We start from the raw sequence: 58,634 nt of genomic DNA, 5'->3' as shown, positions 1-58,634 counted from the left end.
TTCATGAATAGTTATTAATGAAATATATGAATCTAACATAAAATATGTGTTCAATTTATTTATTAAGTAAATGAACCTAGAGTAACTGTTCATTGAACCTTGCTCTTGATTATGATGCCTCATCATACTCCCGTGCTTGAAGAAAACTCAACCCTGCGTTTAAATATAATATGTTCAACGAGTATAGCCGACCGGCTATACTTGGGTTTTATTTTTTATTTTTTAATAAATTGTATAGTTAAGCAAAAAAACTCAAAAATGGACAATAGAGACTCAGGTAATGGCCTACTAGTAATGGATAATGCTCTAAACTACTCTTACGGATGGACGAAAAAAATTATTGAAAATAAAAACAGTATTTAAAGAGTATAGCCCACGGATGTACTGTTTAAATATAATATATTCAAGGAGTATAGCCGCGCATCTATACTATTTGTTTATATTAAAAAGCTCGTATAGCGATTAGGTGCCACATGTCGAACGACTATACTATTTTAGAAAAAATCATATTATAGCCGAATGGCGATACTATTTAAATACATTATATTCAAACGGTACAGCCGCACAGCTATATTATGTAATTGAAAAAAATTAAGGAAAAAAACCCTCCTACTTGCATTTGTTTATACTTTATAGATATTAATTTACTAGTTTCAACATATCCAAAGCATATATTAATTGGCCACTATATACTATTTTAATATAAATTTTTAAATTTTTTTAATATGTATTATTTTTATTTAAGAATATGTGAGAATTATTTGTATAATATGTGAATTTTGTGTGACTTATTGAAAATTTTGTTAAAAATAAGTGTATTAAACATGAAAAATACATACGTACATGTAGAATACGAGTATAGTATGTTTGCTTTTTTCAAAACATAAATTTTACCGAGTCTTTAAGATGTGTACAAAACACGAATTTATTATTGAAAAATTGTACATACGTGTACAATAGAGTATTAAACGTGGAAATGCAAATTCTCTATATGGGTAAAAACTCTGGGAAAGTATAAAATTAAAAGGGGACAATAGACAGAGACTCGGGTAATAGCCTAATAGTAATGGATTCTAAACTATTCTTATTGATAAACAAAAATAGGGGATAAAATTTAAATGAAAAAAGATCCAAATATATCTAACGTGTATAGCCAATCGGCTATACTATTTATTTAAAAAAATTAATAATAAAAAAAAAAAAGTAAAGCTGGGTGCTATACTATTTTTTAAAAAAAATTGGAAAAAAATTCGAGTACAGCCGCCCCGCTATACTATTTATGGAAGAAGGAAAAATAGAGTTGCCGCTTAGCGCCTAGTTGCCAACGTGTGAAAAACGGTATACCGAGTATAGCCGCGCAGCTATAAAATTTTAAAAAAAATAAAAACCAAGTATGGCCGCTCGGCTATACAAATTTTTTGTTTGAAAAAGACGGCTCCATAGCGATTAGGTGCCACGTGTAAAAAAAAGTATTTAGGCTATACTAGTTTTTTAGAAAAAATCGTGGTATAGCCGCCCCACTAGACTATTTAAATACATTCTATTTAAAAGGTATAGCCACGCGGCTATACTATTTAATTAAAAAAGGAAGAAAAAATGGTGTTGCTGGTCCCCAAAGATCACTATGAACAACCTCAAATGGTGTTGCTGACTTTGAAGACACCAAAGAAAAAGGAAGCTTAGTAAATTTGCCTTTTAAACAGGACTGACAAAACAACAGAATCAGTTGAACTAGTTGAGGAGAAACCAGACTTCTCCAAGGCAAGTTGAACCATGGAATTGGTGGAGTGCCACAAAGTGGAAGTATTACTTTTTGTCCAAGAAATGCAGTTGCTGAAGAAGCAGAAGAAGATGAGGAAGGAGAAATGGATTATGGTAGTGGATACAAGCCATTATTGCTCAGGCCTCAGAAAAAAAACCCTCCCTGTGATTTTGTCATGTATGCATAAAGATAGCTCATCAAATATACATAAAGATATCAGAACTGGTATAAGGAGAAGCAACAGACAAATTATTCATATCAGCAGTCATGTGTGGTTTGTTGCACCATAATCAGCAATCCAAAAATCTTGAGGAGAATTAGCCTCAACAGTCATAGCACTCATGGGAGGAACATTTGAGGATGATGGATAACCACTATTTCTGTAAAAACAAGTGACAGCAGTATGATTTTTCTTCCAACAGATTTGACAGCGTGCAATCAGTCTGAGGAGAAGTGGAGCCCATATGCGTAGCAGCGATAGCAGAAATAAAAGTAATCTTACTACTACAAAAAAGCAAAAAGACGACGGTAAATCACCGTCGTGTATTCGGTTTTTCAATGGTCGTGGAATCCACCGTCATCTTTTCCCTCATAAACCACGACGCTAAATCACCGTCGTTGTTAAAATATACAACGTCATCAACAAATACAAAACGACATCTTTGTACTGCAAAAAGATCTAAAAAAGCAGTCGAGGATGAGAATAGACGACCAACTCTCTAAAAAAACCGTCGTTAAAAAGGAAAAATATGACACATATTAACAGAACAAGGCCGCAAGATAGACATACAACGACGAAAATTAAAATAAGACGCCGTTAAATATCATTTTCACGACAATAAAAAATATGACGTCTTTAAATACATTAGAAGACGACGTTATTGATTCCTACTACGTCGCCTATATAAAAACAGCCGTCGTAAAATAAATTTTCCACTTCGATTTTTCTATAAAAGATGACGTGGAAATAGTTGTCAGTGTCATTATTTACGACGTATGTATTTATAGAGTAGACGTTGAACAACGAAACAACGTCGGTTACAAATATATGAGAGTCGTATTACAAAATTTATACGTCCTATTTTCAGAAACAAACAACGACGATAAATATTAGACGTTGTTAAATAAAACAACGTCGAAAACAAATAAAAACAGACGTGTTTAGTCTGCTAAAGTTTTAAAAAATAGTCGAGGATGAGAATAGACGACCAACTCAAACAAATCACCGTCGTTAAAAAGGAAAAATATGACACATATTAAAAGAACAAGGAAGCAAGATAGACATACAACGACGACAACTAAAACACTACGCCGTTAAATATAATTTTCACGACAAGAAAAAATATGACGTCTTTAAATACATGAGAAGACGACGTTATTGAAATCTACTACGTCTCTTATTTACAAACAACCGTCGTGAAATAAATTTTCCACTTCGATTTTTCTAAAAAAGATGACGTGGAAATAGTTGTCAGTGTCATTATTTACGACGTATGTATTTATATAGTTGACGTTGAAATGCGAAACAACGTCGGTGGCATTTATATAGTCGACGTTGTATTTATATGTATTCATTACTCACGCCGCACTTATTAATGTAGACGACGTTGAACTTCTAAACAACGTCGGTTCCAAATAAATGAGAGCCGTATTACAGAACATATAGACGGCGTTGATTATGATGAGAGCCGTATTACAAATAACGTCGTTTAATTGATATTAGACGGCGGTTATAATGAATTACCGTCGGAATTCATTTCGTTCCTCTTCGTTTATAAAAGAACTTGCGACGTGGAAAATGTATGATGACGTCGTATTTTTTAACGTTCAGATTATTTATCTTGTTTTTTAGACGTCGGTATTATGGGATTGGAGTCGTGTTATTTAGAATTACATGGCGGTTCTTAATCCTTCCCCGACGTGATATCCTGAATAATTGCTTCACAATAGCGTCGTGGTTCTTCATTGTTACGTTGCTTTAAGACGTCGGTAAATATGCTGAATAACTGGTTCACCATAACGTCGTGTTTTATTTGAACAGACGTCATTTTTTATGCAGAATATAATGATGTAATCTGGAACAAGTATTTTTTGCACTGATTGTTTTATGGCCAAAACCTGCATAATGAAAGTGAAGAAATCACATTACAATATATTACAAAATTAATGTCATACACTGCCAATTACATAAGCATCATTCAATCCATATATCTTCACACCCACCTCGAATATTTTGACCACCTAACTCACCCACCAGTTCATCAAATGTGTCCACATTTGGCATCCCTCTAGTAAATGGCTCACACTCAATTATCACATCACCTAAGACTTCATCACCAATGACATCATTATATTCTCTATTAGACATTGATAACACTACCGACCAACCACGATGCATCGGGTCGTCAACAAAAAATATTTGTTTGACTTGAGAAGCCAAAACAAATTGGTCATTCCTATGTCCAATTTTACTCAAATCTACAAGGGTAAATCCAAGTTCGTCGACTACAAGACCAGAACTATCTATCCAATCACACCTAAAGACTGGGATTGTAAACTTTTGATAGTCAAGGTCCCAAATTTCTTGAATGACACCATAGAAACCCATATTTTCGACAGATCTGTCGAAAAGTCTCTTCAATTGTAGCCTCCTCAGCCTTGAGCTGGGACCGAAACTCCTTCAAAGAAATGACATTTTCACGGAGCAAGAATAACAACATCTTCATCAGAAATAAGAACACCAACTGCAGACAATTGATCCCTCGAATCCTTGATTTTCTGAAGATATTGATCAATAGACTCAAGACCCTTCTTCATATTCTGAAGATCAGTCTTCATCTGAAAAATACTGGTCCGAGTAACATTAGCAAACCGTTCCTTGAGATTCATCCACATGTCTTGAGATGTCTGACTACCAATGACACAAGAAATAGCAGAGGGAGAGAAAGTAACAGTGATTAAGGTCATCAAAGCAATTAAATATATTATATTTAAAGGGTATAGCCGCGCGGCTATACTATTTATTAGAAAACAATCAAATAAATAAAAAACTCATAATATATCACATTATTCCTAAGGTCCACTTCACTTTCATTCAAAACCCAGAACGGCTCCCTCATACTACTATACCCATAAATCTTTATTTGAATTGTTGTTCTTGTTTGCAAAGAGATTGCAAAATAACCATTTTTTATTTTTGTTCCAACAAATAAGAAATAATCTTAGAGTATTCTATTTGGCAAAATTTTGGCAAGAATTTGATAAGTTAGAACTGAAAAAGTTCGGTCACTATATAATATTTTTATTTAAAATTTTAAAATTTTAAAATATATTTTTTGTATTCAATAATATGTGAGAATAATGTGTATAATATGTGAATTTTGTGTGTATTATTAACAATTTTGTAAAAAAGATGTGTATTAGACATGAAAATATGTACGTAAATGTACAATATGTGTATTGTACATTTCCTTTTTTTTTTTAAACGTGTATTTTACCTAGTCTTTAATATATATGTACAAAAAATACAAAGTATTATTAAAAAATACATATGTACATGTATAATACGAGTATTAAACTGGAAAATGTTAAATTCTTTATAGGCGTAAAAACTCAAAAAGAGACAATAGAGACTCGGGTAATGGCCAAATAATGGAAAATTCTCCAAACTACTCTTATCGATAAACAGAAAAAAAATATATATAAAAAAAATAGGTATTTAAAGAGTGTAGCCGGGCGGCTATACATGGGTTTACTTTTATTATTTTTATAGTCGTATAGCCGTACGGCTATACTGTTAAAATATAATATTTTCAAAGAGTATAGCCGACCGGCTGTACTGTTTAAATATAATATGTCCCACGGCTATACTTGGGTTTTATTTTTATTTTTTAAATAAATAGTATAGCCGCACGGCCATACTAGAGTGACTGTTCATTAAATCTTGGCCTTGACTATGGTGCCTCATCAGAAAGGAGCAGTTCCTTTCAGTTTGCCCAAATCAGTTTCTTCACATTTCGTTTCTTCTTCCATTGCTATTATATTTAGAGAGAGAGAGAGAGAGAGAGAGAGAGATGGCGGGAGTGGGTGGTGCTGTAGGAGTACTGATATTGGACGAGTCTGTACTTTTGGTACGCCTAATTCTTCAACATTTCACATCACACTAATCACTCCAGACACCCTGAAAATTTTCAAGGATGACTCATTGCAAGAGCTTTAAGGATGTCTTTAAGAATCAGCCATGCAATTACCATTTCCATGTTTAGTGTATTGCGATTGTTCTGCTGTTGTTTCTTTTGAAATTATTTATGGCTGTTTGAATTGCACATTTTTACAAGTTTGGATTTTCTCTTCTCTCTTGTTTTCCACAATCTATTTTCTTCAATAAGTTCCCATTTTGGTGTAATACAATTGTTTTGATGTTAACAGCAATGTGAATTACATTTGACACTGGCAGGGGCTGATGAAGCAAAGCAAGACTTCCAAGAGACTGTATGAACTAGAATTTGGACTCCGTATGTATCGTACGGTCATTTAAATTGTTGACTAGGGTATGATAATCTTCAATTGTTGATTTGGTTATTAGGGTCTGATAATTTTCAATTTGGAGGGGAGGCTTTGATCCATTTTTCATTGCAGGTTTTTGTAGGGATATTTTCTTTTTTAGCAAACTGAAACAGATTAATAGAATTTGATTTTTATTCATGGTTTCTCTCCCAAAAATAACAAGTTTCCTTTTCTCTCCATCTCTGCTTTCGCTCACCTAATTTTCGTTTGTTTTTTGGCATCCGCAGATGGTTTTACTTTAGTTTCTAACTTTGCCAAAGCATGAACAAGACTTGCGAGACACCCTGCAATTCCTTTTCCTCTTAGGTAACGCTTTTCAGTTCTGGGTTTCTTGAATGTTTGATCATGTTTTCCTTTTTATCTATGCTAGTTGGAATCCAGAAATTGAATCATTTGCTTCAATTGGGTAATCCGTAATTGTCATCATAAAATTTGATTTGTTGTATGTTGAGGCTCTGTGATTATATGGGTGTTGTACTTCATTAAACTTACTGTCTATTTTTATTTTTGTTTTCATTATACTTCATGTGTTTGCCCCTTTTCTACAACTTGGCAGACGGATGGAGAGAGATTGGGATTTAAATTACTGATAAACGGGAAAAAGAAAAAAAGAAGGGTATTTAAAGAGTATAGCCGTGCGGCTATACTTGGGGTTTTTTTTTTAAATAAATACTATAGCCGGTCGGCTATACTAATACTTTCAAACCGTATAGCCGCACGGCTTTACTAGTATATAGCCGCGCGGCTGTACTTGGGTTTTATTTATTATTATTTTTAAGAAGAGTATAGCCGGGCGGTAATACTGTTTAAATATAAAAAATTGAAAGAGGATAGCCGCTCGGCTATACTATTTAAATATATTATTTTTAAATAATATAGCCATGCGGCTATACTATTTATTAAAAAATAAACAGAGGATAAAAACCGTCAGTCATTTTATAAGTTCACTCATACTATATAACACGTGAATCCATTTATTAATCTTGAGTAATGCTACACTTACCACATTTTTATCATACATTTCTATACCACATGATGTGACATGTTCATATTATATGCCACATCAATTTAATCAATAAAGTGTATTTTAATTAAGGCAATTAAAAAAACAAATACTGAAATAAATCATAAAATAAAAAAAAATATTAAATAATTTGAATTGATGTGGATGTCCATTTCAACTGCCACATAAGATGGCATAAGAATGTGGTATACAAATGTGGTAAGAGTCGCATTATTCATTAATAATATATGCTAGAAGTTTTTGCATTTATACAACCAGAAACCCCTAAAAAAAAGTATTTTCGAAAAAAGCCTCAAAGAAAATTCAGCAAAGATATGATCATCTTCCCCCATCTCTTTAATAAATCGGTAAATAGCTTCAACTTTCGGATTCTTATTTTTAGATCAAATATATGTGTGGAAGAATGCTGAAGAATCATTCCAAAAACCTGCTTGAGCATCTCCAGTGAAGGCCAACTTTATTCATAATAAAAAATTCAATGACTACTGCTTGTTGCGAGGGAAAAAAAATATGAAGTTTAGATCTTTCCCCTAAAGCTTGGATTTTGGACTTGGCGATTCCCTGGACCATTTTGGGGGGATGATTTTGTAATCCTGTGTCAGCTTTTCCTCTTTCTTGACTTCATCTTCTTTTAAAACGTCTTTCGAAAAGGCATGAGGATTAGCTTTAATACACTTCTGCAAAACTACAAACGGATGCACGCAATCTGATCCCTACAAAAAAAGAAAAAAGAAAAAAAAAAGGAAAATGAAAAATCATTCATGTTAATTACACTCGGGGAGAATTCAGAGATTCAATAGCAATAGTTATTAGAATTTATATATTTACTTCCACCTGAAACAGAACCATCTGATGATAGTAAACTTTATGGATTTCCAACTTATGACCATCAGAATGGTAATAACTAATGGAGAAAAAGACATCCACTTGATTACATTATCAGTAGGTAGAATATCAACATAGTAACTAACCAAGCAATAGAATCTATTTCACACCATAATCAGAATTGACAAAGATCAAATTTCAAGAATTTGTCATTTGGCAGAAGGGAAGAAAAGAGAGAGTGAAACATAAAAAATGTCTTCTCAAAATTTACTCCTGATCTCCAATCTCTTTGGTGGCTAGATGGACCGTTAAATCAAACCAAATGGATGTATTTTCCATTTTACGATTACTATAAGCTGAGAGTCTAGAAATTTAGGCCAAAAGCGATAGTTTTTAGAAGCATGTCCTAGTACCAACTCCAATTTTGAGGCAATTTGGTTCGGGCATTCTAATTTTACTTTCTTCTTTTCCTTTTCTTTCGTCATGATGATACCTTCTAGTTATGACATATTCTGTTACATGTTACTTGTTACACCACACTCAAGTAGGTAAATAAGAGTTGATAAATATGCGGAATAATATGCCAGAATGAGATACAAAAGAGTTGAACGTTGTGCTTGTGCCTGTTTGCACAACAAAGAGCCCAGAAATTTTATTCAGTAATAGTTGGACGTTACCTTTTCTTCCACCGTACTCTTAAGATAACAGACAAAAGCCTCTGCAAACTGATGCCCACAAGGGCCACTTCGTAAGTCAGCTATGCAAGGGCATTCCAGTGCCTTCTGAGCCTTGGCATCAAGAGACTGCAAAATGCATAGTTCGACTCCTTTAAGATAGCCAAACTTAATTAAAAAGGAAGTCGAAAACAAATGTCCACCCTAACTTTTATAAGTTAATAAACCTATGACCTACAAATACCCCACCCGCCCCTTAAGCAGAAACAAGTTTGTCTTTAAAATGGACCAACCTCATTCCCATCATTGCCATATGCTGCAGCTTCTGAAAATGCACAACATGGCAGGAATGTCAAGTATTAACTAGCAGATGGTGAAAGAAACAATGTTCCAAAAATTAAGGATTGATTCGAATACTATAATACGAGCTGAAAACACCCTAACCCTAACATAGTGGTCTCAGAGTAAAACATTATACAGGAGGGTGTAGGGGCAAAATTAAAGAAAACTGTCTCTATTTACTAGTGTGCGAAATCAGTTGCAAAACTTATGTTAAATGAAAGAAAGGATCCACCTTTTTTGTTCCACTAATCATGCAAAGGGTTGTAATAAGAGTTTCGTCTGTTGCAAGATTTTGGTCTATTAGGTGGCCTATGGTTGTCTTTCCTAGATGTTATGACAAAGTAAAAATTTTACATAAAGGACTTATTCCGCAAATATTCAGATTGCTATAATAAATCAATTCCTACAAATTCCGGATAAATGAGGATAGAAGAGCAATAGAAGTCACCCTTTATTATCAAAGCACAATCAGAAACCGAAAATTATTATCACATCATCAAACAGTTCAAAACTAGAGACGGTGACAAGAAACGCTGTATAACACACAAATTTACAGAGATCGGAACGAGAGAGAGAGGTACCTGCGATAAGAGAGTCCATGGAAGAAAAGGAGGGAGAAGCGGACGGTACAGCAGAGGAGCCCCAGTGGCCTTGTTGGTCCACTGTGGCTGCCTCGCTTTGAACTTGACCCATCTTCTCCGTCTCTGCTACTACAATCAGCAGCAATCTTCCAGTTAATAAAGTCATGGATCGAGTTGACCAAAAAACGTCATGGATCGAGACTCAACTAACCAAGAGATCGTATCCCGCTCAAATCCTACATGTTTTCTGATCCAGCTGATAGCCCATATACCAGGCTTTCTAGCCCACCCAGTATTATCATTTCTCTTGTTTCTTGTTTATAAGGAAAGGGTTGGGCCTGTCATCAGGTTTAGCCCCCAATCCATTTAAATAAAGGTTTAATTACTACAACGCCTCTGAAATATTGATTAAATCTTACATTGTTCCTGTGAAAGTTAAAGTAATCTACTTTGTCTCCTTACCAATATTTGGTGTGTCACTTTCCCCCTTGCCGTCAACTCTATACCAAAATTGATGATTTTAAGGGGGTATATTAATAATTTAGTCCTACAGATGAGTTGTAAAGCCCACATCTGAAATAAATGGATTGAAATTATCAATCTCAAAATAAAATAATAAATTTTTTAAAGCTAACCGTTTTGCTAGAAACACTTCCCTACATGGTTGTATTGCCCCTTCTTCCTATCTTTTTCATCATGTTATTTATCATAATAGGAGAGAAATAGTAAGGGACTTGTAAGTTGTAACTGAAATGATTAAGAGTTGTCATCGCTCAACCCGATGTATTAAAAGTTATCTTTTAGTTGTCAAACTCTCAAATCAATCAATATAATCTTTCATCTTTTGATTTACATATCAATTTAGTCCATGATGTCATATTTCGACAAAACTTTTGATAAATTTTGTCTCTTGTCATCGTTGGTCTATTTTCATCTAAATATAATTCATTTTAGTCCTAAAACTCAAGCTTTATTTTCTTAAATTGAGATTTCACATTAGGGTGCATTAAGGAGATCATCTATTATTTATTGAGCAAAATACGTGATATTTAGTGTTATAAGTAAATTTAACAAAGATTTTGACGAAACGTGTATAGATTCAAAAGGATCAAACTAATTCATAAACCAAAAAAATTGTAAGTTGAAAGACTCAAATGAAAATTTATGAAAAAATCAAGACCAATAGTGATAAATAATGTAGAATGCAACAGAGCGTTTTGCATACATTGTCAATTTATTTTTGGTTGAGAAATTTTGAAATTGCATTCATAATTTAGCCAAAAAAGACATTAGTCAAAAAAGGCCAAAACAAACTAGTCATAAAGTGCAATTACAATAACAGAGCAATCTAACATCAAAATTAAGACAATTTCGGGCTTCTCCACTAACGATTACACATGATCGAAGAAACTCTGGTATAAGCATCCCAACTAAGAGTGCAAACTCATAATAACCAAAAATAAATAAAGTTTATAAAAAATCAAGTCATAACAATACAAATAAAACTTTGAAAATAGATATACATTGTCAATTTTTAAAACATCTGAAATTTTTCTTTAATAGTGCAATCGATAGTCTGAATTATAAGACATGAATATTTCTCTTACACACACAACTATAATGTTGTAGAAATTCAAACCTGGGACATTCGTCCGCAAGTTAATATTCTTTTTCATTAGGTTATACCGTACGCTAGATTCTTAGACATAAGCAGTGTCCGAACCCGTCGCGTTTAGCGTTGAAGCCCCTCCGTGTAGGCTCCAAGCTAAACTTTGGTTACAATTTAAAATAAAATAAAAGACGTCGAGAAGGAAAAAGAAGGAAAGTGTGGGAAAGGGAAGAGGGACGGAGGAGGTATCTGCAAACGAATCAAGAAACGTCGGCATTGGCAAGGATGATATAATATGATGATATCATTTAGATTATTATATCGATGAGAAGAAGAAGAAGAAGAAGAAGATAAAATAAATAAAATCATGGAGAATGTGAAGTTGGGAATGTTGGACGGTTTCTTGACGACGACGAGAAGCCATCATAAGTCCCTGAAATCCCTTTTCAGCCGCAACAAGTCCAATGGAGATGACCAAGACTCCCCTTCCTCCGCTGTCAATTCTCCAAAACCCATTCCTCAGCTCTCTACTTTGGCCAATTCCGTCGTCTCCCGCTGTTCCAAGTCATTCTCTTTCTCCCCTCTTTTTGTTTTCTCATATCTGCATATGTATATACCGCCTTTATTTTTCTCATCTTCATTCATTTATATCTATTGGTTTGCGTATTTATTTTCGTTTACATTAGATCGAGAAACAAAGATTGCTTTCATTCCTGTTACATGCATGTCATATGGGTCGCAGTTGTTTTTCATTTTGTGCTACGTTCTGAGTCTAAGAACCAGCACCACATTTGGGCTTCGATTGTTTTGTCAATTGTATATAAACAAAATGCGGCTATGAATGTCTTAATAAATTTTCCTTGATTTTAAGAATGCTGGGTGTCTCATAACACATTACGTTGTCTGGATGTTACAAATTGTGTATCTGAATACCTCCTCCTTGATTTCGATTCGTTGTGTGCTGGATTACATGCAATCTTACATCAAACTCCCAGCCATCTAAATCTGTCTCTTATGCCTTTTAAAACATTGCACGTCCCCATAATTTCTTTCTCCTAATATTGGGTCGCTTTAGAACATCGAAACTACTTTTCCCTTTACTTTGTTATGCCTGGAGAGTGCCTTCACATGGTGAAGGAAAAGATGTTTCTGAAATGTTTTGCATCATAACCAAATGGATGCTTTGATGTTTTTATCTTTGATTGCTTAATGGTATTGCACTATGTCAACTACATCTTCAAATCCCAGTGCACAACAGAAGTTGGCTGAGTTAAAACCATTTTTTACAGACACTCCATAACTTGTACCTGCACTTTCGGCAGAGTAACTAACCATTTTTTCTTGTTATTTTTCCGTTTGCATTATAAAAAGAAAAAAAAGGTACAATAAATGTTCCCTTTTACTACTTCTGCCACTATTACTATTGTCATCATCATCTTCATCAAACGCTAAGCATTACATTAATGAAATCCATAGATTTCCTTAAGATAGTGAGCATGTACTGCTCTGTATTGCTTTATTGTCTAACCTTGATCTCCTGGTGACATCCGTATACATCTGCATTATGTCCCTTTGTATTATACTCTCCCCAACTGTTATAGCAATCTGTCTCCTAGTAATCTTGAAGCTCAATGCATTTCATGCTGCTGCAGGATTCTTCAAATTCCTACTGAAGAATTACAGCATCATTTTGACACACAGCTTCCTGAGAGTGTTAAGGAACTTTTGACTTATGCTAGGAATTTTTTGGAATTTTGCTCATACCAAGCACTCCATATAGTGAGTTGTCGCCCAGATTATTTGAGTGACAAGGAGTTCCGTTGTATGACATTTGATATGATGCTTGCATGGGAGTCGCCCAGTGTTGAGAGTAAACCACAAGACAAAGTGAGGCAGCCCCTCATTGTTATTTAAGATTTAAAAAAAATTTTGTTTCCCAATAATTGGTCAGAAACTCTAAAGTGTTGGTCCTAAGTTTTATCTTCTATTTTTGTGAACAATCTTCAACTGTAGGAAACTGCTTCTTGCAGTAACCAGGACTCAGAGGATGAAGATGGCTGGTCACTTTTTTATTCAAGTTCTACAAATATGGCTATGCAGGTACTTTTTTTTTAATCAGTTGCCTTGTTTCTTTTCTGCAAGTAACACATTGTACCCATTTATGGGCTCTTGTGCATAGAATGGGTTAATTTCAAATTATTTAGTCATTTTTAGTTGCTAATTTTAAGAACTATTTTTTTGTTTTGGGGGGCTTTCACCTTCAGGTTGATGACAAGAAAACTGTTGGGCTAGAGGCCTTTGCACGAATAGCTCCTGCTTGTGCCGCTGTTGCAGATATAATAACCGTCCACAATCTTTATGATGCACTCACAAGTTCTTCAGGCCATCGACTTCATTTCCTTGTATATGACAAATACATACGAAGCCTCGACAAGTATTATTTTGGTCCTCGATTGCTCTCATTTGTGTGACTTCTATTTCCTTTTTGTAGTAAAACTGTTACCCCAAATCACATGCAAGTTTAAATCCTAGAGGCATGTTCTATCATTGAATGCTAACTTAAATTTGGAGCATGCATAAACCATATGTATCCTGCCTTAGTTCCAAACATACTTTTTTTATATGCTATACATGCAAATCATTTATAAAATATGTTTGCTCAAAATGGTGCAACCATCTGGGTCGGGCCATGCATGCGCTACACCTCGTGATGATCTAAAATGGTGTATACTTTGCTAGTAAGAAATGAATTCTCTATTTCTCCTCAATGATAATTTTAGTTTATGGTTTGGTTGTAGACAATTCTCTCTCTGTCTGTCTCTCTCTCTTGCTCATGTGTGCACTGTACTCATATGTCCAGGTGGCATGTGGACTATATAGCTAAAAGTTTGTGTGTATGTGTGTGTTCTTTTGTGTTATTGCTTCTTGTCCTGTTGTTTTTTCTTTGTATCTCTAATGCTATAAACAGCTCTATCAATTTAAATATATATATTCATATGGCTCTTCTGCAGGGTTATAAAGGCTTCCAAAAATGCATTGACCTCTTCCATTGGAAACCTTCAGCTCACAGAGGGAGAAATGGTCCTTGATGTTGATGGTACAGTTCCCACTCAACCAGTGCTGCAACATATTGGTATATCTCTGTGGCCTGGTAAGTGATTGTACTCCTGAACGAACACATCAAGATATTATTGCATCAAGTAAATTCAGTTTTTAAAACCACAAATTGTAGAGATGATACAGTTGAGACATGACTAAACCTTGGAATTGGTCTACTGATTATATGATAAAACCCAAACCTTTTGGATTTCCTATACAGATTATTAATTTTGTTCTTTCGTGGGTGCCAATAAAATATATATGAAGATTACACCAGATGTGTTTTTCATGTAAAGATGGTGATTCAGTCACACCAAATACATGCCTACATGTGGCTCAGACATAGGTTAAGGTTTGGGGGTCAGCATAGGGGTTTCAATAAGTCCGCGTACTCACCTGTCCTTCTCCATAGTGGTACTGATTCTCTCAAGAGAGATCACACGAGGACATAGGGAAAGTTAGCCGAACATCAATGAAAAATTCTTTGTGCTTGTGTGTCATGACTCATGTTTACTTTCTCCTTCATTACTATTCTGCATATTTTAATATCATCACCCCAATTGTTTGCATAACATCGGAGTCCATCAAAAAACAAGATCAACTAGAGAATTAAAATTCAACACTTCGATCTTGACCTTCTCCGGCTTCCTATTGCTTGGTATGCCATCTACCTTTTCTCGGTTGGGTGTGGGTGTCACATGAGCGGTGATTGGGTACGGGTATGTTGGTGCACTTTGATACACCTCTCTCTCGTCTCTGTCTCCCTTTCTCAATTTGGTCAGAGAAAATGGAGCGCTGGATCCTCTCAAAGAGTTTTCCAAGGTAGCGTTCAATTCGTCAAGAGGCACCTGCCTGAGTCTTCTTCATCTTTAATGAGGAGTAGGAGTGAAATATGTTGTTTAAACTTTTCATGTCCATTCATTAAAGATGAAGAAGACTCAGGCAATGATAGTTTAATATCTTCACTCCCATTCGTCAAGAGGCGCTTCCCAGAAACTATCACTGCCCGAGTCTTCTTCATCTTTAATGAGGAATGGGAGTGATTTTTCTAGAACCCCTCAGGGCCAAGTGATAGTTTAATCTTTTTCATCTTCGTCTTTGTTGTGAGTGAATATTGGGATAACATATTCCTTACCCATTTTGTTGCTTTTGAGCATATATAACCATATCCATGTGGATTCCTTTCACTTTAATTTTTCATCAAAGTACTCCACAGCTCCAAGTTGCTTCAGAATCCATCAATTCCTATATATATATATATATATATATATATATATATATATATATTTTTTCAATATGAACAAAGATTGAACGGTTCTTCACATTTGAAGCATCATAAGTCTCAGATTTTAATTCATGAAAAGAAAATAAAGAAGAAGAGAAGGTAAGGGGTATAGCGGGTCAAAGTTCAGATGGTATGGTTAAGTTCACCCCCCTCCCTCCTCCCTCCCCCTCTTTTTTAATTCAGAAAGAACCAGTTTATTTGGTGATATTGTTTATCTTTATAACATGATTTCACCAGGTGGTCTTCAAAATATCTCTTGTACTGGGTTGGCTGGTTAAAACTTAAAACCAGATCTGCATCATATAGATTAGGATACCTTTCCCACTTTTAAATTTTTTAATATTTTTAACAGATTCTTTATGTTCTTTTTCCTGAAAACATTTCAAAGCAGGCCTGACTATTTCAGGTCATATTGTCAATTATAGCAGGCTCTAATAACTTCTTCTTTTTTTCGCATTATATAAACTTGGAATGTGTTATTCATCCGATCTCTTTTTATCTAGGGCGGTTGACACTGACCAATTCTGCACTGTACTTTGAATCATTGGGAGTTGGTTTGTATGAAAAAGCTGTTAGGTACGATCTGGCAACAGATATGAAGCAGGTCATAAAACCTGAATTGACTGGACCATTGGGTGCTCGTCTTTTCGACAAAGCCATTATGTACAAATCAACATCTATGTATGCTATATAACCCATGTAGCCTGTATGGAACTTATTTACTTAATATGATCATGAGCTCACCCATTTTTTGATTTAACTCTTTTATAATTTATTTACAGAGCAGAGCCAGTTTATTTGGAATTTCCTGAGTTCAAAGGCAATTCTCGCCGGGACTATTGGTTGGATATTTGTCTTGAGATCTTGCGTGCACACAGGTTTATTCGGAAAAACAATTTTAAAGAGACTAAGAAATCAGAAGTAATGGCAAGAGCTATTCTAGGCATTTGTCGATATCGTGCAGTTAGAGAAGCCTTCCACTTCTTTTCATCCCATTATAAAACCTTACTTGCTTTTAACCTTGCTGAAAGTCTTCCAGGGGGAGACTTGATTTTGAAAACTTTGTCAAGTCGGTTGGTTCTTTTGAATTCCAGTGCTGCCCAACATGATGTTTCTGGGAGTCCTTATGCAAAACGGCAGCCAAAACTTTCTCCAGTTTCACTTATAGCACTTACTCAACTTGGCTTTATATTAGAAAAAGAAGGAAACCTTGAGGGAGAAGCAATAATAGTAGGAGATGTTTGTGTTGGTGAGATTAATCCCTTGGAAATGGCAGTAAAACAGTCACTACTGGACACAGGGAGGGCTGAAGCTGCACAGGCAACTGTGGAACAGGTGAAGGTGGATGGAATTGATACAAATGTTGCTATAATGAAGGTGGGTTTTCAGTTTCACATGTTAAATTTGGTTTTCCAAGCCAATGTAACTCTTACCATTCTTTAAATTAGTAATAATAATATTAGGGAGAAACAAAAAGAGCATAGAAATCTATAAAAGTGCCTTTTAATGATGAATCTGTTTATATTGCTTCTAGTTTGTGAGACAGATTATATTTATTTTTCTCTTAATAGATAGGGAAGGATGAAGGGATTTTTCCTTCTTCAGGCTCGGAGCTGCTAAATCTGATCTTGAACAGGTGATAAGTGTATTGTGCTCAACCAAAGAATAGAAAAGTCCACTGAACCAGTGCAGTACTTCGAGCAAGCTGTATTGATGCGAAAACAGCTTCTTATGGCTAAATTCTCTGATATCTTTTCATTATACTTGTTTGTTTGTTTCTGCTTTAATAGAACCCCATATTATAATGTGGATAGAGATAAGATAGACTTAAACAGATTATGTGCAGTCACTAAGTTTTTGTTTCCCCCGGTAGTTTTTATTTCTTTAAAAGTGCATGGCTTCATGATTTTGTTATTTTTTGAAGATATAAGGTTTGTTACACGTTTAGTTCTCTATGTTTTTATGTATAAAAATTATTGGCTTTTACTTGTAGGAACTATTGTTTCCAGTTATTGAAGTAGCTACCCGTGTTCAACTTTTGGCATCATGGGAACACCCTTGTAAATCAACGGCATTTCTGATGTTGACATGCTACTCTATACTAAGGTAACTTGTTGAGTGGAGTTTTCCATGCCTGGCCCCGAAAGTATTAATAATTTTCCACTGTCCTTTACTGGGAAAATACTCCTCTCCATTTGCAACAGAGAGCTGGCTGTTAAACCTGGACTGCCAGAGCTTTGGTCCCCTTGTGGACTTTGCAGTCTGGGCTTAAGTTGCCCTCTCAGTTTAGTGCTGGAAATATAGAGGAGTTGGGTTCCCCTATTAATTGCTTGAGAACAATTCTACTTTATAACTGCATGGTCCTCTCAATTTGGTGCTGCAAATGGAGAGGAGCTGAGATTACCCTATTGATGGTGTTTGGTGTTAATCTGCTACTCTATGTTAAGGCAACTTAGTCTGTGACTGGAGTTTTCATGCCTGGTGCCAACAGTATTAGTAATTTCTTCACTTACCCTACTGGGCTGGCTGTCAATCTGGACTTGTAGAGCATGGGGCCCCTTATAGTTTATGCTCCATATGAACTTTATAGTTCACTGGCCCTGTCAATTTGGTGGTGCAAATTGAGAGCCTATTGAAGGCTTCTGATCAAATCTTTTTCTATTAATGCTATAATTTATGAGTAGAGTGTGCCTAATGCACCAATCTAATCAAGACAATTGTTAGGTCTGACTTACATATTCAGTTTGAAACTTTTTAGTTTTCTTTCAAATTTTATTATGATGTTCCAGTGCCAGGACCAGGAAAAATTTCTCACAGGTCTTTAGTCCTTTTTCTGAATGCTGTAATTAGCTGAGTAACAAAGAAGTTATCCTTGTAATTGGATTTACTGTAATTAGTTTGGAAGAGATTGAAGGTCTGCCTTTTCGTGTAAGTATGATTTCAACAAATCTTCCCTCATTTTAGCAGACTAATTTTAGATATTTCACCAGTGGATTATGATTATGGACCATCAGCTGAAAGAAGTCTCCCAGAGGGTTTAAATTGGAAACAGAAAATGCCCGGGCCATTTGAAATTATAAGAACATGTAACTCAATATGATATGTGCACTCTCTGGTATTAATTCCTGTTTTCTCTTAAACAAACTCTATTCCTCCGCCTGAGAATGAAGGTTTTGTCGCCAAAGTTTCTTTTTCATGCCACAAAAATAACATAATTGTGACATTTGGCATCACCAGTCACAATGTCAAAGACAGCTGGTTTTAGGGCATTATCGATAAGCAAGCTAAAGTGTCCATGGTAATCATGAATAGTGTGACTTAAGTGTCTGGTCACCTATGTTCAGGACTATGATATTCTTGCCTCCTTTGAAGGTCAGAGAAGCCCTACTGTTGGATAACTGGGTATGTAGATCACCATGGCATACCTATAACCCGGCCACTGGACCATGATCCTTGGTGCCATTCCAACAGTCAGCAATAACTTTTGCTGTCTTCCCTCATTGACGGGAAATATGCCTTAGAAAGGATCAAATGATCTTCTCTTTGGTGGAAACTTACTGAAACATTACTTGGGTCCGAAGTAGGGGACACACATCATATTAGGGTCAAGTGGGTGAGGCCCAAGCATTACACTTTCCCTTTGATTTTGACACTTGGGATGTCTCTTTTGAACTATCAAGTGATTTTTTTTTTTTTGCATTCTAGTTAAGATGGGTTTCTTTGTTTTTTCTTTCTGGTATATATCATCATCCCATCATGAGTTGACATGTCAACTTTGAGTACTTGTCTTGCTATGTCTTCCACATTTCTCAAGCCAAAATATTAGCATTGTTTCCCTTTTTTTTTTCTTTTTTAAATATTAGCTTTAGCTTGGATGGACAGAAGTAATTTTATGTTGATTTTGATGTACAGGGGTTGGATCAGATATATATTGCCATCAATTTTTGTATTCGTTGCAGTTCTTATGCTCTGGTGCAGGCATTTTAACAAAGGGAGACCATTACAACCATTCAAAATAACACCTCCCCATAACCGAAATGCAGTAGAGCAGCTGCTGACATTGCAAGAAGCCATCACTCAAGTTGAAGCATTACTTCGAGCTGGGAATATTGTTCTCCTGAAGCTAAGAGCTCTCCTGTTTGCGGTTCTTCCACAGGTATGTTTCAAAGCGATGCCAATTTGCCATTAGGCAAAACTTGTAACAATAGGATACAAATAATTCTAAGTGCATTTAGCGGGAGAATTTGGAGCCAGTTTAACTTTTTTCCCCTGGCCATAAGAAGCAATATCACAGGTATTGGGGGTGCGATAAGTTTATAATAGTTTTCTAGTTTCCTCATTACAAGTGTCTTTACTAGGTAGTTCTCTTGAAACTTCAGTTCTGGGAGGCCCTTGAAAGGCCTTTCCCTCTGCAGGCAAGTCGTGAGGTAAAAGACAACTTGTCCTTAGTTGGACGAACTGATAGTTGGATGTTTGTTTCGGACCTTAAAATAACTCCACATGGTTTTTGTAAAATCCATGAAAAAAGATATATTAAGAAAACTGCATCTTAAGTTCTCTGTGTTATTAAAATCTTGAAAATATCCAGTTAAACTTGTTGAAGTCCTGTATTCTTCTTTATTCTTCAGCTCTCATAATTTTGTAGTATAGATTGAATTGTCGGTATTTACAATAGGTTGCACCAACAGATTGAACTTGAAATAAGATCGGTCATTTGAATTTAAATTTCTATTAGGAGTTGCTTTCCGCTCTCCCACCAATGTGTTACATATTCAAAATTGATCTTTCTGCAGGCAACGGACAGAATTGTTTTACTGCTGGTTTTCATGGCAGCAGTGTTTGCATTTGTGCCTCTGAGATATATAATCCTGGTAGTATTTGTAGAGGCTTTTACAAGGGAAATGCCATATAGAAAAGAAAGCAGTGACAGGTGGGTGAGGCGAATTAGAGAATGGTGGGTCAGGATACCAGCAGCTCCCGTTCAACTCATTAAACCTGATGATAACAAGAAAAAGAAATCATAGACATTGTGTACCATGCTATCAAATTGTAAATGGCCAAGTGAATCTATTTCCATTCCAATTAAATTTGTGTTGGCTCCCTTTTGTATATATACGAGTTGTGGTTTTCCAGAACCTTTTTTTTTTGGGGAAAATATTTTCATATATCCAGCAGGGAGATAAATTTACTTGTTTTTAATTCCTTTTCATTAATTAATTTATTAATATAATAGAATTGATGCAAAGGTCAATTTATGATGTATATGATATCATATCATTGGAATTTCATTGCTTAAAAGCGATGTGTCCCCTATCTATCTTAAAGTATTTAACCAACTATCACAAAGAACTGTGCTGCTCGAAGTTCGATACTATTAAGAGAAAGGATAGAAAAAGAGTTGAGACATGAACTCCAGCTTAATCAACGTTTGCTTGCATGGAATTGGAATATATTTGATTGCTTTTATCAGCAATGGCTCAACCTTATGCTGTTGAATACAACTCTATGAACTCCGAAATAATCTTGGATTGGAACTATACTTCAGATTTTTAGGGTTAACACTCAAGAATCAAAAAGAAAAAGGTAAATCCCTGTACAAAACCTAAAATATGAAAAGCAGGGGGTGGGCAAAGACAGTGTGAATAGAAATTATGCCATTCCTACATCAAACGTTATCTGGCCAAAACTCCCTATGAAAGGCACGCTCAAATTCCCTCTCCTGCAATCTTTTCTCTAACTCCTGCTCTTTCTTCATCTTCTTTGAGAGTCCCTTGCCTTTTTTTGAATGCAGCTCCTAAAAACCAACAGCACGGTTATATATAACTGATATATGCAGGTTAGTCATATCATAGGTATCAACAGTTAATATTTATTAAAATATTGGTAGAAATGACAATATTGAGGACAATAATGGTAAAATTAAACAGCGGAAGTTAATATTAGAGCATAATTTCGTATGAAATTCGGCTACTTCTAAACCAATCAATAATGCATCAATTAAACATGTAAACTTCTTAAAGTAGTATATCCATGATAAGTATGATACGCAGGATCAAATCAAAATGGTGCAGGTCACTGCCAGCATCCAAAAACATCTTAGTACATTAAGCATGATCCCGTATAACTTTATAAGCAGTAAAATGGGTAAATTTATTTTCTCATACAACACAAACACATTATGAAAATTTATATTAACTTGTGTAAATGTTCATAGTTAGCCTTCTTACCACCAAATTCGTTAATTAGATTAAATTAACATGAACAATAACCACCACTCACACACACACACAAATCTAAACAGTTCACACTAGCACTAAAACCATCAACCTCTCGGTAATATATCGCCATGATGTAGGTGATATCGTTCCACGGCACATCAAAAATGGTACTTGATTTCCCTTTTTACCACAAAAAGAAAGAAAAAAAGGAACGAATCTAATTTATTTATTTTTTTGTATTTAGAAATAGCAAATAATTAGCAGTCCGATAGTGTAGCCAGTTAAAATGGTCAACTTAATTTCTCTCTTCCTTCTATGTATGTATTGTCTAAATCATTGATCCAACAACATGGCATAAGCGAAAAACCAAAGACCTCACTTTTCTCTTTCACTAATTCTAAAAAGAGCTCTTCTTATTGATCAAATTCCATTGCCTCAGACTTCTAATGCGCTCAGCAGAAGATGAGTTCATAAACAACATCCAACAATATTTATAGCCCCTTACATGGTCAAACATATATTTTCCAAAAGAAGCTCCATCATCTAAGTCCCATGCTCAGACTAATAACATGATTATCAATTTATTCATAGCTTCAATATTACTTCATATTTTTCTAATTATCTTCATTGATTGGAAAAGAGGAAAAACCAAACAAGAAAGAATTGGGTTTTTGAATTATTACTATACATGCAAATGAACTCACCTGGTCATTTTTTCCATTCAAGACAGTAGAATCAGGGGGATTTAGTGCCTTCTGTAATTTATCTGCTCCCAGGCCCCGTTTATTATTCTTCAAGTATGCTTGTACAGGCTCTATCCTTCCCTGTTACATAAACATCTCTCAACAGAATTGACATATTTAATTATTAACAAACAGTCATTTTCAGCCAACATGAGAAAGAAATCCACACAAATAAAGAGATTATGTGTCAATTTTATAACTGCTCAGAACACTCTACATTCATGGTCAGGAATCCAGGAAAAAGTGAGTCAACAGAAAACAAAGCTCACACAAACAAAATAAGATGAACTGATTCAAAGTTTATGATTATATTGTTTTTTGGTAAAGAAAAATAAGAGTGAGAAAGATAGTAATATAATAACCTGCTCAGAAATCCCAAGACCAGTTCCTTCTTTCCAACCATGTTTCTTCAAAAGCTGCATAAGACCAATCAAAGGACAATGAATACAGGACCAAAGCAAAAGGAAGAGATAACACCGAAAACATTTTTTTTTCAAATAAAAACAATGGGGGAATACCTGAAAGCCTATATTGGAGGGATTGATGGCTATTGATGAACCACTTGAAGTCACCATGCCTTTTCCCATACCTTCTTCCTCCTGAACCAAATGCACGAAGCTATTGTTCTGAAGATAAAAGAAAACAACAACAAAAATATTATAATACTCTGTCAGCTTTCCAAAGGGCTTTATATGAGTTATGTTCCCTTCTTACCCCTTTCCTTAAAATCCTTATTTTTTCTATTTCTTCTGCTTAGACATACAAACAACTTCTAACGATTAGAGGAATGAAATATTGTTACTGGGACTGGGTTATGTTCTCCTCTTTCCTTTTCCTCAAAATTCTCTTCCACTCAGATCTACAAAGAAAGTATCACTTAGATCATTGATGTACATTTCAATATAGAATACACTCTCGTTCAGTTTACTTTTCCTACAATGGATTCAAAGACCAGTCTTTTAAATTCCTTTAGCTCATGCCCTTGTTTAGGATTTTTCTTGTGCATAATTTATCAGCATAAAATCAGGCTCTCATTTGCTAAAAAGGAAAAAGGATTAAGTTTAGGAACAAACAAGCCAAGGCAATGTGGATAACCTTTTCATCGTTTCCACTAGAATCTGAATTTTCAGAAACCGGAAAGAATTTATTTCTTGATGTATCTGCTCCTAAGCCTCGTTTGTTGTCCTTCAAGTAAGCTTTAACAGGCTCTAGCCTACCCTGTTCACAAGAATGATGATAAACTTAAGCCATGCATTCCAAGCGGCTTGTGGAATCAAATCTGGTTAAAACACTCGGGCAGAGAAATCTGTAAACCGATCAATCAGTATTAATTGTTGATTGTTGAGAGGTGGTATTGGCAACAATAATACAGCAATATTTCCATATTCTACTTCCAAGAAACAATAATACAGCAAAGTAGCAAATACAGACGGTACCTGCTGGGAAGCACCAAGACCCGTTCCTTGTGTCCAGCCCTGCTTCTTCAAAAGCTGCATTCAAATTCTAACATATCACTTTCTTTATCAAATTAAACACAACAAAACAACTCGAATTCGAATTTCGCATAAACCCTACAGCTAGAAGCCCATAAGTGAGGACCTGAAACCCAATATTGGAGGAGTCTATGCCTGAAGAAGATGAGCCCACCGTCACCGGCTCGTCCTCTCCCATGATGGCTTTTCCCCAAATTTTTCTTTCTTTTTTGTTAGTGATACGAGTACGGGTTCAGAATTCATAAATTGTTATTTATCTTCTTTGATCATAAACTGAATCGATGCAAATAATAATAATCGAAAATTTGAAGAAAAAAATAAAAACAGAGAATAGTTTGCTTTTAAGGTGCTTTTGTTAACCCATTTTGATAATTTATAGGTTTCTTTCTAATTTTCTTTTAATGAAAAAAGAAAAAAAATAATAAATAAAGAATAGTTATTATTTTTCTAAACAATTTTGGAAGGCTTCTTTTTTCTTTTCTTTTCCCTCGTTTGCCAAATTTAAATCGCTATACATTTATCGCATATATTTACATAATAAGAGTGGAAAAATCAGGAATTGGGAAACTTAAGATTTTTTTTTTGGTCCCCAAAACACATGACCCGGCTCCCCCCTCTTCTCTCCCTGTCTCTATCTATCTCTTATGTGCATGTATAAATTTATTTATGGTGTTCATTGAGCATGTTTACAATTTTCAACAAGAAAAAAGAAGAATAAGGTGGACTCGGTTTGGGTGGGCTGAGAGAATTTGTGTGTAGGGGGTGTTCCATGGTGTAGAGAGAGAAAGAGGAAGGGGAAGAGAGAAGGGAGAATGGATTTCAAGGTAGCGGCGGGATTGGTTCGAGCCGTAGGTGTAAGAACCCAAACCAAAATAATAATAAAAATAAAAAATAAAAAAAATAAAAAATTAAGATTAAGATTTCTTTATTCAAGCCAAAAGATGATTTTGCCCTCGCATATTTTATTAGGGGAAAATTTGACTTTTTGATCGGGAATGAATTTGGGAATTTTGTTTCCGCCGTTGCGTAGAGCACGGCGAAACGAGTCCGTAGACGCGAAGTATACCCAAATCGGAGTTTTAACGAAGAAAATACGATCAAAACATCGCGAAGGGCAAAACTGTAATTTGGACAAAAGTCAGATTTTTATCCCTGTTTCTCTCTCTCCCCCGTCATTTCTCTCTCCTCTCTCCCGATTGCACAGCACCCGTGCGACCTCCTCCCCTTCCAGCCGTCCTAGCCGCCACCACACCGCGACCCGATCTCCGGCACCGGTCCCATCTGAACCGCAGCTCGCCCGCCGACATTTCCCGACCAACCCCAGCCCTGCGCACGCCGGATCCTGGCCGGAATCGGCCATTCTTGCCGTCGGTTGTGTTCGAACTTTCAGTTCGAATATCTCTCTCATTTCTTCACCAAATCTTTCGAGTGAGGTATGGATCTTCACCTATTTTTCATGCTCTAACTGATGGTAGGCTGGGTTTTGATCAATTTCATCTCTAGATCACTCGATTTGTAACTTGAAATTAGGCCGAACTTTGGCCGCCGTGATCGGCCATTTTCGGCCACTTTTTGGAGGTTGTCCCAGAACAAAAGTGACTCCAAATGGGGTGTTTTACCTAGTGTAGGAGTTTGGAGTCTCGGTTCCATGATTTTTTCGGCACACCCGAATCGCTTTGGACACCCGAACTGCCCGCGTGTGTGGCGGTGCGTGGGCCAGGGTAGTGGCATGGCTCTGGCCAGTTTTGAGGTCCTCGTGTCGTCATGAGTGCGTGGGATTTCGCGGATCTCGATTCGGAGTCCGTTTGAGCCCTGAACGGATTTTTCATGTCGCGCGATCCGTGGGTGCAGTGTCGTTTAATCGTCGGATCGGGCTGAATTTCGGATATGTCGGTCTACGTGATTTCAGGACCGCGTAGGATTCGACGGATCACGAATCGGAGTCCCGGATACTCCGGAATCGCGAACCCTGGGGCTAGGGTTTGAGTTTTAAGCGATAACGCGATTTTGGCCAATCCGACCGTCCGAATTGGACCAAATTCGCAGAACATGGTTCCTCCTTCATGAGAAACCTTCAGGGATGATCAGATTGGCCATCGGACACCGTGGACCCCACGGGTCCCGGGTCGGCCGATCTGGCAGTTTAACGCTTAGCCGAGTGTCGGACCTTCCAAAATTGGTCCGAGTGTCTGTAAGAGATTATGTGGGCATAGGAGTAACTCGGGATAAAATGCACGCAGTTCTAGGAGCCGGGGGCAGGGTGTTTAATTTAAATTTCTTTTTATCCAGCAGTTTATTAATTTATTATTCTTGGACAAGCAGGCACCAGGAGCCCAGCTAATCCACAGGAGGGACCTTCGAGAGGTCCAGCTAGCTCGGACCAGCAGTGAGTGGACTTTTCTTTCTTAAAAAGATTTTATAATTATATTTTATATTTGATCTTGAATAAGTGATTTAGCATGAATTTTATTATGCAAATACTTTTATTTTTATGAAAATTAGCTAAGCAACAGATTTGAGATTTTTGAGCCAAAACAGTAGCTTAGCTCAGAGTTAGCAGAATTCAGAGGATAGCAGATTTTATCAGAAACAGTGATTTTAAACCACCATGTACCCACCTTACAGTTGGTGATTACCCAGAGTTGGACCGATGTCGACGGACATCCGGGCCGATTTCAGTTAGTCAGTGCACTTGACTTGCCTCACGAGTTCCGGGGACGCTCGGACCGTGAGTGCCAGGATTTGCGGCTCGGCAGACTTGGTGTCCCGAGACCTGCCGGGATTGCGGCTCGGCTGACTCTGTGTCCCCGAGACCTGCCAGGATTGCGGATCAGGCTGACTACGGTCCCCTGTATCCTGCCTGAGCGACTCGAGTGACTTGGTGTCATCGAGGACCTGCCGGCGGATCAGGCTGATCATAGTCCCCTGATTTCGCCAGTTTGCAGCTCGGGTAGCCTGTGTGACGCCCGAGACCTGCCAGGGAATTGACGGTTATCAGGGGTACAATTAGGTGGCAGTTTTAAAGAATTTTAAAGCTTTTAATGCAGTTATTGTTTACTCATTTTAATTAGTAAATTCTTTTGAGTTATACTGATATATCTTTGTCTAGTATGTGATTATAATCATGTTATCTATATTTATTTGAATATCTCGAATTGATTATGCTCAGATTTTAGTTTTTTTATCCCTATTATTTTCAAACGGGGGTTATTATGTTCTAAATGGTTTTCTCGAACATTATTTTTGTCCACTCACACTTTTTAACTTGTTTTTCGCCCCCAGGCCGTAGAAGAACGAAGGAAACCACCCGGGCCATCATCCTAGCTCCCGACCCACCACCAAAGTGTAGGAGTTCGTTTGTAACTTTTCTTAATCCTGTAAATTTGTATGAACATGCTCTGATATCCTGTTGAACATAAGAAACTGAAGTTGTGATCTGTTTGTTGAATTAGTCTGGCTGTTGGTAGGAGTTTTGAGATTATTTGACAGGTGGAAGACTTTGGGTATAGTCAAAATACAGGGGAGACTCTGCCGAATTTTCGGCAGAAGTCGGGAGAAAATTTTAAGAAAAGTAATTAAGGAAAGGGCAAAAAGGTCATTTGTGCCCGACATCCGCCAGGTGTCGGACACATACAGGAGTCGGCTCGGTTTCCAAAGCGAAAATTGGGTCGGGTCCTGTCAGTAGGTGGCTAGGGATGGCAACGGGTCGGGTAGGGGCCGGGTATGACAATACCATCCCCATCCCCGCTCTTCATCCCCGCCCCCATCCCCGTTTATTAGGTTTCGGGGAATCCCCGTCCCCGTCCCCGTCGGGGGATTATCCCCCATACCCGCCCCGAATCCCCGAATTTTTTGCATAAAAAAATATTTATCATACATTTTAACATTAAGTTTCATATTAAATTATCATTCAACACATCCAAATTAATTATAAAGTTCAACTCAACTATTCAAAATCACATCAATATGAAATTCCATAGAAAATTATGAAAAATTAGGAGAGGGAAGTTAACTTAGGGTTAAACATAAATATTATAATAATATATTTATTTATTTAAATATAAACATATATATTTTCGGGACTGGTTCGGGGATGGGGACGTCGATACCATCCCCTCCCCATACCCGTCGGGGATTTTTCAAGTTCGGGGATCCCCGTACCCGATACCCATTTAGCCCCGAAATCTCCCACCGTTAGGGTCGGGGACCCGACGGGGACCCGCCCCTACGGGGATTTTTGCCATCCCTATAGGTGGCGCACAGGGATGAGGGAAGGTTTTTTTTTTTTTTCCCTTTCTATTTTTATTGTTTAAAAGATATACAATTTTTTATATAATGAATTTTCCATTTTAAAAATACATTTGAAAACGAAAAGACTAAAATACCCTTAAAGTGAGATGACAAATTATGGATTTTGAAAATTTTAAGTGACATTTCTCTTTTTTTTCAAAAATTTAAGATGACAAATGAAAACTGAAATATAAGTCCAAGTGACATTTCTACAAAAATCCTTGAGTAAACATTCATAATACATTCAAAATATATGGAACCTTGAAATTGAATCACGGCCCCATAACATTCTAGACCCTATATAATTCACCAAATGTTTATCTTAACTTCTAATATTCATCAATGAATCTTACAAAATCCTTGTAATATGCACTTTAATTTTATGACTTTAAATTTACAAATTGATATAAATAAATAATTCATTTATAAGTTTCTTCTAAGTAGGTGTTACATCAACATGTTATTTCTAAGTTTTATTATAACTGAGCTAAATAATTGTTATGAAATGACCACATCAACAGTCACAAAATGATCGTGGTCAAGAGCTCATTATTTACTATGAAATGACCAAATCAACAGTCATATAAAATGATCGCGGTCAATTTTATCGATCTAAATAACATTTCTGTTGTTTAAATAATTAATTAGTATTGATAATCGGGGCCGGTAGCCACACAAAAATAAAAATAAAAATTCCGGCTTATTGGCCTTTTGGCGAAGCCATTCGAAATAAATAAATAAATAAATAAGAGGGCAGATCCCATCCGTCTGTTTGGTAATTGCGTAATTGGCATCACACTCACACGCTGCTTCTGTAATTTCGTAATTGTCGTCTCTCGTTTGGGTTTGTTGCTGAAAACCCTAAACAGAGAGAAGGAAGAGAAGATATGGATTTGGACCAGTGGATCTCAAAGGTGAAGGAAGGACAGCATCTATTGGAGGACGAGCTTCAACTCCTATGCGAATACGTCCGTATCTTTATTTGTTTCTTTCCTTTATATCTAGCGTTTGTGTTAAATTCAAATTGGTTTTTATGATCTTTCTCCCCACTACTACTCGCCTTGTATGATAACTTTGGTTCCTCGAACAAATCGGAAATCCGATTTCCATATTGTTTTCTTAAAATTCTGCGCTATAAGATCAACAAATGAAACTTCCGAACTCAAATTTTGTCCACAAATGATTTTTGACTGCCCTTTGGTTGAGCTTGAGTAGCTAATAGACGGATATGCTTCAAGATTCAATACCCTTTTGTTTAAAATAGAAAGAAATGACCTTGTTCCCTACTTACTGCCTGCATATGTTTAGGTTGTCTTTGTTTATCACAGAGAGCATGCTACATTACATGACACAGTATTGAACGTTGTAAACTCTCTTAGGCTTGCTCACCAGGGTTTAAACAATCTTTGTTTCATTACATGTCCGTGACCTAAGTGGCAAAAAGTTTTATGATTTGTGATTTTATGCTCAATTGTTATCGTTATTTTTCAAAAATTAGCACATTGATTTAATGATATGGAATGTCTCATGCATAAGTATTAGTTATGGCTGCATCTGAGCACCCCAGGAATTTTAATTCGAGCCCATCAATTCTGACCTCCCTCACACAGCACGCAAGTCCTGGTGGGCCCTGCGTAAATGTTATGAGAGGGAGGTAACTTATGATGGTCTCATGCAATAATTTTTGCACACACACATTAAAGGTAGTTATTGAAAATTGTTTGGATCAGTATTATTCTTCAGAGTGTCGTATGGAATTCCTCTGGTGCTCTGTTTGCAGGGAAATATGAACATTCCCATGAATAATTTCAGGTTTTCCTTGTCAAGAGGAGGTTTATTTTTTTATTGACCTTATTTATCATTGTAACTATTACAGGTAAAAGAGATTCTTATTGAGGAGTCCAATGTGCAACCTGTAAACAGTCCGGTCACTGTTTGTGGTGATATTCATGGCCAGTTCCACGACCTAATGAAACTTTTCCAGACTGGAGGCCATGTACCAGAGACGAATTACATATTCATGGTATGCTTTTATTTTTCATTATAAAGTTGTGATTACATCTCTACCCATCATCATTAAATACCATTTGCCTGTTTTCTTGGGGTGCTTAATATTCCTGAATTCTTGGCAGGGAGATTTTGTTGATCGAGGTTACAATAGCCTTGAAGTTTTCACTATCCTTTTGCTTCTTAAAGCGAGGTACATATACCATAGATTTTTTGTTGGAAGATTGTGCATAATTATATGGTCAATGGTTAACTGCAGTCATGCACATGCTTTTCAAAACAGTACTTCAGTCAAACCCACTTCTTTACTGTTTTGGTTCTTATGATTATGCACCATGTTAGTATGCCTTTAACATGCATTGCAGCCCTCTGATATGCGGTGTATGGTTCAGTTGTCGTTTGGGTCAGTACTAAATTATCCTTTTCAGTAAGGTAGAGTCCTTGCTTATGGCATTTATGTTAGAAATTTAACTTGTGAAGGACTATTGTATATAACTATAGATAGATGCACACAAATATGTTGGTTCTTTTAGTTGGTAGAACAAGTACAATGTGGAGTTGATAGTTGAGTGCATTGCTCCAAGGTACTTATGTTGAAATGTTAGTGTGTGTGGTTTTAAAAGGCTATTGTATTTAAATGTTATTTTGACTGCCAAGTGTCATTAGCTGAGGAGGGAAGCTCTGTATATCATATAGACTAAGTTGTAGACATACAAAAATTGTTGTATTTCTACCCTTTCTCTCTTTCTCTTTCTCTTTCTCACCCTCTCTCTCTCTCTGTGGTTATCATCATTGCTTAATGTGCTTATATCTGTTTTTATTTTTATTTTTTCCTATAACAACTTTCTTACTGGTTTAGTGGAGACAAAGTTTTGTAATTTGAATTTCCTGGTAAAAAAGAATGCTGATGAGAAATTTTGCACGATATAGGAGATATAAACTCTTACCTGGCATCTCCATGGGCTTTGATATCTTCAGAGTTTAAGGATTGTTATTATTATTATTGTTATTTTAAAATTGGAAGCAGTTGTTTATTGCTGGCTTCTGTTTCATTTCTGGCTCATGTTTTTTTGGGTGCTGCTTTAGAGCTCTCTAGATCTTTGATTTAGTGGACATTTTGTCCATTGTTTTGTACTATTTATTTCTCTTTAATTTTAGTTTGTTTCTAAAAGTTATGTTTTTAGGGCATCTTGTCTATTGTTTTCTACTATTTCTGTTTCTATAAAGTTATTTTGTGTACTACGAAAGAAAGCTTTAATTAATATCTGCATCCGGCTATGGTGAAGTGAATGTGTGATTGCTGTTGTTCTTTTCTTCTCATCCTTCAAGAAGCTAATATTCCTTTTTTCTTGATGGTGGCCTATAGGTATCCAGCTCATATTACCCTTTTGCGTGGTAATCATGAAAGCAGGCAACTTACCCAGGTAGATATTGTATAGTGTTTTGGAACAGACAATTATTAATGACTGCCTTGAATTGTATGTTAAATACTCAAATTCAGGCTGAGAGTTTCCATGCTATTTTCCTTTGCTCAAAGCCAGAAAGTACATCTCGTTCATGTGAGCATTATTTGGTTAAAGCTGTTGGTGGCTGAAATGAAGTCATAATTTTTTGTATTCAGAAGTACTTTAGGGCACTGTAACGGAATTGTTAGTTTAGCATGTGATGGAGGCCTAATATAATGGAGTCAATTGCAAGAGTTGTTGCGTGCAAAAAATTGAGTTGATAAATGAATTACATCTGAATATATAACTCCCTGAGCTTATTTCAATAAAGCCTTTTGAAAATATATATTGAATTGGATAGCGGTAAGATATTGTGGTGTTTATGGGAAGGGAGCAATGATAGGAACTTTAAGGATTAGGAGGATATGACCCAGCAGTAAAAAGTCCATTGTCCTTAGAACTTTTATATAGCGGCCTTAAATTTGGCTTTCTATTGAAGAGTTTTGGTTTCTACTTTTTACCTGCTAGTTCTTTCTACTGCTCCTCATTGCATAATGCATACCCCCTTTCCACGGTGAACTGGGAACACTTGTTTTTTCTTAGTAAAATTCTTTTTTTTTTGGGGTCAATATGTTGTAAAAAATGTATTTTAAAAAAACAAGTATAAAGAAAAGGAATTAATACTTTTTTTGAAACCTTTCATATTCAGACATTCGGTTGGACATTATTTTCATCACTCTATTCTGGAAGGCAGGAGCACTTCCCTCTGGTTTTGGCACCCCATGGTCTGAGTAGTGATGCTCACAGCATTGATGATCATTAACCATAGTATCTCTTCTCAGACCAGAGGCTTTAATAAGGCTGGGGTTGTTGGCATTGATGGTGTGATGGGTCTTAATCAATAGTTTTCATCCCTGCTAGGTATATGGCTTTTATGATGAATGCCAGAGGAAGTATGGAAATGCTAATGCATGGCGGTACTGTACAGATGTTTTCGACTATCTGACGCTTTCAGCAATTATAGATGGAACTGTAAACCTCCTCTCTCCCTCTCTCTATGTATATGTCTGTGTGTTTGTGTTAGTATGTATCTCTTATCTGTGGTGTACTTTTTGATAGTAAATATGTTTATTTGGTTTGTCATCCCAGGTGCTATGTGTCCATGGTGGACTTTCTCCTGACATCCGAACAATTGATCAAGTAACCCCTTCTTGATATGCATTTTAACTTGTTGGTATATGTATGTATTTATGTTTTTCATGCATGTTGCTACAGCTGCAATTTTGCATTAGACACTTTGCATGGAGGCTTCTTGCATGGATATGATTAACAGTTTCTTTGATTCTGTAATTTTGCGTGTTAATCAATTGAAAGAAGCACTTATCCCGTGAATGTTAGTTTAGCTTTTCAAAGAAGCACTTATCCTATGGCCTTGTTCTCAAACAAGTTTAGCTTTTATTTTTTTAACTCGGTTCCCTCTATTTGAAGCACCTATACCCATGATATGATAATGCTACCATTTGTATGAATTATCTTATTTTTTTGGGTTACAATTTGCCATTATAATTTGCCATTTCCAGCATCATCATCACTGCACATGCTTTTTCCAAACAGATAAGGGTTATTGAGAGAAACTGTGAAATTCCACACGAGGGGCCATTTTGTGATCTCATGTGGAGTGATCCTGAAGATATTGAAACATGGGCAGTAAGTCCACGTGGAGCAGGTTGGCTTTTTGGATCCAGAGTCACTTCTGAGGTAACTCGATCTGATTTCAAATTAAGTAGGATACATACCTGCTTGTTGTCTCTCTGTCTCTGTCTCTGTCTCTGTCTCTCTCTCTCTCTTACAAAAGCTTAAGAATTTTCTTTTTCTCCAGTTCAACCACATAAATAATCTTGATCTGGTTTGTCGGGCACACCAACTTGTTCAAGAAGGTCTTAAGTACATGTTTCAAGATAAAGGCCTTGTAACTGTGAGATTCTGAACTTTTTATATTAGTTTTTTTTGGGTAAACATTGTAAAAGTTGGATTGAGTAGTTGGGTTCTTGAATTTTGCAGGTCTGGTCGGCACCAAATTACTGTTATCGGTGTGGGAATGTAGCTTCTATTTTGAGTTTTAACGACAATATGGTAAACATTACGAGCTCACCTATGCCTTCTGTTTTTTTCTTAATGATTAATGGAAAATTATCAGATGCAGCAAACTTGTATGATATGTCTAATTAGGATACATGCATATTTAACGTTGATTGTTTCTAGTACCTGAAACTAGTTCTGAGAGAGTTTTTAACATCCATGAGCACTCTCTCAATTTTAAGATTCTAAACAGTTCTGGAGTAGGTGTACTTGGTTCTGGATCATTAGAAGAAATGAATTAAATCTCTACCTAATTTGGTTAGTTTGTAAACTCATAGTCAAACCTATTAATGAGATATGTCCACATCCTTCCTATAAAGATAGGTCCGCATATATGCCATACTTACATGGATTGCTTATAGGTTTGTATCTGCGTGTATATATTTATTGGAAATGCAAGTTTAAGCATTTAGCATAGTTCTAAATGGTGCTTCCACATTTTTGGTAATGGTGGTGGCAACGGCATTGGTGTTGCTGCTGTTTTGTTTGTTCTTTTTGCTGCGTTTTATTGAGATTGTTATCTTGAATGCTGTCTTCACATGGAAATGATGCTTTTAGTAATTTTGATGTCAAACGATTAGCCGGAATTTAAGGCTTAACCAAGGATCCCTCAGCTGGTAATTTTTATGAGTGTAAAACCATGCCGTTGATGAGGCTTCATCTTCTTTCATTTGAAACAGGAGAGAGAGGTGAAGTTCTTCACAGAAACAGAGGAGAACAACCAGATGAGAGGACCCAGGACAGGAGTACCTTATTTCTTATGATCAGTTGGAGTGATTTGGCTGCGTCATTTGTATAATCATTTAAGTCTTGGTATAGGTGTTGAGAGTACTGTAACAGAGAAGAGCCTTGAATAGGTCGCGGTCTGGTGGATCTCCTTTAATACTTGGCTGGAGATCCTGCCTTGAGATTGAGGTTTTCCATCTGGTCTGGCTGCTAGACAATTTGACATTCATGGGTTGTGTGTATTACTTACTAGGTTGCTCATGGCTCCTAAACCCTTTTTCAATTCTTAATCCATGCCCGTTACATTTCGTTATGTTTCTTCGTGTCTGCCCCGTTTTGGAATACATGTCTACTGTATCATGCAGCAATGCCCAAATTACAACTAGCATTTTGTTATTTAATATTTATGCCTATGTCTAATGGCACGCATTTCATTTAGAACCCAGTTTTATTCGTGACCTGAATTTCTGAGGTTGAAGTAATTGTCATTTTTAATTTTCTGGAGCAGCAAATTATAGCTCGTAAAACAGATGAGTAATTTAATTACAAGTTTGTATTAAGTTACAAGATTTCAAGGACAAATGAGCGATATGAATAATTGATAGAATGTCAAAATTGTTCAGCCATCTTTTTTTCGAAAATTGGTCAGGAGATATTTGATTAGCCATCAAACTATACATAAATGTACCACGTGTTCGATGAAAGCCCGGGCATAATGTTATAGATTTTACTTAAAATAAAGGTTTATTTACTGTAGTACTCTTGGAAATTTTAGTCAAATCTCACTTTACCTTCTAAAAGTTAAAGTAGTCCACTTAATCCTCTTGACAATGATTTTGTGTTCCACTTTATCCCGAACCGTTATCTTCATTAATAACTCTGTTAGTTTGTTAGTTTTGATGACGTGACAGTGGTATTTTAGTCTTTTTAAGTGATGATGTGTCATATGAATAACCTACTTTTTTTGTTTAAATTGAATTAAATATAAAATAATGTAATTACCTATTTAATTAAAAAATATATTAAAAAATTTAGAAAAATTAATAAATAAAAATCTTTCTTCACTATGCTTTAAAAATAAATTAAATTAAATTAAAAAAATCGTAAAATTGTAATAAATTAACAAAAGAAAATGAAAGGATTAAGAAAAAAATAAAACAACAGATTTAAAAAATAAATAAAATAAAAACATTAAGCAAACAGTGCAGCTCCACCCTTACCCATCCACCAAACAATCACCCAAGCCATCCACACTCCCCCGACCCCAAATCATCTGAAACCAACACCATATAACCAGCTGCCCCCGGAACTTCCTCGACCTTAATAGCCACCCACCCCAACGGAGAGAGAACCTCTGCCATTAAAAAAGTTTTTAATTTTTTAGTTAGTCAATTCCCCTAATTCCTCTATAGGGGAATGACACCAATTGCAATGGATGCCAAATTCAGGGTCATAATCTTTGGGGATTGGGTGGGTATGGCCGGTGGGGGGTGTGGGTGGGTTTGGATGGTTGTGGATGATGGTGTGGTGGTTTGTTGCAGAGAGAGGAGAAAGAAGAAAGGATGAGGCCATTTTTGGGGAGGATATGGATCTTTAACCAGAGTTGGATCTGGGTAGTTTTTACTATATATATTTGGCTTATTATCACAAAACGTCCCTAAGGTTTGCGAAACTATCAGATTGCATCCTTAATGTTTTTTTTTGTCATTCGTGGTCCTCAAAGTTAGCATGCATGATCACAAATGGTCCCTGCCGTTAGGTTCCGTCAAAAACTCCGTTAGTTTGCTGACGTGGCATATATGTATATCACAAAACATCCTTGAGGTTCACACACCTATCACAAATGGTCCTTACGAAAATTTTAAATTTTTTAAATTTAAAATTCATAAAATTTTTGTTTTCTTTTTAAAATTTTATGAATTATAATTATTTTAAAATATATATTAAATTTTAAATACATGTGACACTATATTATTGTAGATGTGGGCTTCATATATATGCCACATCAACAAACTAATGAAGTTTTTAAAAAATAATTTAAAATTCATAAAATTTAAAAATGAAAAAAAAAAACTAAAGGTTTAGGATTCATAAATGGTCCTCAAGATTAAAATCCTTCTATAAATTGTTTTTTCATTTATAAATAATTTTAAAAAGAAAACCAAAACTTTATGAATTTTAAATTTTAAAAAAAATAAATTCGTAAGGACCATTTGTGATAAGTGTGTAAACCTCAGGGATGTTTTGTGATATATATGTATGCCACGTCAGCAAACTAACAGAGTTTTTGACAGAACTAACGTCAGGGACCATTTGTGATTGCACATACTAACCTTGAGGACCATAAGTGACACAAAAAAACATTAAGGATGCAATCTGATAGTTTCGTAAACCTTAGGGACGTTTTGTGATAATAAGCCTATATATTTTTTAAAGAATAGAGAAGCAATATCTTTAATTATTAATTTTCTTAATTTTTTAATTAAATAATTAATTACATTTGGTAAAAAGACTAAAATAGTCATGCCACATAATCAAAACTAACAAAGTTATTAATGGAGATAATGGTGGGGGTAAAGTGGAATACGAAATCACGGTCAAAGATATTAAGTGGGTCAGCTTTACTTTAGGAGAGTAAAATGAAGTTTGATCGAAGTTTCAGAGGGCAATATAGTAAATAAGCCTAAAATAAATACATGTTAAAATGGATGTTATCGGAGGGTGCAAAACGACAATACCAATTTTCGTTTTTCTAGTTGAGTTGAGAGTTGGCCCCTCCCTCCCTCCCAAAATCCAAATGTTGAGGTCTCATTCACTACAAAATAAATTCTGAACTCATATATAGCAAAGATGAGAATGGTGATGAGAATCCCGAGCCACAGGGCCAGCAGGGGTGTGAGCTTTGTAAACCTGGTACAGCAGCTTGTGTACCTTCAAGCAGTTTTATTGTCGTCAATTGGTGCCTCTGCATCCATCACCGTCCTAGCGTCATCGTCATCGTCATCATCAGTAGCAGCAGCAGCAGCAGTGAGGATGAACCAGAGTGAGCCTCCCCCTCCCCCTCCGATGGCGAAGAAGGTGGAGCATAAGATGGAGATGTTCGGAGACGTGAGAGTGGACAACTACTATTGGCTTCGAGACAACTCTCGCTCCAACCCCGACGTCCTCTCTTACCTTCAACAAGAGAACGCTTACACCCAATTCCTCATGTCCGGTAGGTATCCACCTATCTGTTCTTTCCATCTTATCCCTTCGTTTCCCGTCTCATTTGTCTTTGTTACATGTATTCAACTATTAATTGTCTGTATTTCGACTTTGATTTGATCTTCATTCAACAGCCTTTAATCTATTACTTACAAAACTTAACCAACACACACATGTTCTTATAAATAAAATGCAATTTTTTTGTTTTTTTGTTTTTGTTTGCTTGTTTCTAACTTTAGTAGCAAAGCAATGTAATTTTATTTTTAATTTATTTATTTACATTAGGAACTAAGAAATTTGAAGATGAACTGTACGCTGAGATGAGGGGGAGGATCAAGGAGGATGATATATCTGCACCTGAACGAAAAGGTCCCTACTATTACTATCAAAGGACTTTGAAGGGTAAGGAATATGTTCAGCATTGTCGCTGCTTAATACCCAACTTTGAGGCTGAGGCCCCACTCTCTGTATACGATACAATGCCCACCGGACCTGATGCTCCTCCCGAGCATGTAATCTTGGATGAGAATATCAAGGCTCAAAACCATGACTATTATAGCATTGCTGCTTTTAAGGTAACCACAACAATGGTGTATATGATTATAACAGATATTGCAGTGGTTTCTTGTTTGATTATACAAAGTTCTCCACTTTGTTGTAATTGCTTCTTCAGGTTAGTCCAAATAATAAATTGGCGGCATATGCAGAAGACACCAAAGGAAATGAAATTTATACAATTCATGTCATTGATGCTGAGACAGGTGCTCCTGTGGGACTGCCTCTAGTTAATGCAACATCCAATCTTGCATGGGCTGGTGATGAGGCTTTAGTTTATATTACAAGGGATGAAACTCTCCGGCCTGACAAGGTTTGATTCTACTGCTTCGAGCCCTCTGCTTCTCATGTCACGGCATGTTTCACACACCCACTTCGCCTGCATGTTCAATTCTTTGTGCCATTAATTTTTGAGTTGTCATTATTCAAGGACTGGAGAGCATTATAAGATATTTAGCTATCGTATTGGTGTTGAAGATCTTCATGTTTAGGTAAATATTAGAATTTAGCAACTTACCAGTTGTTCTGTTACCGCGCTTCCCCCCATTTGTTTACATCATATGTATGAGGCTCTCCTGTGTTTATTTTCGTTGACTATTAGTTATTGTGCTCAATGCCTCGTTAGGATGCATCCACCTATATTTCTGTACAAGTCCCTTCTGTTTTCTTGCTGGTTTGTCTTGTTGCAGTGAGCCAGGAGGTCATTTTTTACCCCTGTCTGGCTCACTCACACAGAAGAGAACTTTTACATGCATTCTGTTCGATCGTTTACTTTTATGAGTGAAGTACTGCTTAATCCTTTTTGTTTAGCTTATAGGGTGTTTTCTTTTTAATAGGCATGGTTACATAAGTTGGGAACAGAACAGTCAAGTGACTCGTGCCTCTATCATGAAAAGGATGATATGTTTTCTCTTGACCTTCAAACTTCTGAGAGCAAAAAATTCTTATTTGTTGGATCTGGAAGTAAAATTACAAGATTCAGCTTTTACCTTGATATTGCAAAGCTTGAAGATGGGCTTGTGGTTCTGACACCTCGTGTAAATGGCATTAATACATTTGTTAGTCATCGAGGAAATCATTTTTTTATAATGAGGAGAAGCGACAAATGTTTTAATTCTGAAGTAATTGCTTGTCCACTGGAAAATACATCTGAAACTACTGTTCTTCTTCCACACAGGGAAAGGTAATCATCAAATTTGGTAGTCACATCCTCATTCATGACCTTAAAATGTTCATGAATTGACTTGTCATTTTTAAAAATTTTAAGAACTATGAAAATTATGTCTTATGTCCTAGTTGTGGCATTATCAGCTTAAGTGTAAATTGAATGTGATATGCATGATTGAAAACATTTGATATCCAAATGTGATTTGCAATACGTTTTTTAGAAATGAAACTGAACTTTTTTCTGGAGCCTTTCTCTAGCTATTTTCCTTTGATGTGCTCTTTTAACTGTAAATAAGAGAGTTATAACAATGGACGGAGTTAGATGTGTTGTTCAGTCCTCCATGCCATATTGTCCAATTGCTGCTTATGCATTTGCATATTCATTCTAGAATTTTTCTCAGGGCGTGAAATATCTTTGGCAATTTTTTGACCTTCACACTATTTTTAGCAGGCACATTTTCTTTCTTATTTTAAGCATACTAATTAGAATTTTCTTCAGTGTAAAAATTCAGGATATGCAACTTTTTAGTGATCACCTTGTTGTAAATGAGCGTGAGGAGGGTCTACCAAAAGTCACTATCTATCACCTTCCAGATGTTGGACAACCGCTTAAAAGCCTTGATGGTGGTCAAGCTGTTAATTTTTCGGATCCCTCATACTCTGTGGATCTATTAGGATCAGAATTTTCTTCCAGAATTTTAAGATTTTCTTATAGCTCGATGAAAACACCTCCGTCTGTATATGATTATGATATGAAGACAGGCATTTCTGTTTTGAAGAAGATCGAAACAGTAAGTCGTTTTTATTGGCATTTCAAAGCTTGCTATTGTGTCTTATTTAACTCTCCTTATAGGAATGTTATTGGTTCAACTTGCAACAGTAATGAATTTATACTTTATTTTATTTTGGATATTAAGATTTCGTTTATTACCTTTAATATATATACCTGGCCTCAGGGTTCCTTTGTGAGTGTATGTGTGTAAATGTGTTTTTGCGTGTGCATGAGTGTATGTGTGTGTGTGTTGTGTGAAAATGTTACCTTCTTTAATGGTCATATCTGTTTACTAATGCGAAGTTTATTGTAGGTCTAGGGAGAATGCTGGTTTTGCATGACATGATCATAATATTCACTCATATTATCTCGTTCTTATATTTTTGTTCTCTTTCATTTTCGAATACTCCATATACTATACCAACCAAGAACTTGTAGTTTGTATAAGGAAGCTAAAAGAAAGAACATAAGTTGGTTCAGTACGGTCATTGTTCAAAATTGTATAAACTTAACACAACATAGTTTTTTTTCCTGAAAAAAGAAGGGTATGCAATTGGGTTTCTTATTAGTATGATGATGTGAGATTTTGTGGGGGAAATAGCAATGAAATTCCAACCGCAGGAAGTTTATTTACTGTGTAGAAGGACTATTTTGGTTTTCAAAGTTAAATATTTAAAGTGGAACTTTTACACATTTTCATTTCCATTTCATATACAGTAGTCACTTCTGTATTGATTACGTTATTGGAAAATGCTTTACACTTGACTTTTTCCCCAATTTTGTCTGCTTTGTTTTTTGTCCCCGCAATTGTCTTGCATGGAATGAGATCCATGATATCACAGAACCTCGTACATGAGAGAGTTGGCAAAAAAGTTGGGTTGTGTGGCATCTTCCTGAGTTATTTGATGCCTGGTCAAGTGTTGCCTTTTTCTTACTGTCAAATTAGACAAAAATTTCAATATTGTAATTCAGAAGCATTGTTGTCAATTTTGTTTCTCAGGTTTTGGGAGGTTTTGAAGCATCAAATTATGTTACTGAAAGGAAATGGGCTAGTGCTCCAGATGGTACTCAGATTCCAATATCAATTGTTTACAGGAAGGATCTCATAAAACTTGATGGATCGGATCCATTGCTACTCTATGGCTATGGCTCCTATGAGGTAACAAAAGAATTCATAGATTAAACTAGGCACGAGTGATATATTTATATTTTTTTTGTTTTTACTGCAATCATTATATTCCAAATGTGATTACATTGAGAAGCATGTCTTATAGAAAATTTGCGAGATGTTTCAAAATACCCCTTGAGAACTTCTAATTGGTCAATTTATCAAAGTACAGCCCTGAAATCTGAAGCCCTTAAAGATATGTAACCAGAGCCATCTTTGTGATTGCAGTCATTCCCTGCGTTATAGTACTAGAGATTGGCAGAAAGATAAGTTTCTGAATTTTATATGTAACTGCTCTAATCTTCCTTTTCGACAACATTAAAGCCATACACCTCGAAAGAATCAGGAGTCGAGAGATGAGTCCTGATTCCCATGGCTTTTTGTCTGCCTTTTTTAATATATGAACACCAGATGTCTTCTTAAGAAGCTTACAAGTTTTTTTGTTATAGCCTTATAGCATCCGTTTCGATTAGTAATTAGCATGTAAAATTTTGTCTCTGGCCTATGATGCCTAATTCTGATCACAGTTCAGTAATTCTTGTGCAAATACTTTGAAGTTTGTCAGTGGTCCTTTTGGCGTCTTTCTTCTACAGGTTTGTGAAAATCTTTAGAATCCTAATTTCTTGGTGAGAAAAAGCGTTAAAGTCCTACTTAAAGCCAACATCTTGGGAGAAGGTGCTTTTTAAGGTTTTTGTTTCTGTGTTTCTGATGGATTTCTTGTCTACCCTGTTTTATAACTTATTTTTTCTGTAAGATTATTGTTTCCTACAAAAACAAAATGAAGATCCTAAATAAAGCCACATATTATGCTTTTCAGAACCTTGAACTTCTTAATGTCGGGTTACTCTTCTGGCTTTGCTCTAATCACTCTGGTGTAACAACTTGCTGACTTTTGTCAAGATAGACTTTAGTCTAGCTCATGTAAAATGCTGCAGGAGGCAATATGAAGCCATTGGGAATATTTTTTTCTTCACTTGTATTCATTTCTCTCTCAATGACTCAGAGCCTTATCTTGTCAACAGGTCTGCATAGATCCCAGTTTTAAAGCTTCAAGGCTGTCTTTGCTGGATCATGGTCTTATTTATGCTATAGCTCACATTCGTGGGGGTGGTGAAATGGGGAGGCAGTGGTATGAGAATGGAAAGTTACTGAAGAAGAAAAATACTTTTACCGATTTTATTGCTTGTGCTGAGTATTTGATAGAAAAGAAGTACTGTTCAAAAGCAAGATTATGCATGGATGGAAGCAGTGCAGGTGGATTGCTTATTGGTGCTGTTCTTAATATGAGGCCTGATTTATTCAAGGCTGCTTTTGCTGGAGTGCCCTTTGTTGATGTTCTGACGACAATGCTTGATCCAACCATCCCTCTCACAACTTCAGAGTGGGAGGTATTTTTCTTTTCCTCATGAGATTCTTACGTTGAAGCATTAACAAGATGAAAGAAATGAAGAAGAAATTCCCTAGTAAAATTGTTTGTTATGAATGCAGAAATACTCTTGCTATGTGTATGATTGGTGAATTTTCTTGGATGCCGTAGCTTGCATGTGATGAACATCTAGTTTTATGGACCATCATTTGGGCATTGTTAACTTAATCTCCTTAGGGATTTAATGATTAACTGGGGTGGATAATAATATAATGATCACATCATTTTAAACATCACATAAATGCAACACCAGTTAATTGATACCGTCATCAAATGCAACCTGTATCCTTGTATGGGTCAACCCGAACTTGACATCACGATTTTTCCTTGTTCTTTTTTTTTTTTCTGCGCTACAGAATTTTTGGAGTTCTTCGCTTGAACTTTGTTGAAATATTCTTTGGTTTTCCAGATCTACCTAATTATATCCATTTGCCCCATCTTTATGATCTTAGGTGACTCTTGGTGACTGCAGTCAGCTTGCCGCTATTTCTTTTCAAAATGTATGTTTAGGTACTATTCACTGATATAATTTTGTTTCTGCAGGAATGGGGTGATCCACGTAAAGAGGAGTTCTACTTTTACATGAAGTCGTATTCCCCTGTTGATAATGTGAGGACAATATAACCTGTTCTGTACTGCTTTAATCAGTATCGTTATAACAAGTAAGCTAGAATAACCCTAATTTGGTATCATCAAAGTGATCATTTACAGACAACAGACAAATAGGAAAAATTAAAGATTTTTCTCTAATCTTCTGTCCCAGATAAAATTGCCAAGCACTAAGTCATGAATTGTAATACATTCCTAAAATATTTTTTACCTTAATGATCTAAGTTTGGCATTATTTTATGCAGGTTAAGGCTCAAAATTATCCAAACATTCTTGTTACTGCTGGTCTAAATGGTAGGCACAATATCATAACACTTTTGTTTCTGCAATTTCAATTTCTTCATTATCTTGAAATAGTTGGCATTGCCATGAAAGATTGCAGGGTGCTCCCACGATATAGTTCGTTATTATCTTGAAATAAGAAATTGTCAGATAATTGCATTATGTATATAATTAAAATCTATTGGAAGTCTTGCGGTCTGGAAAAAAGGAACCCTGTTTAAAAAGATCAAGTCATATTGTACCATGTTGAAAAAGTAGGGTGAGAATGTAATACTTTGATCTTAACTTTAACCCTAGAAGGTTTTAAATAGAGTCTAAGCCTAATCACAGAAAGAAAGTAAATCAAATCAAATCACTTACAGGAGGAAGTTACTTTACACTGCTAAACAAATACTCACGTAGAATCCTAGTTAGAAATACTTTTATTCTCCAACAGCAACTGAGCACTGTTCAACACATTTGAATGTTTAAGTCAAATTATTATGTTTAGAACTTTAGAGGACTTCATGGGTAGGGCTTATTGGATGTTGGTGGCTGATCCCGTGGATGAGACTCAGCTGTGTAATGGAAAGAGGGAAATTATAATTTCATATTTGATAATGCTTTTTTTCTCCTGGCATTCCATTTGAGACACTGGTTTATTGCAACAGATCCACGGGTGATGTACTCAGAACCTGCTAAATTTGTTGCAAAACTAAGGGATATGAAGACTGATAAAAACATCATTTTGTTTAAATGTGAATTTGGTGCTGGCCATTCTTCAAAGTCGGGGAGGTAAAATTCTTTTGGCTATTATTTCTGAAACAGAGTGGATTATTCATTTTAAATAAAATTTTATTATCCGTTCATTTTAGACGTAAATGCAGGTCACAATTTTACAAAGGTGAGAAGAACAATTGCTTATAATTAAAAACAGCTAGAACTCTATGGCCTTCAAGATCGTTGAAGTCTGAAGTATTTCCATGCATTCTCTGTAAGGAACTAATTTGTGTTTCTTCCTCATTCTTGTTTGTTTGGTGTAGATTTGAGAAGCTTCAAGAAGATGCCTTCATATATACCTTCATTATGAAGGCTCTGGATATGGTTCCTGCCCGAGGATGTGGGCTGAATTAATTAGACTGCTCCTAGGAGGATGTGGTCCAAATAATATAGGATTCACGTCACAAAAACACTTTTCTTTTTTCTTTTTTGGGTCCGGTATGGTGATGTTGGAATCTAATCGGGTCAAAAAAAATTTAAACTCGGGTTGAGTGGAATTTCAGGTGCTCCGCTCCATCTCCAACCTGTTTACAGCCCTACATTGGAGACTCTTTGCATTTTTCTGTTGAATGTGACCCTTTTTTATGGGCAAAAGTTGAATGTGACATTATTAGACGGAAATAACGACCAACTGTAGGGAAGTGATTCTGCGTGTGCCAATCCAACTACACAAGCAAAGCAACCATTTTCAAAAACTAGCAGGGTTGGATCAGTTCAGTTAATCATACATACTTATAGGAGGGGAGAGAGCCATAAGAAATTAAACGTTCAACTGAACAGAAGAAGGTGAAATGGGCTTTATATTCGAAGTGCAAACATTTCATTTCCAGTTCAACCCACCCTCGGTATATGTATCGGTTGCATGGAATAATCTTCTCTTTCTGACCCAAAAAAATATAAAAAATAATCCTCTTACCTACCAGTCCCCATCCTCAACAAACCCGAGTTGTGAGGGTGAGTTATCCTTGCACCTCTCTAAAGTTTAAATTTATATATAATTGGCTTTTTTATATTTTTTATTTATTTTGAGTGAGGATTGAATGATGGTTGAAGGTGTTTGGAATATCAGTCCTTGTTATTCCGGTCAATGACGTAATGACAGATAAAATAATTTTTGTACATGTCGTCATATTATTGGCAGAGGACTGCAAAACAATGATATCCTGATTACAAGTAAATTTTTATGGTTTATTTCACCAACGCCATTTGTGAAGTAACACGGATAACTAAACAATGTTATCCCCTTTCCCCAAACTACATAGTCATCTACAAAAGCTAAGGCGTAAATCCCGACAAGCAAAGTAACAAACAAAACAGAACAGAACACCCCTAAAACAAAACAAAACCTTCTCTTATCTCTTCCCAACAACAGAGCTTTCACAAGAACCGAATCTTTTTACGTCTCTCTCTCTTGCTGTATTGTAGCTTTTCCCTTGGCTTGATTGCTAATTAGAAAGAATTTAGATTATCCAATCAAATTTATAGAATTGAGGAGCAGCAGCAATAATGCCATCTTCATCGCTTCGATCTTCTTCGGAGTCGGAGAGCAGCAGCCAGGAGTACCTGCAAAGGCTCTTAGACTCGGCCCGCCCCTTCCTCCGTGGCGAGCTGGAGGCGATCGACGAGAATTTGCCTTCACTTGTGGGTGTGCTGCGCTCAGTTGGAGCAGGTGAGTGCTGGCACAAGCATGGCACCTTTCTTGAACACCTGGTTGACATATACCGCATTCTCAAGATATGGAAAGCCCAAGATTCTGTCTGCCTTTGCGGCCTCTTTCACTCTGCTTATTCCAATTCCTATGTCAACCTCGCCATTTTTGATCCCTCAACAGGCCGTGAAGTGGTCCGCGGCCATGTTGGGGATGCTGCAGAACGCTTGATTCACTTGTTCTGTGTCGTCCCAAGACAGTCTCTAATTCACGATGACCTTTTGTTCCACTACACTGACTCGGAGCTCGTTGAACATCTCAAACAATCTGAGGTATCGCTTGCTGCCCTTGCCACTAATTCTAATTCTAATAATCAGGATCAGATTCAGGAGGATCACTCAGCAGCGCCTTGGAGTTGGAGGAAGAAACTGCAAACTCTTGCTCCTGCTAATGGGATTACAGTGAAGCACATAAAGACCGGGGAAGATGTCTTGGTCTCAAGGAGGGTAGTTGCAGTGTTTCTTATGATGACAATAGCAGATTTCAGTGACCAACTTTTTGGTTTCCAGGACGAGCTGTTTGATAACATAGATGGCCGCCTTGAGTTTAAGGGCAACAACTTTGCAGCTCTGTGGCCGGGCGATGGCAAGCCGGGGCTTTGGATGAATTCCATATCAAGAATGGCTGCAATATACACTCTGATGGTGAGAGAGGAAGCGATTTTTGTTCAAGAGAGGAAAATTACTAGTGCTACTGCAACTGGAGACAAGTTGGACAAATCTAGAGATGAAGATATTGAGCTGGTGGTGCCAGCAGTTTTCGACAAGTGCACAAGTGTTCTGGATGCCAAGGAGCAATTAGCTGCAAGGGACTTGTACTGGGAAGCTGTTTGTGGAATGTCGTCGTCGTCGTCGTCTAAGAGAGAGATTGTTGATGATGGTAGAGGAGCTGATGATGAGGAAGCGACGGTGGTTCTGTTGAGGTCGTGTGTTGAGAGAAACCCTTTTATTGGGGAGCCACATGTGGTGTTGGCTCAGGTTTATTTGACAAAAGCAAAGTTTGAGGAGGCAGAGAGAGAGGCAGAGAGAGGGCTGACTCTGATGTTGGAATGGGGGAGTGCTTGGGACAAGAGGATGTCTTGGGAAGGATGGATTGCTTGGGCAAGAGTGCTGCTCATGAAGGCAAGAGACAGATCATGGCCACAAACTTCCTGGGGCATCCTCAACTTGGGCCTTGTCAAGTAGACACTCACTCCACTCTTTACACACATCCACCCATCCGTCCGTCATCTTCATATATAAATAAACAAATAAATAAAAGCTCTCATGAGTCATGAATCAGTCCTTGTACGGTACCTTGAATCAACAAAGGGCATGCACCTCCACCAGCTCCTAAACCCTCTCACTATACATAAATATACTACAAATGCGTTCGATGAAAAAACCCCGGCATAATGTTAAATAAATGTCGAATCGAATAAAAACCCCGGCTTGATTTGCATTTAGAGAAACACTGCGAATAGATTTTACATGTTGAAATGGAATCTATTTGATAAATACATGTTAAAATGGACGGGGCAAAACGACAATACCAAAATCCAAATATTGAAGTCTAATTCACCACAAATAAATTCTCAACTCATCATCTTATCATGTAAACACAAGACAAGGCAAATCATTCATACAGATGCCATTTTTGAGAATATCAGAGTTTGTGAAATCTTAAATGGATTATAAAAATAAGCAATTAAATTTGTTTACTAAAAAAAATAATTAATTACTAGACTATTATTAATTCGGATTATTATATATAGCACAGATGAGAATGCAAAGCCACAGGGCCAGCAAGAGTGTGAGCTTTGTAAACCTGGTTCAGCAGCTTGTGTTCCTTCCAGCAGTTGTATTGTCGTCAGTTGGTGCCTCTGCATCCATCACCGTCCGAGCGTCATCGTCATCATCAGAAGCAGCAGCCGTGAGGATGAGCCAGAGTGAGCCTCCCCCTCCCCCTCCCATGGCGAAGAAGGTGGAGCATAAGATGGAGATGTTCGGAGACGTGAGAGTGGACAACTACTATTGGCTTCGAGACGACTCTCGCTCCAACCCCGACGTCCTCTCTTACCTTCAACAAGAGAACGCTTACACCCAATTCCTCATGTCCGGTAGGTATCCACCTATCTGTTCTTTCCATCTTATCCCTTCGTTTCCCGTCTCATTTGTCTTTGTTACTTGTATTCAACTATTAATTGTCTGTATTTCGACTTTGATTTGATCTTCATTCAACACCCTTTAATCTATTATTGTTTGCTTGTTTCTAACTTTAGTAGCAAAGCAATGTAATTTTCTTTTTAATTGATTTATTTACATTAGGAACTAAGAAATTTGAAGATGAACTGTACGCTGAGATAAGGGGGAGGATCAAGGAGGATGATATATCTGCACCTGAACGAAAAGGCCCCTACTATTACTATCGAAGGACGTTGAAGGGTAAGGAATATGTTCAGCGTTGTCGCCGCTTAATACCCAACTTCGAGGCTGAGGCCCCACCCTCTGTATATGATACAATGCCCACCGGACCTGATGCTCCTCCCGAGCATGTAATCTTGGATGAGAATATTAAGGCTCAACATCATGACTATTATAGCATTGCTGCTTTTAAGGTAACCGCAACAATGGTGTATATGATTATAACAGATATTGCAGTGGTTTCTTGTTTGATTATACAAAGTTCTCCACTTTGTTGTAATTGCTTCTTCAGGTTAGTCCAAATAATAAATTGGTGGCATATGCAGAAGACACCAAAGGAAATGAAATTTATACAATTCATGTCATTGATGCTGAGACAGGTGCTCCTGTGGGACTGCCTCTAGTTGATGCAACATCCTATCTTCAATGGGCTGGTGATGAGGCTTTAGTTTATATTACAATGGATGAAACTCTCCGGCCTGACAAGGTTTGATTCTACTGCTTCAAGCCCTCTGCTTCTCATGTCACGGCATGTTTCACACACCCACTTCGCCTGCATGTTCAATTCTTTGTGCCATTAATTTTTGAGTTGTCATTATTCAAGGACTAGAGAGCATTATAAGATATTTAGCTATCTTATTGGTGTTGAAGATCTTCATGTTCGGGTAAATTTTAGAATTTAGCAACTTACCAGTGGTTCTGTTACCGCGCTTCCCCCCATTTGTTTACATCCTCTGTATGAGGCTCTCCTGTGTTTATTTTTGTTGACTATTAGATATTGTGCTCAATGACCACAGTTCCATGCTTTTACTTGAGAATACAAATGATTACATAATTTTTCATGAGAACTGGTGACAATGCCTCGTTAGGATGCATCCTCCTATATTTCTGTATAAGTCCATTCTGTTTTCTTGCTGGTTTGTCTTGTTGCAGTGAGCCAGGAGGTCATGCCTTACCCCTGTCTGGCTCACTCACACAGAAGAGAACTTTTACATGCATTCTGTTCGATCGTTTACTTTTATGAGTGAAGTGCTGCTTAATCCTTTTTGTTTAGCTTATAGCGTGTTTTCTTTTTAATAGGCATGGTTACATAAGTTGGGAACAGAACAGTCAAGTGACTCGTGCCTCTATCATGAAAAGGATGATATGTTTTCTCTTGACCTTCAAGCTTCTGAGAGCAAAAAATTCTTATTTGTTGGATCTGAAAGTAAAATTACAAGATTCAACTTTTACCTTGATATTGCAAAGCTTGAAGATGGGCTTGTGGTTCTGACACCTCGTGTAAATGGCATTGATACATTTGTTAGTCATCGAGGAAATCATTTTTTTATAATGAGGAGAAGCGATAAATGTTTTAATTCTGAAGTAATTGCTTGTCCACTGGAAAATACATCTGAAACTACTGTTCTTCTTCCACACAGGGAAAGGTAATCATCAAATTTGGTAGTCGCATCCTCATTCATGACCTTAAAATGTTCATGAATTGACTTGTCATTTTTAAAAATTTTAAGAACTATGAAAATTATGTCTTATGTCCTAGTTGTGGCATTATCAGCTTAAGTGTAAATTGAATGTGATATGCATGATTGAAAACATTTGATATCCAAATGTGATTTGCAATACGTTTTTTAGAAATGAAACTGAACTTTTTTCTGGAGCCTTTCTCTAGCTATTTTCCTTTGATGTGCTCTTTTAACTGTAAATAAGAGAGTTATAACAATGGACGGAGTTAGATGTGTTGTTCAGTCCTCCATGCCATATTGTCCAATTGCTGCTTATGCATTTGCATATTCATTCTAGAATTTTTCTCAGGGCGTGAAATATCTTTGGCAATTTTTTGACCTTCACACTATTTTTAGCAGGCACATTTTCTTTCTTATTTTAAGCATACTAATTAGAATTTTCTTCAGTGTAAAAATTCAGGATATGCAACTTTTTAGTGATCACCTTGTTGTAAATGAGCGTGAAGAGGGTCTACCAAAAGTCACTATCTATCACCTTCCAGATGTTGGACAACCGCTTAAAAGCCTTGATGGTGGTCAAGCTGTTAATTTTTCGGATCCCTCATACTCTGTGGATCTATTAGGATCAGAATTTTCTTCCAGAATTTTAAGATTTTCTTATAGCTCGATGAAAACACCTCCGTCTGTATATGATTATGATATGAAGACAGGCATTTCTGTTTTGAAGAAGATCGAAACAGTAAGTCGTTTTTATTGGCATTTCAAAGCTTGCTATTGTGTCTTATTTAACTCTCCTTATAGGAATGTTATTGGTTCAACTTGCAACAGTAATGAATTTATACTTTATTTTATTTTGGATATTAAGATTTCGTTTATTACCTTTAATATATATACCTGGCCTCAGGGTTCCTTTGTGAGTGTATGTGTGTAAATGTGTTTTTGCGTGTGCATGAGTGTATGTGTGTGTGTGTTGTGTGAAAATGTTACCTTCTTTAATGGTCATATCTGTTTACTAATGCGAAGTTTATTGTAGGTCTAGGGAGAATGCTGGTTTTGCATGACATGATCATAATATTCACTCATATTATCTCGTTCTTATATTTTTGTTCTCTTTCATTTTCGAATACTCCATATACTATACCAACCAAGAACTTGTAGTTTGTATAAGGAAGCTAAAAGAAAGAACATAAGTTGGTTCAGTACGGTCATTGTTCAAAATTGTATAAACTTAACACAACATAGTTTTTTTTCCTGAAAAAAGAAGGGTATGCAATTGGGTTTCTTATTAGTATGATGATGTGAGATTTTGTGGGGGAAATAGCAATGAAATTCCAACCGCAGGAAGTTTATTTACTGTGTAGAAGGACTATTTTGGTTTTCAAAGTTAAATATTTAAAGTGGAACTTTTACACATTTTCATTTCCATTTCATATACAGTAGTCACTTCTGTATTGATTACGTTATTGGAAAATGCTTTACACTTGACTTTTTCCCCAATTTTGTCTGCTTTGTTTTTTGTCCCCGCAATTGTCTTGCATGGAATGAGATCCATGATATCACAGAACCTCGTACATGAGAGAGTTGGCAAAAAAGTTGGGTTGTGTGGCATCTTCCTGAGTTATTTGATGCCTGGTCAAGTGTTGCCTTTTTCTTACTGTCAAATTAGACAAAAATTTCAATATTGTAATTCAGAAGCATTGTTGTCAATTTTGTTTCTCAGGTTTTGGGAGGTTTTGAAGCATCAAATTATGTTACTGAAAGGAAATGGGCTAGTGCTCCAGATGGTACTCAGATTCCAATATCAATTGTTTACAGGAAGGATCTCATAAAACTTGATGGATCGGATCCATTGCTACTCTATGGCTATGGCTCCTATGAGGTAACAAAAGAATTCATAGATTAAACTAGGCACGAGTGATATATTTATATTTTTTTTGTTTTTACTGCAATCATTATATTCCAAATGTGATTACATTGAGAAGCATGTCTTATAGAAAATTTGCGAGATGTTTCAAAATACCCCTTGAGAACTTCTAATTGGTCAATTTATCAAAGTACAGCCCTGAAATCTGAAGCCCTTAAAGATATGTAACCAGAGCCATCTTTGTGATTGCAGTCATTCCCTGCGTTATAGTACTAGAGATTGGCAGAAAGATAAGTTTCTGAATTTTATATGTAACTGCTCTAATCTTCCTTTTCGACAACATTAAAGCCATACACCTCGAAAGAATCAGGAGTCGAGAGATGAGTCCTGATTCCCATGGCTTTTTGTCTGCCTTTTTTAATATATAAACATCAGATGTCTTCTTAAGAAGCTTACAAGTTTTCTTGTTATAGCCTTATAGCATCCGTTTGGATTAGTAATTAGCATGTAAAATTTTGTCTCTGGCCTATGATGCCTAATTCTGATCACAGTTCAGTAATTCTTGTGCATATACTTTGAAGTTTGTCAGTGGTCCTTTTGGCGTCTTTCTTCTACAGGTTTGTGAAAATCTTTAGAATCCTAATTTCTTGGTGAGAAAAAGCGTTAAAATCCTACTTAAAGCCAACATCTTGGGAGAAGGTGCTTTTTAAGGTTTTTGTTTCTGTGTTTCTGATGGATTTCTTGTCTACCCTGTTTTATAACTTATTTTTTCTGTAAGATTATTGTTTCCTACAAAAACAAAATATAGATCCTAAGTAAAGCCACATATTAAGCTTTTCAGAACCTTGAACTTCTTAATGTCAGGTTACTCTTCTGGCTTTGCTCTAATCACTCTGGTGTAACAACTTGCTGACTTTTGTCAAGATAGACTTTAGTCTAGCTCATGTAAAATGCTGCAGGAGGCAATATGAAGCCATTGGGAATATTTTTTTCTTCACTTGTATTCATTTCTCTCTCAATGACTCAGAGCCTTATCTTGTCAACAGGTCTGCATAGATCCCAGTTTTAAAGCTTCAAGGCTGTCTTTGCTGGATCATGGTTTTATTTATGCTATAGCTCACATTCGTGGGGGTGGTGAAATGGGGAGGCAGTGGTATGAGAATGGAAAGTTACTGAAGAAGAAAAATACTTTTACCGATTTTATTGCTTGTGCTGAGTATTTGATAGAAAAGAAGTACTGTTCAAAAGCAAGATTATGCATGGATGGAAGCAGTGCAGGTGGATTGCTTATTGGTGCTGTTCTTAATATGAGGCCTGATTTATTCAAGGCTGCTTTTGCTGGAGTGCCCTTTGTTGATGTTCTGACGACAATGCTTGATCCAACCATCCCTCTCACAACTTCAGAGTGGGAGGTATTTTTCTTTTCCTCATGAGATTCTTACGTTGAAGCATTAACAAGATGAAAGAAATGAAGAAGAAATTCCCTAGTAAAATTGTTTGTTATGAATGCAGAAATACTCTTGCTATGTCTATAATTGGTGAATTTTCTTGGATGCCGTAGCTTGCATGTGATGAACATCTAGTTTTATGGACCATCACTTGGGCATTGTTAACTTAATCTCCTTAGGGATTTAATGATTAACTGGGGTGGATAATAATATAATGATCACATCATTTTAAACATCACATAAATGCAACACTAGTTAATTGATACTGTCATCAAATGCAACTTGTATCCTTGTATGGGTCAACGCGAACTTGACATCACGATTTTTCCTTGTTCTTTTCTTATTTTTGCGCTACAAAATTTTTGGAGTTCTTCGCTTGAACTTTGTTGAAATATTCTTTGGTTTTCCAGATCTACCTAATTATATCCATTTGCCCCATCTTTATGATCTTAGGTGACTCTTGGTGACTGCAGTCAGCTTGCCGCTATTTCTTTTCAAAATGTATGTTTAGGTACTATTCACTGATATAATTTTGTTTCTGCAGGAATGGGGTGATCCACGTAAAGAGGAGTTCTACTTTTACATGAAGTCGTATTCCCCTGTTGATAATGTGAGGACAATATAACCTGTTCTGTACTGCTTTAATCAGTATCGTTATAACAAGTAAGCTAGAATAACCCTAATTTGGTATCATCAAAGTGATCATTTACAGACAACAGACAAATAGGAAAAATTAAAGATTTTTCTCTAATCTTCTGTCCCAGATAAAATTGCCAAGCACTAAGTCATGAATTGTAATACATTCCTAAAATATTTTTTACCTTAATGATCTAAGTTTGGCATTATTTTATGCAGGTTAAGGCTCAAAATTATCCAAACATTCTTGTTACTGCTGGTCTAAATGGTAGGCACAATATCATAACACTTTTGTTTCTGCAATTTCAATTTCTTCATTATCTTGAAATAGTTGGCATTGCCATGAAAGATTGCAGGGTGCTCCCACGATATAGTTCGTTATTATCTTGAAATAAGAAATTGTCAGATAATTGCATTATGTATATAATTAAAATCTATTGGAAGTCTTGCGGTCTGGAAAAAAGGAACCCTGTTTAAAAAGATCAAGTCATATTGTACCATGTTGAAAAAGTAGGGTGAGAATGTAATACTTTGATCTTAACTTTAACCCTAGAAGGTTTTAAATAGAGTCTAAGCCTAATCACAGAAAGAAAGTAAATCAAATCAAATGACTTACAGGAGGAAGTTACTTTACACTGCTAAACAAATACTCACGTAGAATCCTAGTTAGAAATACTTTTATTCTCCAACAGCAACTGAGCACTGTTAAACACATTTTAATGTTTAAGTCAAATCATTATGTTTAGAGGACTTCATGGGTAGGGCTTATTGGATGTTGGTGGCTGATCCCGTGGATGAGACTCAGCTGTGTAATGGAAAGAGGGAAATTATAATTTCATATTTGATAATGCTTTTTTTCTCCTGGCATTCCATTTGAGACACTGGTTTATTGCAACAGATCCACGGGTGATGTACTCAGAACCTGCTAAATTTGTGGCAAAACTAAGGGATATGAAGACTGATAAAAACATCATTATGTTTAAATGTGAATTTGGTGCTGGCCATTCTTCAAAGTCGGGGAGGTAAAATTCTTTTGGCTATAATTTCTGAAACAGAGTGGATTATTCATTTTAAATAAAATATTATTATCCGTTCATTTTAGATGTAAATGCAAGTCACAATTTCACAAAGGTGAGAGGAACAATTGCTTATAATTAAAAACAGCAAGAACTCTATGGCCTTCAAGATCGTTGAAGTCTGAAGTATTTCCATGCATTCTCTATAAGGAACTAATTTGTGTTTCTTCCCCATTCTTGTTTGTTTGGTGCAGATTTGAGAAGCTTCAAGAAGATGCCTTCATATATACCTTCATTATGAAGGCTCTGGATATGGTTCCTGCCCAAGGATCTGGGCTGAATTAATTAGACTGCTCCAGGTAGGAGGATGTGGTGCAAATAATATAGGATTCACGTCACAAAACAATACATTAAAAAACACTTTTCTTTTTTGTTCTATTTTTTTGGTCCGGTATGGTGATGTTAGAATCTAATCGGATCGGGTCAAAAAAAATTTTAAACTTGGGTTGAGTGGGATTTCAAGTGCTCCACTTCATCTCCGACCCGTTTATAGGCCTACATTGGAGACTCTTCTTTACATTTTTCTCTTGAATGTGACTTTTGTTTTATGGGTAAAAGTTGAATGTGACATTATTAGGCAGAAATAACGACTAACCATAGGGAAGCGATTCTGCGAGTGCCAATCCAACTACACAAGCAAAACAATCATTTTCAAAAACTAGCAAGGTTGGATCAGTTCAGTTAATCATATATACTTATGGAAGGAGAAAGCCATGAGAAATTAAACGTTTAACTGAACAGAAGAAGGTGAAATGGGCCTAATGTTCAAAGTTCAAACATTTCATTTCCAGTTCAACCCTCCCTCGGTGTATGTCTCGGTTGCATGGAATAATCTTTCTTTCTGACCGAAAAAAATGAAAAACATAATCCTCTTACCGACCAGTCCTTTTAATCCTGAACAATCCCTAGTTGTGAGGGTGAGTTATCCTTGCATCTCTCAGAAGTTTAAATTTATTTATAATGGGTTTATGTGTTGTTGTATTATTGGCCAGAGATAGCAAAACAGTGATATTCCCATCACAAGTAAGTTTTTTAAGTTTGTGTCACCAACACCATCTGTGAAGTAGCAGGAATAGCAAAGCAGTGAACCCTGTTACAAGTAAGTTTTTCTGGTTTGTGTCATCATCTATGAAGTAGGAATCCTTTTCCAACCTGCATAGAGTCATCTACAAAAGCTAAGGCGTAAATCCCGACAAGCAAAGTAACAAACAAAACAGAACAGAACAACCATAAAACAAAACAAAACCTTATCTTATCTCTTCCCAACAAGAACCGAATCTTTTTACGTCTCTCTCGCTTGCTGTATTGTAGCTTTTCCCTTGGCTTGATTGCTGATTAGAAAGAATTTAGATTATCCAATCAAATTTATAGAATTGAGGAGCAGCAGCAATAATGCCATCTTCATCGCTTCGATCTTCTTCGGAGTCGGAGAGCAGCAGCCAGGAGTACCTGCAAAGGCTCTTAGACTCGGCCCGCCCCTTCCTCCGTGGCGAGCTGGAGGCGATCGACGAGAATTTGCCTTCACTTGTGGGTGTGCTGCGCTCAGTTGGAGCAGGTGAGTGCTGGCACAAGCATGGCACCTTTCTTGAACACCTGGTTGACATATACCGCATTCTCAAGATATGGAAAGCCCAAGATTCTGTCTGCCTTTGCGGCCTCTTTCACTCTGCTTATTCCAATTCCTATGTCAACCTCGCCATTTTTGATCCCTCAACAGGCCGTGAAGTGGTCCGCGGCCATGTTGGGGATGCTGCAGAACGCTTGATTCACTTGTTCTGTGTCGTCCCAAGACAGTCTCTAATTCACGATGACCTTTTGTTCCACTACACTGACTCGGAGCTCGTTGAACATCTCAAACAATCTGAGGTATCGCTTGCTGCCCTTGCCACTAATTCTAATTCTAATAATCAGGATCAGATTCAGGAGGATCACTCAGCAGCGCCTTGGAGTTGGAGGAAGAAACTGCAAACTCTTGCTCCTGCTAATGGGATTACAGTGAAGCACATAAAGACCGGGGAAGATGTCTTGGTCTCAAGGAGGGTAGTTGCAGTGTTTCTTATGATGACAATAGCAGATTTCAGTGACCAACTTTTTGGTTTCCAGGACGAGCTGTTTGATAACATAGATGGCCGCCTTGAGTTTAAGGGCAACAACTTTGCAGCTCTGTGGCCGGGCGATGGCAAGCCGGGGCTTTGGATGAATTCCATATCAAGAATGGCTGCAATATACACTCTGATGGTGAGAGAGGAAGCGATTTTTGTTCAAGAGAGGAAAATTACTAGTGCTACTGCAACTGGAGACAAGTTGGACAAATCTAGAGATGAAGATATTGAGCTGGTGGTGCCAGCAGTTTTCGACAAGTGCACAAGTGTTCTGGATGCCAAGGAGCAATTAGCTGCAAGGGACTTGTACTGGGAAGCTGTTTGTGGAATGTCGTCGTCGTCGTCGTCTAAGAGAGAGATTGTTGATGATGGTAGAGGAGCTGATGATGAGGAAGCGACGGTGGTTCTGTTGAGGTCGTGTGTTGAGAGAAACCCTTTTATTGGGGAGCCACATGTGGTGTTGGCTCAGGTTTATTTGACAAAAGCAAAGTTTGAGGAGGCAGAGAGAGAGGCAGAGAGAGGGCTGACTCTGATGTTGGAATGGGGGAGTGCTTGGGACAAGAGGATGTCTTGGGAAGGATGGATTGCTTGGGCAAGAGTGCTGCTCATGAAGGCAAGAGACAGATCATGGCCACAAACTTCCTGGGGCATCCTCAACTTGGGCCTTGTCAAGTAGACACTCACTCCACTCTTTACACACATCCACCCATCCGTCCGTCATCTTCATATATAAATAAACAAATAAATAAAAGCTCTCATGAGTCATGAATCAGTCCTTGTACGGTACCTTGAATCAACAAAGGGCATGCACCTCCACCAGCTCCAGCTCCAGGTATGCTGTATATCAGTTGTGTATGTGTGGGTGTAGGAATGAATGTTTTCCAGGACAGGACATATGTGGATGTTTACAAATAATGTTTAGTGTCATATATATGAAGGAAAGAGTGATGTTTTTGTGTTGTTCATCAAGCAACAAAAGAGTGATGTTTTTCTTTCTCTTGCCAATACATAAGCATCAGTGTTTGCAACATAATTTAACCTCGCAAGAGAAAATTACCATGTACATATATGGCCAGCCAAGCGATAAATGGAGGAGGGGGAATTCAAACACAATACCTCAAGTGTAAGGGTAATTACTCTTAATCATTTCAGCTAAGAGGCCCCG

The 58,634-nt window shown here is 36.6% G+C and overlaps 8 protein-coding genes and 1 long non-coding RNA gene across 11 annotated transcripts; 7 read left to right on the top strand and 2 right to left on the bottom strand.

The window, feature by feature from the left end:
- The first annotated feature begins 5,807 nt into the window (after positions 1-5,807).
- LOC117616064 lies at positions 5,808-6,899 on the top strand. The gene is made up of 3 exons (XR_004584101.1): positions 5,808-5,892; positions 6,219-6,312; positions 6,556-6,899. It is a non-coding gene; the product is annotated as an uncharacterized LOC117616064 (long non-coding RNA).
- A 579-nt stretch (positions 6,900-7,478) lies between these two features.
- LOC117616631 (mitochondrial intermembrane space import and assembly protein 40 homolog) lies at positions 7,479-10,060 on the bottom strand. 2 transcript variants are annotated; one of them, XM_034346009.1, is made up of 4 exons: positions 9,775-10,045; positions 9,145-9,176; positions 8,855-8,980; positions 7,479-8,065 (listed from the first exon to the last, which is right to left on the bottom strand). In XM_034346009.1, the coding sequence occupies exons 1-4, from the start codon at positions 9,938-9,940 to the stop codon at positions 7,883-7,885; spliced, it is 507 nt and encodes a 168-aa protein (XP_034201900.1). In that variant the 5' UTR covers positions 9,941-10,045; the 3' UTR covers positions 7,479-7,882. The 2 variants fall into 2 exon arrangements, with proteins under 2 accessions (XP_034201900.1, XP_034201901.1); XM_034346010.1 differs by having other exon boundaries at positions 7,948-8,058; positions 9,775-10,060.
- A 1,435-nt stretch (positions 10,061-11,495) lies between these two features.
- LOC117615637 lies at positions 11,496-20,932 on the top strand. The gene is made up of 10 exons (XM_034344751.1): positions 11,496-11,947; positions 13,036-13,270; positions 13,397-13,483; positions 13,648-13,817; positions 14,395-14,534; positions 16,271-16,448; positions 16,550-17,144; positions 17,761-17,873; positions 19,680-19,923; positions 20,561-20,932. The coding sequence occupies exons 1-10, from the start codon at positions 11,751-11,753 to the stop codon at positions 20,789-20,791; spliced, it is 2,190 nt and encodes a 729-aa protein (XP_034200642.1). The 5' UTR covers positions 11,496-11,750; the 3' UTR covers positions 20,792-20,932.
- A 246-nt stretch (positions 20,933-21,178) lies between these two features.
- On the bottom strand, positions 21,179-24,557 carry LOC117616832 (protein pxr1). 2 transcript variants are annotated; one of them, XM_034346260.1, is made up of 7 exons: positions 24,304-24,557; positions 24,165-24,218; positions 23,824-23,946; positions 23,247-23,354; positions 23,091-23,144; positions 22,690-22,809; positions 21,179-21,561 (listed from the first exon to the last, which is right to left on the bottom strand). In XM_034346260.1, exons 1-7 carry the CDS (start codon positions 24,397-24,399, stop codon positions 21,433-21,435), a joined length of 684 nt encoding a protein of 227 aa, XP_034202151.1. In that variant the 5' UTR covers positions 24,400-24,557; the 3' UTR covers positions 21,179-21,432. The 2 variants fall into 2 exon arrangements, with proteins under 2 accessions (XP_034202151.1, XP_034202152.1); XM_034346261.1 differs by having other exon boundaries at positions 24,328-24,557.
- Positions 24,558-29,211: 4,654 nt separating this feature from the next.
- On the top strand, positions 29,212-35,145 carry LOC117626201 (phytochrome-associated serine/threonine-protein phosphatase). Its single transcript, XM_034357860.1, has 10 exons — positions 29,212-29,479; positions 30,388-30,534; positions 30,644-30,711; positions 31,885-31,942; positions 32,885-32,995; positions 33,113-33,163; positions 33,578-33,721; positions 33,843-33,938; positions 34,025-34,096; positions 34,783-35,145. Exons 1-10 carry the CDS (start codon positions 29,399-29,401, stop codon positions 34,864-34,866), a joined length of 912 nt encoding a protein of 303 aa, XP_034213751.1. The 5' UTR covers positions 29,212-29,398; the 3' UTR covers positions 34,867-35,145.
- Positions 35,146-37,595: 2,450 nt separating this feature from the next.
- Positions 37,596-45,228, top strand: LOC117635044 (protease 2-like). The gene is made up of 11 exons (XM_034369374.1): positions 37,596-38,042; positions 38,318-38,607; positions 38,706-38,900; positions 39,424-39,770; positions 40,254-40,545; positions 41,527-41,685; positions 42,717-43,082; positions 43,664-43,729; positions 43,975-44,023; positions 44,662-44,785; positions 45,034-45,228. Exons 1-11 carry the CDS (start codon positions 37,679-37,681, stop codon positions 45,122-45,124), a joined length of 2,343 nt encoding a protein of 780 aa, XP_034225265.1. The 5' UTR covers positions 37,596-37,678; the 3' UTR covers positions 45,125-45,228.
- Positions 45,229-46,003: 775 nt separating this feature from the next.
- LOC117635073 lies at positions 46,004-47,802 on the top strand. Its single transcript, XM_034369408.1, has one exon. The coding sequence runs from the start codon at positions 46,277-46,279 to the stop codon at positions 47,660-47,662; it is 1,386 nt and encodes a 461-aa protein (XP_034225299.1). The 5' UTR covers positions 46,004-46,276; the 3' UTR covers positions 47,663-47,802.
- A 117-nt stretch (positions 47,803-47,919) lies between these two features.
- On the top strand, positions 47,920-55,895 carry LOC117635054 (protease 2-like). Its single transcript, XM_034369385.1, has 11 exons — positions 47,920-48,576; positions 48,785-49,074; positions 49,173-49,367; positions 49,961-50,307; positions 50,791-51,082; positions 52,064-52,222; positions 53,254-53,619; positions 54,200-54,265; positions 54,511-54,559; positions 55,190-55,313; positions 55,562-55,895. The coding sequence occupies exons 1-11, from the start codon at positions 48,237-48,239 to the stop codon at positions 55,650-55,652; spliced, it is 2,319 nt and encodes a 772-aa protein (XP_034225276.1). The 5' UTR covers positions 47,920-48,236; the 3' UTR covers positions 55,653-55,895.
- Positions 55,896-56,372: 477 nt separating this feature from the next.
- On the top strand, positions 56,373-58,434 carry LOC117635063. The gene has a single exon (XM_034369397.1). It carries the CDS (start codon positions 56,760-56,762, stop codon positions 58,143-58,145), a length of 1,386 nt encoding a protein of 461 aa, XP_034225288.1. The 5' UTR covers positions 56,373-56,759; the 3' UTR covers positions 58,146-58,434.
- The last annotated feature ends 200 nt before the right edge of the window (positions 58,435-58,634 follow it).

This window comes from Prunus dulcis, chromosome 1, assembly GCF_902201215.1.
Source record: "Prunus dulcis chromosome 1, ALMONDv2, whole genome shotgun sequence".
Classification (NCBI taxonomy): Eukaryota; Viridiplantae; Streptophyta; class Magnoliopsida; order Rosales; family Rosaceae; genus Prunus; species Prunus dulcis.
The sequence above is the reverse complement of the archived record's forward strand: the minus strand, read 5'-3'. Positions and strand labels throughout refer to the sequence as shown.

Bases quoted from the DNA above. Each gene is read 5' to 3' on its own strand.
- LOC117616631 (XM_034346009.1), bottom strand. From the start codon at position 9,940: ATGACTTTATTAACTGGAAGATTGCTGCTGATTGTAGTAGCAGAGACG. The intron at 8,981-9,144 runs GTTGGTCCATTT...TGCATTTTGCAG, and splicing joins ATGGCAATGATGGGAATGAG to TCTCTTGATGCCAAGGCTCA. The intron at 8,066-8,854 runs GTAACGTCCAAC...CTTTTTTTGTAG, and splicing joins AGAGTACGGTGGAAGAAAAG to GGATCAGATTGCGTGCATCC.
- LOC117615637 (XM_034344751.1), top strand. From the start codon at position 11,751: ATGGAGAATGTGAAGTTGGGAATGTTGGACGGTTTCTTGACGACGACG. The intron at 13,484-13,647 runs GTACTTTTTTTT...TTTCACCTTCAG, and splicing joins CTACAAATATGGCTATGCAG to GTTGATGACAAGAAAACTGT. The intron at 16,449-16,549 runs GTATGCTATATA...ATTTATTTACAG, and splicing joins ATGTACAAATCAACATCTAT to AGCAGAGCCAGTTTATTTGG.
- LOC117616832 (XM_034346260.1), bottom strand. From the start codon at position 24,399: ATGGGAGAGGACGAGCCGGTGACGGTGGGCTCATCTTCTTCAGGCATA. The intron at 23,947-24,164 runs GTACCGTCTGTA...TCTTGTGAACAG, and splicing joins GTCTTGGTGCTTCCCAGCAG to GGTAGGCTAGAGCCTGTTAA. The intron at 23,355-23,823 runs GTTATCCACATT...TTTTATCTTCAG, and splicing joins CTAGTGGAAACGATGAAAAG to AACAATAGCTTCGTGCATTT.
- LOC117626201 (XM_034357860.1), top strand. From the start codon at position 29,399: ATGGATTTGGACCAGTGGATCTCAAAGGTGAAGGAAGGACAGCATCTA. The intron at 29,480-30,387 runs GTCCGTATCTTT...TAACTATTACAG, and splicing joins TTCAACTCCTATGCGAATAC to GTAAAAGAGATTCTTATTGA. The intron at 33,939-34,024 runs GTGAGATTCTGA...TGAATTTTGCAG, and splicing joins AAGATAAAGGCCTTGTAACT to GTCTGGTCGGCACCAAATTA.
- LOC117635044 (XM_034369374.1), top strand. From the start codon at position 37,679: ATGAGAATGGTGATGAGAATCCCGAGCCACAGGGCCAGCAGGGGTGTG. The intron at 39,771-40,253 runs GTAATCATCAAA...AATTTTCTTCAG, and splicing joins CTTCTTCCACACAGGGAAAG to TGTAAAAATTCAGGATATGC. The intron at 43,083-43,663 runs GTATTTTTCTTT...TTGTTTCTGCAG, and splicing joins TCACAACTTCAGAGTGGGAG to GAATGGGGTGATCCACGTAA.
- LOC117635073 (XM_034369408.1), top strand. From the start codon at position 46,277: ATGCCATCTTCATCGCTTCGATCTTCTTCGGAGTCGGAGAGCAGCAGC.
- LOC117635054 (XM_034369385.1), top strand. From the start codon at position 48,237: ATGAGAATGCAAAGCCACAGGGCCAGCAAGAGTGTGAGCTTTGTAAAC. The intron at 52,223-53,253 runs GTAACAAAAGAA...TCTTGTCAACAG, and splicing joins ATGGCTATGGCTCCTATGAG to GTCTGCATAGATCCCAGTTT. The intron at 53,620-54,199 runs GTATTTTTCTTT...TTGTTTCTGCAG, and splicing joins TCACAACTTCAGAGTGGGAG to GAATGGGGTGATCCACGTAA.
- LOC117635063 (XM_034369397.1), top strand. From the start codon at position 56,760: ATGCCATCTTCATCGCTTCGATCTTCTTCGGAGTCGGAGAGCAGCAGC.